The 72,089-nt window shown below is 44.2% G+C and overlaps 1 long non-coding RNA gene across 1 annotated transcript; it reads right to left on the bottom strand.

Annotated features, from left to right (window-relative positions):
• Positions 1 to 27,093: 27,093 nt before the first annotated feature.
• Positions 27,094 to 64,993, bottom strand: LOC134758860 (uncharacterized). The gene is made up of 4 exons (XR_010134522.1): positions 64,897 to 64,993; positions 33,693 to 33,895; positions 32,835 to 32,969; positions 27,094 to 27,495 (listed from the first exon to the last, which is right to left on the bottom strand). It is a non-coding gene; the product is annotated as an uncharacterized lncRNA (long non-coding RNA).
• Between the last annotated feature and the right edge of the window lie 7,096 nt (positions 64,994 to 72,089).

Here is a 72,089-nt window from a genome sequence, read left to right as displayed (position 1 = left end):
ACACTTTTTCTGTAAAGGTCCACATAGTATCTTTTAGATTTCCTCAGCCAGCTGTCTCTGTTGTAACAACTTAACTGTGCTGTTGTGGTGTGAAAACAACGCATGCCAATGATGAGCATATTTATGTTCCAATACAACTTTACTCACAAAAAATACCTGTGGGCAAGATTTGGCCAGTATACCATCATTAGCTGATCCCTGGCCCATAAAAGAGTGCTTTTAAATTTTTCTATTGAAATGATTCCATTGGCAGAGAAAAGTGGGTTTGTGCCCCCAGAGTCTCTAGCGGGTTACCTGGGGAAGCTTACTAGAAGCATAAGACAGCTTTGAAATCTCACGTATCCACAAATTTAGACAAAGTTTGACAAAGTTGAGTTGTTCTTCATAACTCAGTGCTCTGCTGATTAAGGAGGGTAGAGAGGGTTAAAGACAACTCAAATGAGGTTGGGGGTCTCTGGGAAGCTTTTTGCCCAGGACCCCTCTTCTTGTTTAGCTAGAGTACTTGGCTTGGCCATCCAGCAAATCAAAGGTCTTATTTTCAAGTTGCCATGGAATCTACGGCTGAAAGGAGACAAACATGGTAATCTATTTACTGACTTTCTTGCCACTGTTCCCTGTTTAGATTTTTCTTTGAGACAATGACATCCTAAAAGGTACAACAGCAATGAGGTTTAGACTGAACAAAGCCCTGTGGACCCACAGCAAAGCCTCACCCTTCAGAAAGATGATGCCCCTGCACTCTGGCCACCTTGAGGGCAACACGGAAATGGTCACAAGTAGAAAAAAATGTGTTTACAGCTGTGTGTTCTGTAGTCCTATGAGAGAGAGAAAACAGTGGGCCCAAATGGAGAAGAAAGGGCTGCCTCATCCCTGCACAGCCCTTGGTGGTGTTTCATTTTATCCTAAGACTCATCTCATCTCAACTCAGCAGGCTGGGGTTTGGGGCTGTGTTGTAACTAGGACTCTTTTGCTTCCAAACACAACAAGAGCTACTTGAACTCACAGGAATTAGCCATAATTTTTCAAATGACAAAAACTGAATGTCTTCCCTGAAAGACAGAGCCGCAGCAGCAGCCAGCTTTGCTGGAAGGAATTGACTGGAGTGTTTTCTTCATTCTGAATCTGCTCTCCCTGCCTGTCCCCAGCAGATGTGGGCCAGCCTTATGGAAAGACTCATTCTAGGTGAGTGGGATTCTAAGAAGCAAGGACAAGCGGATTGCCACCCCATCGTCTTGTAAGGCAGCTGGCATGGAAAATTCAGTCCCAAAAGGCAGCTGTGACACAGCTGTGGGGTTCTCATCACCACTTCACCAGCCTCTAATCACAGGCTCAGAATTAGAGCAAAAGGGACAATCAGTGTGATGAGAGAGGGAGAAGAAGACCTGTGACCCAGCCACCAAGAACCCTTTTCTACCCCCAATTTGCCCTCCAGATGGATTCAACTCTCTAGGGCAAAACACTCTCTTTCTGGGTTTCTGGGACCTTTGGGAAGGAATATGGGGGGCTTCTACCGCACAGGGTCTAACTTTAAGCCAATTTCATCTGAATCCCAAAGGATGAAACCTCTCTTCTGACATCAGGAAAGCGATGATATTTCAGCCTAGGCACACTAATTGCCGTTGAGAGATGTTTTGGAATGAACTTTTCCAAATAGTATCTTCAACAAAGGAAGGCAGCTAAGATTTGAGGCCAGATTCCTTGAAAGTGCCATTGTTACCCCTCTACCCTGCTGGGACATAAGGTAGCAGGAGGAGGCATTAGATGCAGATGGGTGCGGCATCCACAGAGCAGGCTGAGTGAGCCTCATGGTTTTAGGGCTCTGGACACAGCTGTGGGGGCCACTCTAACAACTGTGTCCTCCACAGAAGCTCCCTGGAAAAAGGTGCAGGGTATATATAGGCTGCACCACAAGCAGGCAGACACATTTTTATTATAGAATCAAATGGATGTAACATTTTAACTTTGCAGGGCTACTTTGCAGTTCATGAAATAAAACCTGTGCACAGACATTATCTTCCCAACAATCTTTTATTGAAATTCTTTTAATTTTTATAAATTTTTGTGGGTACATAGTAGGTGTATACATTTATGGGGTACATGAGATGTTTTGATACAGGCATGAAATGTGAAATAAGCACATCATGGAGAATAGTGTATCCATCCCCTCAAGCATTTATCCTTTGAGTTGCAAATAATCGAATTACATTATTAAAGTTATTAAAAAATATGCAATTAAGACCGGGCGTGGTGGCTCGTGCCTGTAATCCCAGCACTTTGGGAAGCCAAGGTGGGCAGATAACTTGAGCTCAGGAGTTTGAGACCAGCCTGGGCAACATGGCGAAACCCTGTCTCTACAGAAAATACAAAAATTTGCCATGCGTGGTGGCACGTGCCTGTAGTCGCAGCTACTTGGGAGGCTAAGGTGGGAGGATTCCTTGAGCCTAGGAGGCAGAGCTTGCAGTGAGCCAAAATCATGCCACTGCACTCCAGCCTGGGTGACAGAGTGAGATCCTGTCTCTCTCTCTTCTCTCTCTATATATATACACACAGACACATATATATGTGTGTGCATATATATCTATATATATGTATTTATGTGTATATATGTTTACATATGTATATACATACACACACAAGTATGTTATTATTGACTATAGTCACCCTATTGTGCTATCAAATGGTCAGTCTTTTTTTTTTTTGAGATGGAGTCTTGCTCTGTCGCCCAGGCTGGCGTGCAGTGGCGTGATCTCGGCTCACTGCCAGCTCCGCCTCCTGGGTTCATGCCATTCTCCTGCCTCATCCTCCCGAGTAGCTGGGTCTACAGGTGTCCGCCACCATGCCTGGCTAATTTTTTTTTGGTATTTTTAGTAGAGATGGAGTTTCACCATGTTAGCCAGGATGGTCTCAATCTCCTGACCTCATGATCCGCCCACCTCAGTCTCCCAAAGTGCTGGGATTACAGGCGTGAGCCACTGCGCCCGGCCAATAGTAGGTTTTATTCATTTTTTTTTTGGACCCGTTAACCGTCCCCACCTCCCCTCAATCCCCCAATACCCTTCCCAGCCTCTGGTAACCTTCTACTCTCTAAGTTTATGAATTCAATTGATTTGATTTTTAGATCCCACAAATATGTGAGAACATGTGATGTTTGTCTTTCTGTGCCTGGCTTATTTCACTTAACATAATGATCTCCAGTTCCATCCATGTTGTTGCAAATGACAGGATCGGCTGAATAGTACTCCGTTGTGTATCTGGTACCACATTTTCTTTATCCATTTGTCTGTTGATGGACACTGAGTTTGCTTCCAAATCTTAGCTTTTGTAAACAGTGGTGCAACAAACATAGTGCAGATATCTCTTCGATATACCGATTTCCTTTCTTTTGGGTATATACCCAGCAGTGGGATTGCTGGATCATATGGTAGCTCAACTTTTAGTTTTTTGAGGAACCTCCAAACTGTTCTCTGTAGTGGTTGTGCTAATTTATATCCCCACCAACAGTGTACGAGGGTTCCCTTTTCTCCACACCCTCATCAGCATTTGTTATTATTGCCTGTCTTTTGGATAAAAGCCATTTTAACTGGGGTGAGATGATATCTCATTGCAGTTTAGATTTTATTTCTCTGATGATCCGTGATGTTGAGCACCTTTTCATATGCCTGTTTGCTATTTGGATGTCTTCTTTTGAGAAATGTCTATTTAAATCTTTTGCACATTTTTTATCAAATTATTAGACTTTTTCCTATAGTCTTCCCGACAATCTTGTGAGGTGAGTAAAGTATGGATTTGACAAGATAACAAAAGACGTTGTAGCTGTGCCAACATCACACTTTTTGTGATTGCTGGGAACACAGAGGTTCCCTGTCAATCTTCCTAAAGCAGGAAATGAGGTGGGCCTTGGGACTTGGGGAGGAAGGGCCTTGTGCTGGACGCTGGAGGACTGGAGGGCAGAGGAGGCAGGGAGGGGCAGCTTGAACAGCCTGTGCTAACACAGGGCCTGAGAGGGAGCCACCACTGAACTGCCTTCCTTTCTTGCTAAAAGAGAGGTGATGGTCAATTTTTTGTTAATCTCAAGGTGAAGAAATTGTAATATGAAAGACTAGTGATAAGCATTAGAATAAGTTAATCATTAAATTAAGGTTGCAGCTGGGCACGGTGGCTCACGCCTGTAATCCCAGCACTTTGGGAGGCCAGGGCAGGCAGATCACGAGGTCAGGAGTTCGAGACCATCCTGGCTAACACGGTGAAATCCCATCTCTTCTAAAAATACAAAAAATTAGCCAGGTGTGGTGGCACGCCCCTGTAGTACCAGCTACTCGGGAGGCTGAGGCAGGAGAATCGCTTGAACCCGGGAAGGGAGGTTGCAGTGTGCCGAGATGGTGTCACTGCACTCCAGCCTGGGCAAAAGAGTAAGACTCTGTCTCAAAAAAAAAAAATTAAGTTTGCATCATTATTATACATAGAGTAATATGCTTGAATAAAAATGTAAAAAATATCTTTCAACTGGGAGAGATCTAAATGAGGGAAGCCACTTCATACATATTTGTTGTTCACCTACCATGTGTCTGGCACTATTCTAGGTGCTTGGGATACTGCAGTGAGCAAAACAGATCTCTTATTTTGTGGAGCCTACATTCTAGAATTTAAAAATAGACTATAAACCACGATTACAGTAAGTAAATTCTTTAGAATGTTTGAAAGTGATCATTGATAGGGAGATATTAGGTTGATGCAAAAGCAATCACGGTTTCTGCCATGACTTTTAATGGCAAAACTGCGATTACTTTTGCACCAACCTAATAAAAAACAAAATGCAGACACAACAGGAGTCCCAGGAAGGGGGAGGAGAGCGAAGACTCCAGTTGTAACTAGGAGGCCAGGGCAGGCCACTCTGAGAGACACCTGCCCCCAAACTTGAAGGAGAGAAGGGAGTTCATCTGCAGACATCTGCCGTGCTCCGGTCTGAGAGAATAGCTGGCCCACAGGCCTGGAGCTTCCAGTGTCCCTGGAATGCTTGGTGGCCTGTGCTGCTGGTGGCCTCCCACAGTGAGGGAGGGACAGCAGCAGGTCACCTTTCAGTGTCAGAGGGGCAGCCACAGGGCGAGATCATAACGCTCTTAGAAGTCATTGTGAAAATGTGGCTTTTGCTCTGAGTGAAAGGTGGAGGCTTTAGAGGTCTCTGAGCAGAGGGTTAGAATCATTTCACTTTCTCATTGTATCCTTCTGGCTGCTGCCTTCAGTAGGGTGAGAAACTGGAGGCCAGATGAGGGACAGACAATGTGGCTGGGGCTGGCCGGTAGCAATGGATGTGATGGCCGGTGCTTAGTTACTGCATGTGCTTCGAAGGCTTTGAAGGTAGAAACAACAGAATTTCCCCCAAGGATCAGATGTGGAGTGTGACAGTAAAAATGGAGGCAAGGGGCCGGGCGTGGTGGCTCATGCCTGTAATCCCAGCACTTTGGGAGGCCAAGGCAGGCAGATCATGAGGTCAGGAGATCGAGATCATCCTGGCTAACATGGTGAAACCCTGTCTCTACTAAAAATACAAAAAATTAGCCAGGCGTGATGGCACACACCTGTAGTCTCAGCTATTCGGGAGGCTGAGGCAGGAGAATCGCTTGAACGCAGGAGGTGGACGTTGCAGTGAACCGAGATCGCACCACTGCACTCCAGCCTGGACGACAGAGTAAGACTCCATCTCAAAAAAAAAAAAAAAAAAAAAAAAAAAAGACAAGGAACAGATAAGAGTTTTTTGGCCTGAGGAAGTGAAAGGGTAGAAATGTCATGAACTGAGACAGAGACAGTTGTAAGCGGAGCATATTTTTAGAGGAAGAACAGGTTTGAGACCTATTAACTTGGCGATGTCTACATGTTGTGTTAGATATATGTGGCGATGTGTTGAGCACATGAGAATCTAGAGCTTGGGAAAGAGGTTTGGGCTGGAGTTGCAGCTTGGGGGTGCTTGGTGTGTAGATGATTTGTAAAGCCCAGAGTCTGCATTGGTTCACCAAGAAGCAAGTACAGATGGAGAAGAGAAAGGAATAACATTCAAGAGAGCATAAAAATAGACTGAAACATTACATATTTCAGATGCGAATTAAAAAAAAAATACATGTTTTTTGTTAATCACCCTACAAATGCAAAGCAATCCCAATGATGTTTATGAGCTCTACAAGAAGGACCCCTTTTACAACAATAAAATCCCTTATTTTTATTGTTACTGTTTTTTGGTTGCTTACTATTTATCAGTTCCTGGATGTACTAAGTGTCTTACATGCATTATCTCATGTGATTCCTCAACAATGCTATGAAAAGGCACTATCATTATCTCCTATTTATAGATGAGGAAATTGAAGCACAGAGATTTAGTAACTTGCCTAAAGTCCCATAGTTTACTTGAAAGGAATAAATATAACTAAGAAATGTGGAAGAGGTAGAACAATAGGAGGAAACTTAATCTACTTTATATCAAAGTGTATTCTAGCTACTGTCATTAAAATAGTGGAACATTAGTGAAATGTATGTTTGGGAATTTAGAATATGGTAGAGAGCGTGTTCTGTATCATTGAAGATGAACTATGTTGGAATAGTTGGATATCTGCTGGGAAAAACATTAAGGATTCCTGTTCCCTGCCAGTGGCAGCCATGAAAGGGCACTGCTATGCTTGCCCCCGTGACAGAGGGTGTAGTTCCCTGATAGGTCCCAGCTGCAGCCCCCTGGGTCACCTGCAGCACTGGAGGTGAGGCCTTGCTTCTCCCAGACAGCCGGCCCTTGAGGACACAGTGAAAGAACTTGAGCCTGCTAATTCCTGTCCCTGGCCTGGGTGTCCTCTGCAGGCCGTCTTTGCTCTAGCACTCCCTCTGGCCTGGCTGAGGCTTTCTCAGAGGCTGCTCCACAGTCCAAGGCTCTCTCTCCTTTCTTCCCCTTCTCCTTTCATAGATATCTGACCTTCCTCATAGTCTGAAGTCTTTCCCTGCCTCCTCCTGCTTCTTCTCCTTTTATTGTTCCCAGGCATTATCCCCAATAAATCTCTTGCATTTTTAACGCCAACTTCATGATTGTACCCCAGAAGACTTAAACTGACCACCCCTGTATGCAGACATGCTGGAGAAATAGAAGAGCTGCGTGTAGAAAGTAAAGGATGCATGTACAACTGCATGTACATATACATGTGGCTGCACGTACAACTATGAGGAGAAAATAATCAGGAATATGTCTGTAATGATTGGGGTAGCTCTCTTTAAGGAAGAGCAAAATCTGAAAGCATGATAGACAACATGGGATAGTTAGTTATGTGGCAATCAAATATTACTGTCCTGCAACAGAAACCATACATAAAATTGACTACAAATAGGGGGAAATTGGGAGTTGTTGTTCAAGGGGTATGGGGTTTTGAAAAAATTCTAGAGCTCTATTGCACAACAATGTGAATATATGAATACTACTGAACTGTACACTTAAACATAGTTAAGATGGTAAATTTAATGTTATGTGTTTTCTTTTTACCACAATAGAAATAAATAAATACATATCAAGGAAAAGCAGAGAAAAGTACCAATTAAGTGAAAGTATTGAGTATTTTTAAGAAACACATTCTCTTGGCCAGGCATGGTGGCTCATGCCTGTATATCCCAGCACTTTGGGAGGCTGAGGTAGGAGGATCACTTGAGCCTGGGGAGCAGAGGTTGCAGTGAGCCAAGATCACACCAGTGCAGTCCAGCCTGGGTGACAGAGAGAGAGACCCTGTCTTAAAAAAAAAAGAAAAGAAACATATTCTTATCGTTACTGAAGAATGCCGTTAATATACCCTCTCCCTCCTCAAAAAAAAAAAACAACAACAAAATATGAGCTTTTCATTTTCATTTCATACTGACCTGGCTGAAGGCTCTCAGCTGTAACCTACAGAAATGCTTCTGGCCAGGGGGCTGGGACTGCAGGCATCTGTGGCCATGTCACAGACTCGCTTTATCTCCTGAAGGGACAGACTGAAGAGCCCTCGAGTCACACTTGAGTAGACTACAACTAGATTCAAGCCAACTTTTGACATTTGAATGGTGATACTTAGCCTGCAGCTTCCTCTACATGCCAGGCCCTATGCTCGGGCCTTCTGCACGGGTTGTCTGCTTGATCTTCAGACCCTGGCAGACACTGGATAGCTGCTCACCAAACTCATTTCCCTCTTCTCTTGAGCACACAAACCCTGTGCTCTTCCTTGGGGAAGATCCAGGAGGTCTTCCTTAAAAATCTACTAGAGAAGAGCTTCAGAAAACCAAAATGTCTAAAGGGACATCCACATAAGAACTGGTGGTGTGTGTTCAACATATGGTCTCTTGTAGAACTAAGATGAAATGTGGGCTGAAAGGGACGTACATAATGTGTAATGCCCCAAAGCTCATCTGGTGTGAACATAGCACCAATATGAAAAAAATGGGACAAGGAAAGAATGATGGAAGCTATATGCAAAAAGAAAATTTAACTGCTCTCAAGAATCATATAGATGCTGTAGATTGGTATTGTTATTCTGGGACTGTTGTGTGTGTACTTTGGGATAAAGTAAATGAGTCATCGTGGGATATTCTAATCCCCTCATTTCCTGGGTCCTTGAGATCAAGAATTATTGATGTAGAAGAAAGGAGATAAAAATGTAACATGAAGACAATGAAGTAAAAAAACCCTGTTGCCCTAAATTTGAATTGGAAGTATCAGTGTGATGGTATTTTAACTTTTCAAGAATATAATTTTCTAGCTCTGTCTAGTGAAGAGGCCTAGAAACAATGATTAATTCTGAGTAGCAGTGACATCTCTGATACCCAGATTGTGGGCTTGAAATACTATTTCTCACTAAAATAAACAGAGCATCTTGGGAGAAATGGCCAGTTGCATGTCTGGGTCAGAAATGTACAAGGTGAGCCTAGAGCCTCTGTCATATCAGGCAGTGAGAAAGCTACCAAAGACCAGTGGAGTTGTGCCCCAAAGCACTCAGGAGCCAACCTGAAGAGGTTCCCAGGCTAAAGATGGGCAATTTGAAAGCCAACAAGAATAATAATTAAAATAGATCAAAACCCATCAAATGTGTTTACATATGCAAGTTCATAATGATATTTTTAAAAGCAGATGGTCACCTTCATAGCATGATAGAGAAATAATTCATTATCTTGAAAAGTAGTAAATAAAGGGAAAGAATGAAGCATTTATCTTGCCTTTCCTGTATGAAAGGTACCATCCACTGGGTGGCCAAATTGTAGATGAGAGAAAGTATCTCTTCATAAAAGTATTTAAATAATTAAATAAGAAACTATAGAATTAGATTGTCACCCTTTTAGAGTCCTTAATGAGCTAATGGATCCAGTCATTGACATCAATATCAGCTGTGGCCAACAGCATGAGTTGGAAGGGGCAGAAAGAGAGAGAGAGAGAGGGATGTAAAAGAAGATGGAGGAGGAGGAAGAAGAGAAGAGGAGAAGGAGGAGGAAGAGGACGAGGAGAAGAAGAATGTAGGAGGAAGAGGAGGAGGTGGGAGGGAGAGAACACAGACATTATGTGCTTCCCAGTGAAAGAACATACCACCACCTATAATCTTGCCAAAGGGGTTGGAAATGAGACAGATAAAACCTCTGATTTCAGCTGTCAATTTTAGGGAAATACAGAGCTCAGAAGAACATGCTGAACTGTGCCATGAGTACCCAATCAGCACAACTCAGACTGTGAGAAACTCTACATGTTAAGTGTCCCTGTATTTTAGAAAAATAAAGGAGAAATCTGTAAATCTAATGATACTTAAAAGACATAACAAATGGTTTTAAACAGCAAGCCTAAACTATAGTGACCAGGAATGCACACTTAGGTGATAGAACTGCAAAGAAACACCAGGAAGTGATAGCTCTAAAAGTCAGGAGAGCATTTACTTCTAGGGAAAGGGAAAGAGTTGAGGGTGGGACATGGGGGAGAAGGCTTCTGGGGTGCCTGGCAAAGTTCTGTTTCATGACTTGGTAGTGATTAAGGATGTTCACCTTATAACTCATAAAGCTATACATTTATTTTATCTGGGTTTCTATACAGTCATCCCTCAGTATTGGAGAATTGGTTCCAGTTTTCCCATGGATACCAAAATTTGCAGACACTCAAGTCCCTCATATAGGCATACACTGGAGATACTGCAAGTTCAGTTCCAGACCACCACAATAAAGTGAGTATCACAATAAAGTGAATTGTGAATTTTTTGGTTTCCCAGTACATATAAAAGTTATGTTTACACTACACTGTAGACTACTAAGTGTGCAATAGCATTATGTCTAAAGAATGTACATATACTTTAATTTTAAAATATTGTTAAAAATGCTAATGATCAACTGAGATTTCAGCAAGTTGTAATCTTTTTGCTGCTGGAGGGTCTTGCCTTGCTGTTGATGGCTGCTGATAATCAGGGTGGTGGTTGCTGAAGGCTAAGGTGGCTGTGGCAACTTTTTTTTCTTTTTTTTTGAGACAGAGTCTCGCTCTGTCACCAGGCTGGAGTGCAGTGGCGCGATCTAGGCTCACTGCAACCTCCGCCTCCTGGGTTCAAGCGATTCTCGTGCCTCAACCTCCCGAGTAGCTGGAATTACAGGCACGTGCCACCACACCCAGCTAATTTTTGTATTTTTAGTAGAGACAGGGTTTTACCATGTTGGCCAAGATGGTCTTGATCTCCTGACCTTGTGGTCCGCCCGCCTCGGCCTCCCAAAGTGCTGGGATTACAGGTGTGAGCCACTGCGCCAGGCCAACTGTGGCAATTTAAAAAGATAAGACAACATTCAAGTTTACCACATTCATTGACTTTTTCTTTCATGAAAGATTTATCTGTGTCATGGGCTGCTGTTTGATAGCATTTTACCCAGCTGCTGCTTTATCCACTAAGTTTATGTTTTATTCTAAATCCTTATTTGCCATTTCAACAATGTTCGTGGCATTTTCACTAGGAATAGATTCCATCTCAAGAAACGACTTTCTTTGCTCATCTATCAGAAGCAACTCGTCATCAGTTTGAAGATTCATCATGAGATTGCAGCAAGTCAGTCAATTCTTCAGGCTCCACTTCTAGTTCTCTTGGTGTTTCCACCACATCTGCAGTTGCTTCCTCCCCTGAGGTCTTGAACCCCTCAAAGTCACCCATGAAAGTTGTAATCAACTTCTTCCAAACTCCTGTTAGTGCTGAGATTTTCACCTCCTCCTGTGAATCACGAATGTTCTAATGGCATCTAGAATGGTGAATCCTTTCCAGAAGATTTCAATTGACCTTGCCCAGATTCCTCAGAGGAATCTGTATCTATGGTAGCAATAGCCTTACTGAATGTGTTTCTTAAATAATACTACTTGAAGGTCACAATGACTCCTGGATCCATGGGCTAGAGAAAGGATATTGTTTTAGAGACAGGAACACAACATTAATCTCCTGTACATTTCCATAAGAGCTCTTGGGTGACCAGGTGCATTGTCAATGAACAGTAATATTTTCAAAGGAATCTTTCTTTCTGAGCAGTAGTTCCCAGCAGTGGGCTTAAAATATTCAGTAAACCACGCTGAAACAGACGTGCTGTCATCTAGGCTTTGTTGTTCTATTTCTAGAACACAGGCAGAGTAGATTTAGCATAATTCTCAAGGGCTCTAGAATAGTAAATGAGCATTGGCTTCAGCTTAAAGTAGCCAGCTGCGACTCCTAATTACCTCCTAATAAGCGAGTCAGCCTGTCCTTTGAAGTTTTGAAGCCAAGTGTTGACTTCTCCTTTCTAGCTATAAAAATTCTAGATTGCATTTTCTTCCAATAGGAGGCTATTTAATCTACATTAAAAATGTATTGTTTAGTGTAGCCACCTTCACCAATGATCTCAGCTAGATCTTCTGGATAACTTGCTGCAGCTCCTACATCAGCACTTGCTGCTTTGCCATTTTATGTTGTAGAAATGGCTTCTTTCCTGAACCTCATGAGCCAACCTCTGCTAGCTCCAAACTTTTTTTCTGCAGCTTCGTCACCTCTCCCAGCCTTGAATTGAAGAGAGTTAGAGCCTTGCTCTGGGTTAGACTTTGGCTTAAGGGAATATTGTGGCAGATTTGATTTTCTATCCAAACCACTCAAACTTTATCCGTATCAACAATAAGGCTGTTTCACTTTACTTTTAATTTTCTTCAAGAACTTTTCCTTTGCATTCACAACTTGGTTCACTGGTATAAGAGGCATAGCTTTCAGTCTGTCTTGGCTTTGGACATGCCTTCCTCATTAAGCTTAATCATTTCTAGCTTTTTATTTAAAGTGAGAAACATGTGACTCTTCCTTTCACGTGAACACTGAGAGGCCATCGTAGGGTTATTAATTGGCCTAATTTCAATATTGTTGTGTCTCAGAGACTAGGGATACCCAAGGAGAGGGAGAGAGATGGGGAACGGCCAGTTGGTGGAACAGTCAGAACACACACAACATTTATGGATTATGTTCTCCATCTTATATGGGTGCGGTTCATGGCACCCCAAAACAGTTACAATAGTAACATCAAAGGCCACTCATCACAGATCAACATAACATGTATAATAATAATGAAAAAGTTTGAAATATTATGAGAATTAACAAAAGGTGACACAGAGACACGAAGTGAGCACATGCTGTTGGAAAAATGCCGCCAATAGACGTGCTTGGTGCAGCGGTGCCACAAGCCTTCAATCTGTCAGAAATACAGTATCTGAGAAGTGTAATGAAGCAAAGCACAATAAAATGAGATAGATTGTATAAAATGGCATACTCTTTGCATATAATCTACACAAATCGTCCCATACACTTTAAATCATCTCTAGGTTACTCATAATACCTAATATAAAGCAAATGCTATGTAAATAGTTGTCATACTCTATTGTTCTTTAATTTGTATTATTTTTATTGTATTGTTATTTTTTATTTTTATTTCTTCCAAATACTTTCAACCTGTGGTTGGTTGAATCTCAGATGTGAACTGACTGTATGTGTTTTGACAATTTTTTAAAAGGGCAGAGAAAAGAGAGAATTATAAAGCCTCCCCGCACCCCCCCTCCCCAGACACACCAGGACTTCCATTCATTGCAACGAAGGTCTCAGCATTTAGAGGTTATGAATGGTATCTGGTGTCTTCTGAGAACATTTTAATATTTCCAGGATATTTTTAGATATTTTTTGTATGAACTGCGTTGTCTTGCATTCCAATATGTTAAAAAGTAGTGATTCCAAGTATGGTGTGTTACAGAGGGGCTGGCAACCAAGGTCTCTCTTCCAGCTCTTACGGGCGATATTGCCTGGTAGCAGCTTAAGGAATGCACGTTCCAGGAAGTCACCACCTTTTCCACAATGCCCTTTGTTTTCCTCTTGCCCAGATCTCACTAACTGTATGCTAACGAAATGACAATATGGCACAGCTCGAGAGGATCTCAGAATTCACTCAGTCCGGTGTTTTAAAAATGTGCCCCACCACACAGAGACCACCTGCAGCAGCATCTCTGGGGACCATTAATAGTGCAGATGGCCCCTCCAGGCCTGCTGAAGGAGGCTGCCTGGGGGAGGGGCTTGGATTCACCTTTACAGGAGCTCCCTAAGCAACTCTGACACTTACTCAAGTTTGATATCTAGGTTTAATCCAGTAGGTCTAATCCATCCCCTCTTTTATCAGGTGAGGAGGTAGAATCTCAGAGAGGAGGAGGGGCTCACTAAATTGTCATGCAGCAAATTGGCACAAACCTGGACTGGAACCCGGGTCTCCTATTCCTAGTTCTCCACCCTTCCAGTTTGTTTCCTCATTCCCTTCTTCACGCAAACACAGGAGCTACCCCAATGTGCCACCCCCTGGATAAAGCTCAGGAGTACAATTCTGAGTGAAGTAGAATTAGTCCCTGCCCTTACAGTGCTTACCATCTAACAGGTGAGGCCAACATGAATTTTTGAAATCCCCATAATGTATAATTACAGCCCATGATGTGGTCTGAGAAAGTGCAGGGCATCTCACCCTGTGCAGGCGGACAGGGCTGCCATCCACAGGGAGGTGCCCCTAGAGATGAGATGTGGAGAGGCAGAGGCTACATGGGGACCCTTCCAACCAGAGGGGCCAGCTCTGAGGTCACAGGAAATACAGCTCCATCAAGAAACTCAGAGAAGCCTAAGGTAGCCTAGGACACTTAAGGCCTCAGGTTGAAAGGACTTGAAGGTGGTGTTCCTTGTGCACTCCTGGAATTACCTGTCCCCATCTGTCTCTAGGACAGCAATTCTGAAACCCAGTTGTGCATCAGAATCACTTTGGGAAATTTACAATCATTTCCGGAACTTTACAATCACTTCCTGCCCCAGCTGAGCATCGTGATTCAGCAGGACTGGGGTAGATCCCAGGAATGTGTGTTTATTCTGATGTGCAACCAAGTCTGGGAACTTCTGGCCTGGGAGATATCAGAAAATTGGAAATGACTGGGGTTAAGTGGTGCACTGGCTTTGAATTCCTTCTCAGACCCTCAGTGTGCTCATTTGTCAAGTGAAACTAGGGAAGCAAACCTGTTTTATGGGCTTGCAGCAGGGTTGTACCAGATATCTGCAAAGAACCAAAATGGGGCTTGGTACCTTGGTACATGCTCAATACATAGTGACTGTAATTAAATCCAGACATCTGGTTTCTGAGAGAGCTGTTTTTAGAAAGAAAAATATTTTTATCATTCTGCAAAATTTACAATGGTTTTTGGGAAATCCTGCATTGCACCCCTCCCAACCTGGGGACAATTCTTATTCCTTCCACACTCCACACTCCCCACCCCCACCCCACTGAGGGCAGGAGATTTAGGGTCAAGGTTGCTTTAAATGTCTACCCTCCCCCAACACCACCCCCAGCAATGCTCTATTCCCAGCTGCCCATATGGGTGAATAATCTTTTCCCTAAAAATAGAGAGCAGGCACAAGCTCCATTGAGATTGAATTTCACCTCTTGTTTTTAAGGCTGTCAATCTGGCAACCAGTACTGAGGCGAAATTATCTTTTTGAAAATCTTAAATGATGAGAGGAAGGCCTCTGGGGTATGAATTCTTGGCATTGGAACAGTTATATGGCAGAATCTCCAGATATGAAAAATTGAGCAAGATTATTTGAACCACAACTATTTACGCTTGCAAAATCAGCATAGACTCGTGGACTGGTTCAGCTCCAAGTAGCACAATGAATGAACAGAGAGGGAGGACAGGGGCCCAGAGGTTGCTTTGAGATATTGTCAAAGTTATTTCAGGTCTAGTGTTTAGTGCCTCATTCTAGGAGAGAATAAAAGAGAGTATGAAATTAGAAGGGAGATGGAGAAGACACGACTGATGGGGAGAGGGGCTGAAAAGCCTAAAGAAAAAATGGGAAGTTTGAGATTGGGGTTTGCTTGTCCCTTCTCTCTGTGAGTGGCCCCAGGCTTCTCCCCTACCTAGGCTTTTGTTTCTTTTTTTCTTTTTCTTTTCTTTTTTGGCAGGGTCTCGCTCTGTCACCCAGGCTGGAGTAGCTGGGATTATAGGCGTGTACCACCACGACTGGCTAACTTTTGTATTTTTAATAGAGACGGCATATTACTGTGTTGGCCAGGCTGGTCTCGAACTCCTCAAGTTATCCTCCCACCTCAGCCTCCCAAAGTGCTAGGATTACAGGCATAAGCCACTGTGCCCGGCCCTGATGTTCTAGGCTTCTCTGTGTGGGACCCCTCTTCCAGGTCAGCTTCATCCCTAAGTGTAGGCTGAGTTCCTTCCTTTATTCTCTCAAATCATAATTAGCACAAGACAGTTGTGTTTAACCAACTTTATTGAAGCCTTAGGGTGATGTAAGAGAATTACAATGCAGAACAGGAAAACTGAAACACTTGACTGTTAGATTCCACCCAGTGCCCCTACAGACTGTCAGCCACATCCAGCCACAAGGGGCTCCCTGCTGGCTGTCTTACTTAGCTCTATCCTGCTGCCATATCGCATTGGTTCTTACCTTCCCTGAACTGGAAGCTACTTCTCCAGCTCCTTCTTATCCAACTCCAGGACTCTCCTACTGACTCTCTCATCTATTCCAGGCAGATACAGTTTACACCACAATAATCTCTGCAAGATCTTCCTGAGCCCAGGAAAATAGACTTTGACATTATAAACAGCATACTTCACATCTCAGCCTGAAACACCTGCATATAATTTGCTTCCTGTGTTCGGGCTTCCCTGAGAGCAGTAGGTAGATAGGTGCTTGCTTCTACCTGGGAGCATGACCCCCTCATGCTCCAGCCCTGATTCGAACCACAAGTGATGGTTTAGAAAGATCTGAATGAAATTGGTTATAGGCAATTTTGGAGTTACAAAGAAGAATCCTTAGAGCAAAAATAAGTTTTAGTTAAATAAACAAACCTTTAAATAGTTCATTGGCGAATTCATACTTTATCAAATTTGTTTGTTTTGTGAATAGTAGATGGATATTAGCTAATTTAATTACATAATAAGTTATTATCGTTTGAGATTCTTCAGATTTAAAAAAAACCTTATCTAGGATTTCTTTTGGAAATCGCAGAAAAAAGAAAACAAACAAGAAAACTTATCATTCCTTAAGGACAACTCTATGTTACATTTGCTGGACACTTTTTGCATATTACCATATTTAATTAATCAATCCAAGGTGGTAATACATATTATACTCATTTTCCAGTTGAGAAAATTAATATAGGTATATGGCGGTCAAGTAACTCGCCAAAGGCTACTCAACTAGAAAGTGGCCAAACCAGGATTCCAAGTCCTCACCGATCACAGTAACTGAGACTAGGTTGTGGTCACCAGGGAATGCAATGGTGGGATAAGCCTTGAGCTGGTGTTTTGAGAGGGCACAGATAATGAATGTTTAATGGGCTCTTTGATGCCCTTGGAATAAAGTTGGTATGTATATCTAAAGGAATTAAACGCTCCAGCCCTGATTCGAACCCAAACAGCATGTTCTATATGGCTCTGCGGTGAACTGGGAGCTCACTTTAAATGTATCTGGAGGAAGACTTGACTCAAAGCAGAAAGAGCTCTGACTGGCCCAGGCTCACAAGAATGGAGGCAGCCCTGCTTGCTGGTCTTGGATGATAATCTGGTGACTGGTTCCAGGTAGCCAAGCCTATTTAAATGTCTCTCTGCAACTCAGACTCTTGAGGAGGGCCTCATGTGGCTTTTGGAAGTGCTGATGGGATGGCAGATGTGGCTGCAGGTAATTATAATGCAGGCTCCAGCAAGGCCTTCTGCCCCTCCAGTCACAGTAAGTCCTGCCTCTTAGTTTCACTCACATCACACCAGTGCAAAGTTCAGTCCCTTCACAGTTTCAACCCTACAAAATTAGAAACTCACTTGCACCAAGCATGGCCTGAGATTAGCCACTTTAGTGAGTAGCAGGGGGTGATAGAGTGAAAGCCACTCCCACTACCCTCTCATTCCCTGTCTCCTCCCCTGTTTCTCTCAGGAGTGACAGATGCCTCTCCTTGTCCTTTTCACTTCTGCAACAGTCTTTGGTACTTGGCCATGAACTTGGGGCCTCACTCTTCTTCCCAAGGGAGGATATTAAACAATTTCTTCTTCCAAAATATAATATTTTCTTCTGCAAGGGGGAGCCTGAGGAATGACATTTCTCCATCTCATTACATAACTGTGCCTGGGAGATTTAACAAGGGCCAAGGTTTTTTGAAGCCCAGAAATTTGATTGATTTTATACAAAAACTGAGGGAGTGAGAACAAATCTATCCACAAAAAGGTTGAGAAACATGCGCTTGGGCTGCTATTTATTTAGAACTGCTGATCAGGAGGTTATGGCTGTGAAGAGGTTTGTGCACATGGCACTCTCTGTCGGAGTGCATTTCACTCAAGTTTCATTGCAGTTTGGGATAAAGGCCTGATTTCTTAACAGGAAATCCAGGGATGCCAGAATTTTCTCTCGTTTAAACACAGAGGTCATTTGCTGACGGTTTCCTGTTTTGCCTTCATTTTTGATGATCTAGACTTTGCCAAAGAATTAGTTCTTATGTCAAAAGTCCTTGCAGACTGTCATTTATCGTTGTCTTTTAAATTCCAAGTTTTGAAGTGCTACTAGTCAGCGGTGGGACTGAGGCCACATGGGAAGTAGTTTGTCATTTCTGAGTTCCCAGTACTCTTGGTCATTGGGGATCAATAAATATCTGTCCCATCTCTCTCGCCTGCTCCTAGCTTCCCTTCCCACCAAATCCTGACCCCAATCCTCTTTTCCTTCCAAACCAATTAAAGACAAAGTAAAATCTACCACAACAGAAACAAAGTTCACTTCTAACATTCAAACTATTTCAAGGATTTGGACATGATGTGAAAATGCATTTGACTCAGGAGTTGAGCAGAATGCTGAACTATTTTAACAAAGTCGAGTGCAATAGGTTCATTGCTGAAAGAATCTTTCCATCTCTGGATGGAATAATTATAACATTAGCTCATTTTGTTAAGTGATTACAATGCTTACATGGATAATTTCATTCAATCCTCTGTGGTGGGATTATTCTTATCCCCATTTTACAGCTAAGGAAACAGGTTTGGAGAGAATAGGCAACTTGCCTCAAAGTCGCTCAGCTAGTATGACTTTAGGGTCAGAGTTTCTGCCCCAGGGGTCTGCTCTAGCACACACCCTTGACTGCTGAGCTGCGCTGACACTGGAGGTTGGTGTCCAAGGTACTGGCCTTCTAGTAAAGAAAGTATAGAGGAAGCTCTTTTTTCAGTGGGGATCTCTGCATTTAAATTATTTCACTGGAAGTAGCAGGATTTTTTTTCTCTGTCTTCTGCCAAGCCTGATAGGTGCTTGAAACTACATTCTCCATCCAGCAGCCAGTCGGTTCTACCCCACACATTCCTTTTCTACCTCACGCCATTTGCAGTTGCTGTTTCCTTTGCCAGAAATGCTCTTCCCCCAGAGGTCTGCACAGCCTGCTCTGTCCATTGTCAGCTCAAATGTCTCCTTCACATAGAGGCCTTTGCTGACAATCTTCTGATTGATGATCATATTTCCCTGTTTATTTCCCTCATAAGTAATTGCCTTGTTTGTTTGATTTTCATTCATTGTTCTCCCACCAACAGGAAGGCCTTTCCCATTTCCACTGACTCATTTCAGTGTTTGGAGCAGCAACCAGTACCTAGTAGATGCTCAACAAACATTTGCTGAGTGAACAAATGAATGAATGAATGAGTGACCATAACCTCCTGATTAGCAGTTCTAAATACATTTGCATAAATATTAATTGTTTGCCAGACTGAAAGATCTAGGAGTACGGTATAGTGCGTTTTCAAGAGGAAACCTCTCCATGTATTTCAGCTCAGTTAGGACACACGCAGGGCTTCAGAGATCAATGCAGGTCTTTGCCACATGCGTAAGAAATAGCCCTTCCCAATGGCAGTGTAACTTTTGCATTGGAAAATGAATCCTCTCTGAGTGCCATGGCTTACACCTGTAATCCTAGCACTTTGGGAGGCCTAGGCGAGGGATTGCTTGAGCCTGCGAGAGCAGCCTGGGCAACATGGCAAAACCCCTTCTCTGCAAAAAATATGAAACTTCACCAGGCGTAGTGAAGGTGTGGTGGTGCGTGTCTGTAGTCCCAGTTTCTCAGGAGGCTGAGGTAAGAGGATCACTTGAGCCCAGAAGGTGGAGGTTGCAGTACCAGCCTGGGTGACAGAGTGAGACCCCCTCTCACAAAAAAAAAAAAAAAAAAAAAGTTGTGTTTTTCTTAAGACATTTGCTTTGTTTTTTGTTTCTGTTTGTTTGTTTTGTTTTGTTTTGTTTTTTGTTTTTTGAGACAGAGTCTTGTTCTGTCTCCCAGGCTGAAGTGCAGTGGTGCAATCTCAACTCACTGCAACCTCCGCCTCCTGGGTTCAAGTGATTCTTGTGCCTCAGCCTCCCAAAGTGCTGGGATTACAGGTGTGAGCCACCACGCCCAGCCTGTTTTGTTTTTAGAGCTGCCAATGTTTCTTAAGAAATCCTGTAAGATGTGAGGAGGTAGAGAAAAGCAAGCACATGAGACAGTCATTGTCATACTCAGACATGTCAGAACCAGGTTTGGACTTTAGGAAGCCTATCTTTTTTTTTTTTTTTTTTTTTTTTTTTTTTTGAGATGAGATCTTGCTCTGTGGCCCAGGCTGGAGTGCAGTGATATGATCAGGGCCCACTGCAGCCTCAACCTCCCTGGCTCAAGTGATCCTCCCGCCTCAGCCCCTCAAGTAGCTGGGACCACGGTCAAGCACCACCATGCCCAGCTAATTTTTTATTTTTTGTAGAGATGGGGTCTCACTGTGCTGCCCAGGCTGGAGGAAGCCCATCTTGGCAGTGGAGTGGATGATGACAGCCAGAGGTAGGTGCTTCTGGGCGCTGACAATGAGACAGAGATTATGAGGGAGGCAGGGTTGAATTTGGAGACGGAGTGTACTTGGTGTTAGGCCTGAGCCTCTGGGGCCATGAGGGGTGGAAGAGAGGTCCCCTTCAATTTGCTAATCCTATAGATGTTTTTGAAGTGACTCCTCCTTTCCTCTTCTTCATTCTGAAGCCTGGCTCTGTTATTCCCCCGACAGCTCACCTGTGCCCAGCCGTTTCCAGCCCAAAGTTAACAGTGATCACCTCCTTTCTCCAAATGCATCAGCCTGCCTCTGCTTGCATTTTGGGACCCCTGCATCTTCACACTGATTTCCTAGTACCCTCCTGCACGGAGCCTGTCCTCTGGTTAGGCCACCTCCTCGAAGCTCACCCCAGTCTCTTTCTGTCACCAGCACAGCTGCCTCCCATTTCCCCACACCAAGCCCTACTTCTCCCATGAAGCCACCTGCGTCCCTCTCCTCATCTCGTTGCCAATCTCGCTCCATGCCTCTCAGAGCACACAGAAGTGCTCAAACAGGGACTCCCTCATGTCCTGTCTCCCAGTAGGCCCCCCTTCCTGCAGCTGAACCACACTCTGTGCCTTGCCCCCTCCAACTGGCTGTGCTGTGTCCACCCTGGAGCCCATCACCCCTCACCGTCTCAGGACTTCCCTCCTGCAACTGCCCCTTTCCACTGGACTATTTCAGGCCCACCAGGCAAGCTAGTATCTCTAATGTTTGGATAAACTTGTTCTTGCTGCTCACAAACCCCCTTAGTTTCTTCCCCCAAGTTCTCAGCTCCCCTTCTCAGGATAATTTCTTGAAAGAATTGACTATAGTTAGTCCTCATTTCTCCTTTCCATTCTCTCCTCAGCCCAGTCCATTTGGGTTTCTGTTCCCACTTGTCCCCAAATCAGCTCCTGCCAAGATCACCGATGGTTGGCAAATCCATTTGCTACTGAAAGGTCCTCCTCTGCGACCTCTCAGTGATAGTCAACACTGCCCTTTCCTTGAAACGTCCCTGACTCCACTGCCTGGTCTCCCTGCTCCTTCACTAGATCCTCCTTCTCCATCCCGTTTGCTCAATCGTCTTCTATTTGAGTTCCTAAAGGTTTATTTCCTCATCAGGGCTCAGTTCCTGAGCTCTGTCATTTATCTATATGCTTTCTTGGATAATCTCATTCAATCTACGCCTTTTCTTTTCTTTTTCTGAGACAGAGTCTTGCTCTGTCACCCAGGCTGGAGTGCAGTGGTGTGATCTCGACTCACTGCAACCTCCACTTCCCAGGTTCAAGTGATTCTCCTGCCTCAGCCTCCGAAGTAGCTAGGACTACAGGTGCCCACCACAATGCCCGGCTAATTTTTTTTTGTAATTTTAGTAGAGACGGGGTTTTGCCATGTTGGCCAGGCTGGTCTCGAACTCCTGACCTTGGGTGGTCTGCCAACTTTGGCCTCCCAAAAGCTGGCATTACAGGCGTGAACCATTGTGCCCAGCCAATCTATACCTTTAAATACCATCAGCTTGACAGTGACTTTCACATTTGTATCTCCAGCTTAGCTCAAATTCATGTCTATCTACTCACTTTTCCACCTTGATATCCGTTAGGCATATCCAATTTAACTTGTCCAAACTGAACTATTGATTTTCCCACCCTCCCTACACACAATTCTCCAGCCCATCCCATGTGGCACCATGGCACCATTCTCTACCCACTAACCTTCCCTCACTCCTTGCACCTAAGCATTTCAGGATTCCTACTGACTCAATCTCAAAACATGTTTTCCATCTCCACTGCTAGCACCCTAATCCAGGCCCTCCCATCACTGCCCTGGACTATAGCAAAGGCTCTTCACTGGCCTCCCTGACTCCAGCTCCAGCACATCCATTCTCTAGAGACCTTCCACAGTGGTATTCACAGAATACAAAACTGATGCCACTCCTGTTTTAACTACCCAAAGGTTTCCCATTGCACGAGAAACTTTATATCCTGGCCCACAGTGCCCTACATGATTCGGACTCTGCTTGGTACCCTGATTTTCCATCATTATTGCCTGTCCTTTCTACTCCAGCCACACTCCCCTTCATTTTATTCTTCCAGTCCATCAAACTCAGTCCTGACTCAGGGCCTTGGAATTTAGTTGTTCCTCTGCCTGGGATGCTTTTCCTCCACATATACTATATTAATCATGTTTTTTTATTTTCGATATTTTATAAAACTTTGACATCTGGGGGCCTTGCAGACCCAGGAGGAACTGCCCCTTGCAAGGTGAGCTAATTCCTAGAGATAGCAAGCAACTTTCCTTAAAGCATGTATTTGACATGCAAACCAACCAATCCAGAGCCCATACCTCGGAACTGCCCTCTTTGTCAAATTCTCACAGACCAAGCCAATATTCCCCCTGCCCTAAATTGCCCTGGGAGTCAGGTACTGGATAACTAGGGACCACCCCCGTAGCCCAGAGCCTGCCGAAATTATTCAAATTATCTAGTCCTAAACTCTGTTAGCATTTCTTCCCACGAAAATCCCAATCAAGGCTTCGGCCTGCACTCTCCTGAGCTCCTTGTGCTTCCTGACTGACACCGGTGCTGCCCATGTGGCCCTGTGTGGCAGGGCCTGCCCCCTCCTTTTGGGAACACCGAGTAATTAACTCTTTTTCAACGCAATTATCTCAGTGTCAATCACCTTTCTTTGCCTGATGAAAACCAATCCCCTGTACATTTTAAAACATACGTCCATGGCCTATTGTCATGACAAGGTGCTTCCTGTCATTCAGGTCTGAGCTTAAATGCAGATTTCTCAGAGAAATCTTCCTTGGCCATCCATCTAAAGGGACCACCTGGCCACTCTCCTTCATAGCACTCAATTTCTTTTTCATTATAGCACCTTCACGCATGATGCTTTATCACTTGTTTTTGTCTAGTTCACCCTCCTAGGATAGAGAAGCTGAGAGGCAGGCCCTGCTTTGAGAGGTTCACAGCCCACTGTTCTAAAGGAGGAGCTGTTCTTCTCATCTCAGAATGAGGAGTCAATCAAAAACACCCCAATCCATGTGACCAGTGGTATGTGACCTTAGCCAGAATTCACTCAGCCTCAAAGCTGTGAGTTCAACATAGCCAATAAAGAGTTTTAATACAGACACACTGAAGTTAAGATTAGAACAGCTTATGTCCCAGGATAGGCTCTTATCTCTAAAGAGTTAGACAGCTCTGGATTTTAATCTCATTAGATCTGTCACATTGGATTCATTACTTATCTTGTCCAGGTTCAGCTTATTCATCTGTAAAATGGGGTTACTAATATGAACTACCTAACTGAATTGTGAAGATTTAATGAGACAATGCTTTTAATTCACTCAGCACAATAAATGCTGGAAAGAATGTTAGCAGTTAATAGTATTATTGTTTTATTCCTCAAAAGAGGATGGATTATCTCTCAAATCACTGAGGTAAAGATGGAATTTTTAAGAAATAATGCTGGGATGAGTGGATCTCCATTTGGCGAAAGCAGCACAGAGGACAGTGTGCAGCATCCGGTGAGTCCGGAGGCGGTGCCGCAGGAAGCAGGGGAGAGCGGACATGTCAGGAAAGGAACATCCCTGTCACCGGAAAGGAGTCCCGATCCAGACTCAAGAGAGGGCTTTTTTTTTTTTTTTTTTTTGAGACAGAGTCTCTCTCTGTTGCCCAGGCTGGAGTGCTAGAACGCAGTGGCGCGATCTCAGCTCACTGCAAGCTCCGCCTCCCGGGTTCACGCCATTCTCCTGCCTCAGCCTCCCGAGTAGCTGGGACTACAGGCGCCCGCCACCACGCCCGGCTAATTTTTTGTATTTTTTAGTAGAGACAGGGTTTCACTGTGTTAGCCAGGATGGTCTCGATCTCCTGACCTCGTGATCCTCCCACCTCGGCCTCCCAGAGTGCTGGGATTACAGGCGTGAGCCACCGCGCCCAGTCAAGAGAGGGATCTCGGATCTCGCACAACAAAGAACTTGAGGCAAGTCCATAAAGTGAAAGCAAGTTTATTAAGTAAAGGAATAAAAGAATGGCTACTCCATAGACAGAGCAGCCCTAAGGGCTGCTGGTTGCCCATTTTTATGGTTATTTCTTGATGATATGCTAAACAAGGGGTGGATTATTCATGTCTCCCCTTTTTAGACCATATAGGGTTACTTCCTGACATTGCCATGGCATTTTTAAACTGTCATGGAGCTGGTGGGAGTGTAGCAGTGAGGACGACCAGAGGTCACTGTCATCGCCATCTTGGTTTTGGTGGGTTTTAGCCAGCTTCTTTACTGCAACCTGTTTTATCAGCAAGGTCTTTATGACCTGGACCTTGTGCTGACCTCCTGTCTCACCCTGTGACTTAGAATGCCTTAACTGTCTGGGAAGGCAGCCCAGTAGGTCTTAGCCTTATTTTACCTAGTCCTTATTCAAGATGGAGTTGCTCTAGTTCAAATGCCTCTGACACCCCAGCCACTTCAGCAGCCCTGGATGTCTCCTATCAGATTCTCCTGTGGCACCAAGCAGCCTTCGGTGCCAGGGGCAGAGCATCCCAGAGGCTCAGCTGGGTCCACTGCTGGAGGCAGGGGACACTGGAAATCCCAGCACCACTGGCCTGGCACCCGCTGCCTAACACACAAAGTTGGCTGTCAAACTCAGCTCTATTTCTAAATACAAATACTCCTCAGTTTATGACAGGGTTACATCCCAATAAATGCACCATGAGTTATAAAAATGATGAGTCAAAAATGCATTTAATCCATGTAACCTACCGAACATCATGGCTTAGCCTAGTTTACCTTAAACGTTCTCAGAAAACATTTGCCTACAGTTCGGCAAAATTATCTAACACAAAGCCCTTTTTATAATAAAGCAATTTCTTTTCTTTTTTTTTTTTTTTAGATGGAGTCTCACTGTGTTGCCCAGGCTGGAGTGCAACGGCGCAATCTCAGCTCACTTCAACCTCCGCCTCCTGAGTTCAAGCAATTCTCCTCCTTCAGCCTCCTGAGTAGCTGGGATTACAGTCATGTGCCACCATGCCCAGCTAATTTTTGTATTTTTAGTAGAGATGAAGTTTCACCATATTGGCCAGGCTGGTCTCAAACTCCTGACCTCAAGAGATCTACCTGCCTCTGCCTTCTGAAGTGCTGGGATTACAGGCGTGAGCCACGGCGCTTGGCCTTTAATAAAATATTGAATAGCTTACGTAACTTCAACGCTGTACCGAAAGTGAAAAACAGAATGGTTGTACGGATACTCGAAGTATGATTTCTACTGAGCATGTAATGCTTTTGCACCACCATAAAGCTGAAAAATCATCTGTGGAAACATTGTAAGTCAAGGGCTGTCCCTACTGCACAATCCGCTCAGAGACCTGGGAGGGTGAGGCCGGCCAGATACAGCTTTTAAGCCACTGGTTTTCAGCACGCAGGAAACTGTTCCTTGGCACAAATTGCTGAGGAACTGATAACCATCTGTTGCCAAGGTAACCATTCTTCCAAGAAGGTCAAACAGAGAAACAACTCAGATAGTCAATAGTGATGTAATTTTGAACCCACCGGCTATCTGGCATCAAGTCAAAAAGCACAGCCAAAAGCCCGTACACATTTTTTTCTTTGCTTGCAACTTTCTTAAGAGTTCAGACATGGGAACCTTGTCCACACCCCCGGCCTTTATAGCCAGAGGGAGCGGCAGTATTTGTCACTGTGCCTGGGAAAAAGAGGCCCTTTGTGGAGCAACTTGAGAAGGCTCCTGTGCCAGTCTCCCTCTCCCAGCCCTTGTCAATGCTGCTGCCGAGGCGAGCCCAGAGAACAGCCCGTCAACTCTTTTCAGGGCTGGGAAAGTCAGGCTTTCTGTCGCCTTGGCTGGGCTGAGGGACTTGGATCCCTGGTCGTCAGCCCAGGATTTGCAAAGAGGGATGGGAAACGTCAGACCTTTCACTGGTTGAGAACTGGGGACTTTCAGAACTGAAGAAAACCTTGACAGTCCTTGGGTGCAGTCACCCTGCTCCCCCATTGATGAGAAATGGAACCTGGTGAAAGTCACACAGCTCTGGGTCCAGCAGTCTTGCTGCCAGAGGCAGAAGGTCTGAGAGACTCAAGCCTCAGGCCTGGCATCTCTATTTGCTGGACAACCCACTGCAGCATCCCCGCCTCTGTCACATGGCTCTGCTGGGTAGCACTGCCATGCCTGCTTTTGTTATCTCTCACGCTCTTCATTCCACCCCTCCATCAGCTGCCTGGGAGTCCATCTGCAACACCACTAGCAGCCCAGACCTTCCCAGCCTGTCCAGTAGGGATCGGATTCCTGGAAGAGCAATGACAAACTCTTCAGGATATGACTTAAGACCTGATTGTGGAAAGAGGACAGGCTTTGAAATCAGCTAGACAAGTGCTCAAAATCTGAATCTGCAGTGGCTCATGCCCGTAATCTCAGCACTTTGGGAGGCCGAGGTGGGAGGACTGCTTGAGTCCAGGAGTTCAAGATCAGCCAGGCAACATAGTGAGACCCCCGTCTCTACCAAAGAAAAAAAAAGAAAAGGAGCTGGACATGGTAGTGCACCCCTATGGTCCTAGCTATGTGGGAGGCTGAGTGGGGGTGGATTGCTTGAACCTAGAGGTCGAGGCTACAGTGAGCTGTGATTGGATCACTGCACTCCAGCCTGGGCAACAGAGAGAGAAAGAGAGAGAAAGAGAGAGAGAGAGAGAGAGAGAGAGACCCTGTCTCAAAAAAAAAAAAAATCTGAATCTGTCATTTTCTTGTACTTTATACTGGTCACGTTACTTAATCTTCTGAGCTTTAATGGCCTCATTAGTAAAATGGAGATAATAATCCATACCACGGAAGGATTTAAGGATTCAATGAGAGTCTACGGAGTGCACACGGTGTTGGGTTTGGCACATGGCGGTGCCCAGTAAGTGGCAGCTCTTCCATCTGGGATCCTCTATTTCCCCAGGCCTGTGTCTGTGGCTGCTGCAGGGCCCTTCACTTACGCCATTTGCTGTCTGCTTTACCTGGAGGTCATGGGTGTAACTTTTTCTCATTCCAAGTAAGTGCAGCTCCTCAAATGTTTCTTGAACACCAACAACAGGGTCCATGTTGAGTGCTGAGGATACAGGAGCCACTCTGCTGCAGTTTTGCCCCTCGGGCACTCAAGGCCAAATGACAGAGAGGAGCAGTAAGTCAATCCCAGAGCAGTCACTTCACAGGATAGGACAGGTGACAGCGAGCTACAAACACCTGCTTGGGGGAGTCAGGTGAGGGCTTAGGGGGCTTCACGATTTGAGCATTGCCTAAACTGTCTCATTCCAACAGGAACCTGGGTCCTATTCCCATCCTAGGAATCTGGGGGCCTGGGTCCAGAACAAAAGCATGGAGCCCAAGACACACGGACAGTGTCTGCGGGGAAGCCTGGATCAAGAACTCAGCGACTGTCAACTCTGGGCCAAGTCCCAAGAAATTCCCAAGAGCCCAAGGCAGGCATTTGGTGCACTTGATTTATTGAAGGGGTCCTCTCAAGCCCAGGGGAGTGGGGGAGGAAGGAGAAGGCAGGGGATGCAGTCTCAGCTGGAGCCGAGCTTCAGCCTTCCTACAGAGCTCCAGAGCAGGAACCGCAGCACCGTGTCGGCTTTACCTGAAGACAAAGGGGCCAGGCTTTTGTACCCTGTGCCAGTCAGTCATTAGCTCTGGGTTTTGGAGAAGGTGGGGGGTGTGCCTGGGTGGGCCAATTCCTGCTGGGCTGATGACGATTCTGCAGGGGAGGGCAACCCTGAGCGCCCTGAGCCCACACTCCTAGCTCCCGGAGGGTGGGTGCCCTGGCCCAGCACACTGTCCGGGTGGAGGTTTACCCCAAGGAGGGTAGGCAGAGGCAGAACTTGGCGGGAACAGCCACATGGAAACTAGACATAGAAGGCTTGTTTTGTTCTTGTTGTTGTTATTTGAGACAGTCTCGCCCTGGCACCCAGGCTGGAGTGCAGTGGTACCATTTCAGCTCACTGCAACCTTTGCCTCTCGGGTTCAAGCGATTCTTGTGCCTCAGCCTCCCGAGTAGCTGGGATTACAGGCATTCGCCACAAGCCTGGCTAATTTTAGTATTTTTGGTAGAGACAGGGTTTTACTATGTTGCCCAGGCTGGTCTCAAACTCCTGGCTTCAAGCAATTCACCTGCCTCGGCCTCCCAAAGTGCTGGGATTACAGGCATTCGCCACAAGCCTGGCTAATTTTAGTATTTTTGGTAGAGACAGGGTTTTACTATGTTGCCCAGGCTGGTCTCAAACTCCTGGCTTCAAGCAATTCACCTGCCTCGGCCTCCCAAAGTGCTGGGATTACAGGTGCAAACCACTGCGCCCGGCCAGGATATAGAAGGTTTTAGAATTGCATCCTCATCTTGAATTGTCCAGCTTCCAAAACTGTGACAATTAAATTGTTGTTTAAACCACCCAGTCTGTGGGAATTTGTGACAGAGCCCAAACTGACTAAGACGACTTTCTTCCTAATGTTGGGAGACGCTTCTCCCATGGTCTCTCCCTCTCCCATACAGCTTGTCAAGCTCTGATCTCTCTTTATCTGGCCATTTCTCAAGGTTGTGTTGGAACAAGCACCTTTGGGAGATGAGACAGTGTCCCTTCCCCAGACAATGAGCAGGCTGCTGTGGGCAGTTGGTTCCCCTCGCCCTGTGTCCTCTCTTAGGTGTAGCCCACTGTGGGGGTGGGTGGGCACCCGTCTAGACCTGCCTGCATCACCGCTGATGGCCTTGGAGCTCAGGGAGCCGAGGTGATCACGCTGACACTCTGGCTTCTGCTCTTGCTGTGAGTAAGGCCATCATTAGTCCCTGACTCAGGAGTCTCTCATCTTGCAGCCCCATGCACCGAGGCAGGCCAACTCATTAGCTTACAAGGAGGGACCATCTCAGCTCTTCACTGCCCTTGGCATCCAGCGTTAGTCACTACCACTTCCAGCTGCCACAGCCTATGTATGTGCCACAGACACGTGGGAAATTCCTCCCTCAGCCTCTTGCCGACACCCAGAATACCCACAGTTCTCTTTGTCTATCTCATTTCTTTCCTCTCCCAAACCAAGTAGTGTTTCAGGCTTCCCTTCACATCAGGTGTCTTCACAGGACCCCTTGCCCCTACCTCTGTCTGAAGTGGATCCTCCAGCAAAGCCTACAAAGCCCTTGTGACCTACACTCACTGCTCTTGGTCCCAACTCAGAGCTCTTCCCCATCGGAAACTTTCACTGGAGCAAAGTCAAATGTTTCTGCTCCCTGAAGTTGATGCCCCTTGATGCTGTTCTTTCTGCCTGGAATTATCCTTCACTGTCTTTGCCTCATTCTTCAAGACTGATTTCCAGAGACATTTCCTCCAGGAAGCCTCCCCTATGGTCTAGCTAACTCAATCGGCTTCCCTTATACCCTCACTATGTGCCCACTGCATGTTACACACAACAGCATCAACTAGTACCATAGGTACTGGCCAACTTCCTTGCCCTTCCAATACTGTGGGCTCCCTAGAGGCAAGAACTGTGTATTACTCTTCCCACTGTGTGCAATGCCTAGCTCGGGTTGTGTCCAGAAATCTTTCTTTTCCTTCCTTCCTTCCTTCCTTCCTTCCTTCCGTTCCTCTCTCTTTTCCTTCCTTCCTTCTTTCTCTTTCCTCTTTTATCCTTCCTTCCTTCCTTCTTTCCTTCCTTCCTTCCTTCCTTCCATTTTTCAACAGCGTCTTACTCTGTGGCCCAGGCTGGAGTGCAGTGGCACAATCACAGCCCACTGCAGCCTTGACCTCCTGGGCTCAAGTGATCCTCCTGCCTCAGCCTCCTGAGTAGCTCAGACTACAGGTGTGCACCACCACACCAGGCCAGAAATATTTCTAGAAAGAAAAAGAATGAATGAATGCCCACCCTTTGCACAAATACTTCACTTACTACCACTGGCCAAAGTGATCTCATTCCTCTGAACTGCCATGGGACTTTGTGACAGTCTCTAGGAAATGTTTCATGTTTCTCATCTCCAGCCTGGCTTTGTGATCCTCACTCACAGCCCTTGAGGGTCAAGGTTGTATCTATTCCTTGTTTAGATGGATCTTAGATCACTTTGGAGTTTTTCTGGCTTTCAATTTTGTAGGTGTATTATTTTAAAATCCCAGAAACCTAATCCAGGGATAGTAAGAAGAGTTATGGAGTTTGTTAAATTTTATTTAGGTTAAGGGATGAATTTCCATTCAGTGCTGAGCATATGCTAATTTGCATGTCTATTTCTAACATAATAACCAAATCAATCTCCTGGGAGAAGAGAAGGGCATTGTGTTTTTCACGTCCCTCTGTCCATTCACTGTCTCTGAGCAGGTTTCAGGAGGTACATTCATTCAAGATTCAACAAATAGTTATTGAGTGTCTAATAACATTCCTGCCCCAGGGACCTGGATGATGTCCCAGTCAATGCATCGGTAGGGAATGAAGCTTTGATTTTTCTTATGGGGCAGAAGCCTGAACAGAGCCTCCACTGCAACATCAAAGTGCAAGCTGCCAAGCAGCTGATCTGAAAAATCTGAGAACCCAAAGGGACCATGAATAAACATATGAATGGATGGATGCCTTTTGACAGCTCCACCTAGAATGCAATTTGCCCTACTCCACTTTCTCCACTCATCAGAGCACACGTCTTCCAGAATGTTCAGCAGCTCAGCTCAGAGAAGGGCTCTCTCTAGGCAGTCACGAGGGTGGAAAGTCTCCAAACAGCGGGCAGAACAGCACCCGGGCAACAGTGCTGACAATCGCCTGTAAGAAGAGAGAGCAGGGCTTCCTTTGCAAGACACCATAAATTTCTTTCCAATCTTAGTTTAGTTCCTTGGGAAAGAAAGATAACTTCTTTGCTTATTTTGTCACTTGTGTATTTGTGAGATGGAAAATAACATTATAACGGGATGAGGAGTCCAGTCATTTTTCTCTTTCTTTTTTTGAAAACAGGGTCTTGCTCTGTTGCCCAAGCGGTAGTGCAGCTGCACATCATAGCTCACTCTGCAGCCTTGAACCCTCGGGCTCAGTGATCCTCCCACCTTGGCCTCCCGAGTAGCTGGAATTACAGGGGTGAGCCACTGTGCCCAACTGTCCAGTCATTTCTCACCACACACCATTGAGAGGTTCAGTGGGTTCTGTGGTCTGAGACCCAACATCCAAACAAGTGGTAAAATTTGGAGAAAGGGAGGTCTCAGTTAGGACAGTGGTATGGTGCAGTGATTAAAGTTTGGTTCTCGGCTGGGCGTGGTGGCTCACTCCTGTAATCCCAGCACTTTGGGAGGCCAAGGTGGGTGGAACACCTGAGGTCGGGAGTTCAAGACCAGCTTGGCCAACATGGTGAAACTCTGTCTCTACTAAAAATACAAAAAAAATTAGCTGGGCATGGTGGCACATGCCTGTAGTCCCAGCTACTCAGGAGACTGAGGCATGAGAATCACTTGAACTGGGGAGGTGGATGCAGTGAGCCAAGATTGTGCCACTGCACTCCAGCCTGGCCAAGAGCGAAACTCCATCTCAAAAAAAAAAATTGATCTTAAAGTCAGACAGAGAAGGGCTGTAGTCCTACTGATACCACTTATGACTTGGGGTATCATAGTGGGGGAAGCTGTAGATCACCTTTGAGCTCATTTACCTCATCTGTAAGTCAGAAACAATAACCCTACCTGTCATTGTGCTTTAGCCATGCGATGCACTCTTGCTGGTCTCAACACTCCTACCCTGTTTGATGCACCCCTCAAACAGGTGTGTGGCTTTCTCTGATGCACGCCCCTACCCCAAGGAGAGGTGTGCTGGCCTTTGATCTGTGTTTGTGTCAGGCTCCTTTACTAAACAGGGAGCACATTGTGGGCCAGTACTTGGCCTCGTTCATCTCTGTATGAGGGACACATGATTTGTCCACACGTGAGTGTTCTCTCCCTCCTCTTACCCCCAACCAGCTCAACATAATTTTCCCTTTGTCTACTCAGATTTTCCCTCTTTCCTACCCTCTAAAAAAGAGTTTAGTCTATACTGGGCAAGATAGAAAATGTCTGTGGAAACCTGGGTAGAGGGAAAGAGAACCTCAACTGCAGGAGGAAAGAAAATAAGATACAGCCAGAGAGGCTAAGTTAAGCTACAGGCGGAAAGATGACAGATCCTGGGAAAAGCAGAGGAGGAAGATGGTAGGGAAGCCAAGCAGGCCGGGCATCAGGAAGTGTTTGGAGGGAATTGGGCAAGTAGGATGTTCTGGGGCATCTGCTATCTGCTGAAAAGAGACAAAAGAAAAGCTGGAAAGGTTTGAGGGGTTATGAATTTGTTCCCCATTAATAGTCTTTAAAAGATGCAAGACGGCCGGGCATGGTGGCTCTTGCCTGTAGTCCCAGCACTTTGGGAGGCTGAGGCAGGAGGATCACTTGAGGCCAGTAATTGGAGACCAGCCTGGGCAACATAATAAGACCCCATCTCTACAAAAAAATGTAAAAATTAGGTGGCACATACCTGTAGTCCAAGCTACTCATGAGGCTGAGGTGGGAGGATTGCTTGAGCCCAGGAAGTTGAGGCTGCAGTGAGCCGCAATTGCTCCACTGCACTCCAGCCTAGGTGACAGAGTTAGATTGCTTCAAAAAAAGAGAACTATGCAAAAGAAAAATTATAATTTAGTTTTAATTAAGTTTAATGATTTTGGGACTGTGTGTTTTTAAATGTGCCTCCATACCTAAACTAAGCCGCATGGGGCCCCAAAATGTATCTGGGTTACACCAATCTCTTCAGAGCCTCGGAGGGTATCTGACACATACCGGATATTTTACCTGGTGAGCTGAACCAACTGTCTAATGCTGGTGGCTTGGGAAATACTTAAAACCTTTTCTTGTTGTCTGAGCCACTCCCATTATCACAGCCACACTGCTGTCACAACAGAGGGAGCTACTGTACAAAGGCACAGAATTTTGGAGGGACATGCTCAATCTGATAATAGATACCTTTAGGGGTATATTTTCAGCCCTCAATAATCTCCTGGGAGCTGCCTTTCTATTACATGACAATGACCTCCCCACAGTAGGTAACTTGATGAAGGCAATCAGATTCATTCTCCTTGGAGCTTGGAATTGTGACTAATGCCTTGGTCTCAGATTGGGCTGGTTAGCTTGAGCAGATACATAAACCCAGAGGCCATGAAGCAGCTGGGTTTGTCCTCATGTAGAACAAAGCAGTGAGTCTGTCTGTAGAGTGGGAGAATGAGAAGAACAGAGAAATGAGACAGGGGGCAATCAGGCCTGTATCCCTGGGTCTCTCTAAGACGGCTTTCCAATAAAGGTCCATTGTGGCTGAAGCTCATTTGAGGTAGGTTTCACTTACCTGCAACCCAAGACAATGACATCAGTGCCTTGAGCCACAGTCCCTCAGCATTGCTGGTTGTCCTTCTGCCAGTCTTGTCCTCTGAGCCCTGGGCAGGACAGGAAGCTGTGGGAGGAAACACCTCATGCTCCTAGGGGCTTCGTAGGCAGGTACCCCCTTCCAGGCTGCTCTAGTGTCCGCTGCCTCAACTGGGTCTTCCTAGCCTGGCAAAGAGGAGAAGAGGTTAAAGCCCTCACTGTTTCCATCTCCCTTGACACCAGTGAAAAGAAAAACAAGAAATACATCTCTTCCAAAACAGCAAGTCAGCAGAACCAGCGGAGGAGCAAGTCATCAATTTTTTCTAGGAAACTGGCAAACACTTTTCAAGGGTGTTAAAGATAATCAGACACAAAAATAAGACTTAATTAGGCACTAGTTTTGCCCTCAAGAAAACTGAACCCAAAGATGAAAATGTGTAGGCTTTGAAGAGAGAGCTTTCTGGAAAATCAATAAAAGAAGTCAGTGCCATCTGATTGCTAATTTTTTTTTTTTTGAGACAGTCTTGCTCTGTCACCCCGGCTGGAGTGCAGTGGCACAATCTCCACTCACTGCAACCTTCACCTTATGGGTCCAAGCCATTCTCCTGCCTCAGCCCCCTGAGTAGCTGGGACTACAGGCATGCGCCACTGTGCTCAGCTAATTTTTGTATTTGTAGTAGAGACAGGGTTTCACCATGTTGGCTGGGCTGGGCTTGAACTCCTGGCTTCAAGTGATCACCCCACCTTGGCCTCCAGAAATGTCTTCCAACAGAAATGCTGCACCCAGCCTGATTGCTATTTTTTTAGAGTGGATATTTTGTCTCACATTTCACCATGGGCTTTGGAAGATGAATTCACATGCCTTTCTCTCTTCATTGGGCATTTTAACAACATTGTAAAATCCATCAGCTAAGATTTCTCAAAGTCCCCCAAACCAATCTAGCTCCCTTTTTACCTGCCTTTGTATACTGGGGCTTGTATAAGATTTTATTTCAAAAGGGGTTCTGCAGCTACCAATGGCCTCGGAAACTCTTACGGACAGCACTCCAGAAGGAAGAATGAGGCAATGTTCACTTCTTTTCGAGGCATTCATCACATATCTGGACCACCGCCTCCAATCCCACCCGCCAAGTTCACCATTTCCCTTGCAATGGAAGGAAAAAGCCCTGGCCCACGGGGTTGCTCTGAAAAGGTGGCCAATTCACTTTCTTTTTTTGTTTGTTTCCTTTTTTGAGACAGAGTCTTGCTCTGTCGCCCAGGCTGGAGTGCAGTGGCACGATCTCGGCTCATTGCAACCTTCGCCTCCCGGGTTCAAGCGATTCTTCTGCCTCAGCCTCCGGAGTAGCTGGGATTTCAGACACTTTCTTCTTTCACTTTTACTGACAGAAACTTGTTCAGAGGAGAAAGCCCAGGTGCTCTGGCCTGAGGCTCTGACCAAAACTATCTTCGACACCACTTTAAACAGTTAAAGAAGTAGTAACTTTGAAGGTTTGGCCGGGGGGTGTGTGTGTGTGTGTGTGTGTGTGTGTGTGTGTGTGTGTGTGTGTGTGTGTGTGTGTTGCCAAAGATGGCAACTTCCGGATAGGTCTTTGCTTGATAAAAAGATATTAGCTGCCTTTTCAGTTGTGGAAGTTGAGGCCCAGGACACAGTTTGAATGAGGTGGCTGGGGCAAAGGAAGACAACGTCCATTTTCTGAGGAGCTGTGCTGCAGAGAGGGTGAGTAGGTGGCCTGGGGACTGGGGAAGCTGGGGTTTCGGTGGGCAGGGAATAAAGGTCTTGGGAGGAAGAGGGGGCAGCACTGAGGCAGCTGGCCTGGGTCGAAGGAGAAGTGGCCGGAGACCCTCTGTGCTGTAGATGGGAGGTGAGCTCAAGGACGCGATGTCAAATACTCAAGTTCCTGAACACCCTTCCAACACCTCCAAACCTTCAGTAATGCCTGTGGTGTGCCTGCCTGGAAAGCACACTTGAGAGAGGGCTGGAGGAATGTTCTGGAGCAAGCCAGGGGCCACAGAAACATGGAGAGGGGGCAAGAATGTGCCCAAAGATGGTCACGGAGGGGCTGGGGACAGGTTTCGGCGAGAGAGTCCCTAATTTGCCTTCTGCCCCAGAACTCCTCAGATAGAGTAGGGACAGCCCTGGACTTAACACATTTATGTAGGAAAAGAGTGAGAGTTATTTTGGGTGTTAAAACAGCTGGTGATCCCAGAAGGTGGAAGAACTTGGGGATAATTGGGACATGAAATGATCTACAGCAGTTGGTGTTCTAGTCTCTTTTCCCTTCATATCTCTTCTTTCCTTGCTTCCATTTTTCACATCTTGTATTTTGCTCTTCAAGGAAATGATATATTTCTTTTCAGTGCAAACCCAGTGTCTGCTCTTGATTTTGAGCTTTCTCTCTTTTGTCTCTCAAGACGTACAAAGCAGCTGCCAACTATTCCATGGTTTCCCAGCTGGAGGAGCCCTACCCTGCACCCTCGCAGCAGCCTTGAAGCAGACACCCCAAGGGAGCACCTACCTGGGGCACCCCAGGCTGGCACCAACATACAAAGTGGTCAAAAATGTGCTGTTACCCTTCAAGGGGCTGCTTAATAAATCACAGTTTTACTTCCTTCTTTGGTCCAAAAGTTTTGAGAGAGAGAGAAAGCACATGTGTATGTGTCCTTCACAGGACACCATAAGAAAGTAAAAAGACAACCCATAAAACGGGAGAAAATATTTGCAAATTACATTTCTGATAAGGCATATCTGATAAACGCTTACAACTTAATAATTTTATTTAAAAAATGACCCAATTAAAACAGTTAGCAAAGGGTCTGAATCGACATTTCCCCAAGGTAGATAAACATATGGCCAATAAGCACATGAAACTATGCTGAACACCATTTGCCATCAGGGACATGAAAATCAAAACCACAATGAGATACCACATCACACCTAACAGAGTGGCTAAAATTTAAAAAGACAGCAAGAACAAGTGTTGGCAAAGATGCGGAAAAATATTTGGTGGTGGTGGAAAAGATTTATTTTGCTGGTAGAAACTGCTAATGGAAAAGGTTAAGCATAGAGTTACAATTTTTTTTTTTTTTTTTTGGCACAGGGCCTGGCTGTCACCTAGGCTGGAGCGCAGTGGCAAGATCTCAGCTCACTGCAACCTCTGCCTCCCATACTCAAGCAATCTTCCCACCTCAACCTCCCACCTCACCATTATCCTTGCAATGGAACGAAAAAGCTTTATCAGATACACCTTATCGGATATGTAATTTGCAAATATTTTCTAGAGTAGCTATTTCTAGAGTAGCTAGGACTATAGGTGCCACCACATCCAGCTAATTTTTGTATTTTTTTGAGAGACAGAGTCTCACTTTATTGCGCAGGCTGGTCTGGAACTCCTGAGCTCAAACAATCTACCTGCCTCAGCCTCCCAAAGTGCTGGGATTACAGGTGTGAGCCACCTCACCCAGCTAGAGTTACAATTTAACCGGACTGAAACATATGTCCACAAAAAAGCTTGTCCACAAATGTTCATAGCACGTTATTCAAAAAAACCAAAAAGTGGAAACAACCCAAATGTCCATCGTTTCATGAATGGGTAATACATTGTGACATATCCAAACAATGGAATCTTAATTCAGCAATCCGAATGACTGAAAGACTGATATATGCTACAACATTGACAAAGCTTGAAAACATGCTAAGTGAAAGAAGCCAGACACTAAGCATCATAAATTCCGATTGCATTTGTATGAAATGTCCAGAACAGTCAAATTCACAGAGACAGAAAGTACGTCTATGGTTGCCTAGGACCGGAGGTGGGTGTGGATGGGGAAAGGACTGACTGCTGCCGGGTACCACATTTCATCTGGGATGATGAAAATGCTCTAAAACTGATTGTGGTGATGGTTGCCCACCTCCGTGAATATTCTAAAAGCCATTAAATGATTCACTTTAAATGGGTGAATGATATGGTATATGTGTTATAAAAAAAAATGTAGGCAATGTATTGTTTTCTCTAAGACTTCTAAGCACTTGGATTTTTTGTTTGTTCAAACTTTTATCATTAACTTCTAGTATTCTGTCATTGTGGTCAGAGAATGTTGCCAAAATAATTTCTTTGAAATTAATTAAGAATTTCTTTGTGGCTTAGTGTATGATCAATTTTTATTAATCTTTTTCAGTATTTGAAATGTACATATATTTAACGACTTATTGAGCACTTAAGTATCTCAGGTGCTATCCTGGATACTTCACACACATGAGCTCTGCTCTCAATTCTGTAGTGGCCACCTTCATTTCACAGTGGTGGTGCCGAGGCCCACAGGAGTTAATCCCAGTTCCAGTGAACGGGGGACCTGGGAACTGAGCCCTAGCCTGTCTGGCTCCCAGAAGCCTGCTCACCGCACTTGGTCACAATGCCCTTTTAAATGGTTTTTGTTGATGCAAATGGCCTTTCCTTTGACAAGAGCATTGGGTCATTTCTCTCCTTATCTGGGGCTCACATTGATGTAGTTAAAAGACTATTTTGCAGGAGCATTTCCTTCCTCACATTATTGCTTCAATTCGGCAGTTAAAACTTGACTAGTGAATTTGAGACATAGAAAATGCAGAAAAAAAGCAAAGTGATTCTCAAAAGGACCTAGAAGATGTGAATAAACTAAAAGACCATGTAACTGAATGGATAAATTGAATATGGTTAGGCTAGCCAACTTCCCCCGATTAATATATCGTACATTTAATACTCCTGTGAGATTTTAAAAACTTGTCTAAATAACCCTGAAATTCATCAGAAAGTAAAGTCATAATCTGAATAGCTAGAAATTTTTTAAAAACTAGACTAATGGAAGGCTCTTATTCTACATAATATTAAACAGTGTCATGAAGCCATGCTAAAGATGCAGGAAGATAGAAGAGTGAATTTGATGCTTAACTCTGTGGAACAAAGTAGATACCACTGGGGGAAAAAACCCAAGTAAAAGAAGAACTAAGTATCTGACATGTGGCGTTCAATTCAGTGAAGAAAGAGAATATTGTTTAAAAAATGAGGCTGGGATGATTGGTTAGTTATTTTGGGAGACATTTTGACTCCTCACTACATAAAACTTTAAAACTTTGATATACTAAAAACACTATTAACAAAATTTTAGGACAAACTTTAGATTGGAAAAATTTTTGTAACAAATATGCTATATGGTTTTGATTTATAAAGGACTTTTACAAATCAGTGAGAAAATTGCTGACATCTCTCAATGGACAAAGGGCATACATAGGCTTTAAAAGCACTGAATGTATAAATATCCAATAAGCCAAAAAAAAGAAGGTTCAACTTCTGCACTAACTGAAGAAGTACAAATCAAAACCAATAAAAAATAATTAACTATTGAAAGACAAAATTTCCTATTTGCCATTGTTCACTGTAATAGTTTTGACAAAATCTTAGAAAAACAGCATTCTCATTGCTAATAGGGATACAAATCCATGAAAACTTCCTGGGGCCAATTTGAAAATATACCTCAAAAGAGTTAAAAATATCTATTTATTGTGATCTAACAATAATAGTACTAGGAATTCTTCCTTTAAAAAATGGAAAAGGGAAAGGAAAGGAAAAGAAGCTATGAATACCAAAATAGGGGATTAGTAAAACACGTTAGGGTACAACCATTCAATAAACTATTTTGCAGCCTTTAAAAATGATGTAGGAGGGTCAGGAGCGGTGGCTCACACCTGTAATCCTAACTCTCTGGAAGGCCAGGGTGGGAGGACTGCTTGAACCCAGGAGTTCAAGACCAGCCTAGGCAACAAACTGGGACCCTATCTCTGTAATAAATAAAAAATATATCCGGGTGTGGTGACTTACGCCTCTGGTCCCAGCTACTCGGAAGGCTGAGTCAGGAGGATTACTTGAGCCCAGGAGTTGAGGAGTTGAGGCTGCAGTGATGGTCCTGCCACTGCACTCCACCCTGGGCATCAGAGTTAGACCTGCCTCAAACACCAAAAAAAAAAAAAGATGTAAGAGAGGAGAACTGGAAAAATGCTTCAACGTGCAAGCCTTCTCAAGTGGGTTGCCTGCAGGGCTGTGTTGGGAAGGTTTCTGAGGTTTTTTCTGGGTCGGAGCAATGTCATAATTGATGGGTTACTTTCCATCCCCGTGATAAAAAGCCACATAATGATATGTAAAGATGTTCAATTTTTGTTAATTAAAATTACATGAATATACACATTAACAAGGACAGAAAGACCCCTTGGCACACTGCAGTAAGAAGGGCACCCCTGTGACGTTCTCCCCCAAAATCCCTAACACAAGTGCCATTATGAGGAAAACATGAGACAAATCCCAACTGAGGAATATCCTACTGAAAACCTGATCAGTGCTCTGTAAAAATGCAGTGATCACAAAGAATAAGAAAAGACTGATAAACTCACAGAGTGGAGGGGACTGAGGAGACTGGATGACTGAATGCTCTGTGGAGTCCTGGATGTGATCCAGGATTGGAAAAGGACATTCATGGACAAACTGGTGAGATCCAAATAAAATCTGTAGTTTAGTTAATAGTATTGTACCAGTGTTAACCTTCATTTTCACAAATGTAGCCGTGGTTTTGTAAGATGTTAACATTACAAGAAGCTGAGTAAAGGGTAATGGGAACTCTCTGTACTGTCTTTACAACATTTTGTAAACCTAAAATTATTACAAATTTTTAAAATGTTTAAATGGAGGGAATGCTAAAAATGAGTCTACAGTTAAGCAAATATTCAGTCTGGTGTAATGCTATTCAGAGTTTTTTTTCCTGATAATCAATACATAGAACATTTTATTTTTCATTACAATGACTTTTTAAAACTAAATTTTTAAAATTTTAGATTTGGGGTAAATGTGCAGGTTTGTTACATGGATATATTGAGTGATGCTAAGGTTTGGGCTTCTATTGAACCCCTCACCCAAATAGTGAGCATAGTACCCTATATGTAGCTTTTCAACCCTTGCCCTCCCACCTCCATCTCTCTCCCCACTTTTGAAGTCCACAGTGTCTATTGTTTCCATCTTTATGTTGGTGTGTATACCTATTGTTTAGCTCTCACTTATAAGTAGGAACATGCGGCATTTGATTTTCTGCTTCAAATCACACATTTTTTTTAAACTAGTCATATCCAATAATAAAATGCTAGTGTTAGTGCAAGGCAGTAATAGATGTTATTTTTGTTTCCTGTATTTTAAAATTTCCTTCCATATACATATATTAATAATTGTATTTAACTATTTTAAAAATCATAAAGAGAAAAAGCAACATACTCTGGTCTGGATTCAGAAAAGTCCTCCCAGGGCCAGCAGACCGCACCCCTTGTAGTCCAAGCTGGCGCTGAAAAGGCAATGAGATGCACGCTGGAGAGAAATGGAGAGCTTTCCAGGAAAGCCAAGCATTGCAATGCAAAGTGCGTCAGGCTGTGAACCACAGTGGGACAAAAAGGCCTTGAGAACTTTTGGCAGAAGTACACTCCGTGCGTGAGCAAGAAAAGCATCTCACAGAGAGAAAAGCACCTCTCTCTGTGTCCTTCGACGGCCAGGAAGATGCGCAGCCAGGAGGCAGGGAAGGTTTTCCAGGCTCAGGTGGCCTGGTGCCAGGCCCTGAAATGGGAACAGCAGAAACGTGGTCTGGCTACTTGGTGTGAACAGGACAAATGGGAAGTGGGCAGTGTGCAGGGGCAAAGCAGGCAGAGCAGCCCCTGGCTGTCAGTTATGGCCAGGACAGGACAGTGTGGCCAGACCAGGCAACGCTGAGGTGCATTCAGGGGGGTCTCGCTACCCATCCATCATTCTTGGAGCCCCGCTGTGTTCCCAGCACAGTGCTGAGGGTTAAGGATAGTGGTGTGTCCTGCCTGATGGCACCCTGTCTACGGGGGACAATGACATGCCCAGTCCCATAATGAAGGTAAGTACAGGGAGAATAGGTGGCAAGAGTGAGAAGCACGCCTGCCCTCGCACAGCAGCAAAAGGCTCAGAGGTGGGTGGAGAAGCAGCCAACCTGTGTAGGTCCGGCTCCACGGGCAGAGCACAGCTGGATAAGGTTTCTCTCCCCACCTTTGGAGGTCACGGGCCCAAGGGCAAGCCTTAGCACAGCCAAGCTTATCTCCTATGATAGATCAGTCAGAGAACACAGGGATTCCATTTCCTGGCAGTCACTCAGAAACTCACAGCAAGGGGATCTGCTCAAATGCAGTGGTTTTGGCTCGATTCCCTTCCATAGTTCTAGTGGAAGTGAGGTTGGGTCATTGCTCCTTCACTTAACATTTTCATGCTTAAAACCAACGTCTGCTGAGCACCTACTACGTGCTAGATGACACCAATCCCAAAGCGCCCTCTTCAGGCAAGCTAAGAAATGGACAGGGCCAACCTAAGTGGGGTCTGGGTGGAGATCTAGCTAAGGAGCAGCCTGCAGAACTTCTGGCTTGGCGAGGGCCCCAGGCAATCCAGCAGTGTGACATTTAGTATAATGTGGCCTCAGTTTCCACAGATGCACTAGTCTGTGCCTTAAAAGAAAAAAAAAATATGGCAAAAGAAGCCTTTTCAGAGTCAAAAGGAAAATTCAGATAATCATTGTGCCTTCAGGAGCTGTCTCTGATTGCTATGGAATCAGCCTACGGGCAAAAACCAAATGATAGAAGCTTTTAGGACGATAGTGACTATTTAAGACTTTTCAAAGAGGATTTCAAATGAGTGTGGGTGGCAGGGCACCCGGAAGTCATGAGACCTGGAGCAAGTTTTCTACCATTCGAAACCCGAGTTTCCTCTTCTCTATAATGGAGTAACCATAAGTGTACCTATTTCATGGGGTTGTTGCAAGGATGAAATAGACAATGTCCATTTCTCACTTCGCACCTGGCGCATGTGAGGACTCAGGAGGTGTTAGATATTAGTTGAATACTGAAACTCCATGACATGTTGATATATTAAATTCCATCATACGAACTCTGAATAATTTTACCAAATGCAAAAACGGTCATGTTCCAAGTATGCAAGCATTCTCACCTCATTAATTATACTTAGGTTATACTTTCTTGAACTTCAAAAATTCATATCACTTAGCATTTGTGTGTTTATCTGGTAGCAGATGAGAGGACCAGCCACTAGCAAAGGTGTACAAGCACCTGCTGGAAAAGTTTCTTCTGTCAGTCCACGCCTTGTTTCCTGTGACTTGGAAAACAGTGGTCAGCATTAAATCACAGAACGACTCCTCCGGGCCTGCTTCACCAATGTTCTTTGAAAACGTAGTCTTAGAGCCAGTAGATTTGACTAAATATTTAAAAGCCACTTCCTTCAATTTTTAAGAGAACCCATTAGAATGTACAATGGGGCCAAGAAAATCACCCGGCTTTCTGCCAACCTTTCCTAAAAATACAGTCCATCTGAGAATTCCCAGAACTCAAGAAAAACTGCAAATGTTCAGGCTGATGAGCTCGACAGCGAGACACGAGGTTCTGCTGCTTGAGGACCTGTTGTTTATCTTGTTGAGGGATGAGATGCTTTTGAGAGTGGAAAGGGCCCTATTAACAATGATGCTGGAACAGCAGACATACATGCAGCTTGTCCCAGGCAAACAGGGCACAATGTCTCCTCCTCCACAGGCAGCTAAGCTCCCTAGAACACTTCTGCGCTGCAGGCAGTGCGGACACACGAGTGCACATGTCTGCTGCCCACCCAGCCATGCAGTTGGTGAGGAAAGTGAGGGAGATAGACAGTGGCTCAACATGCATTAAGACAGCTCAGAGGCTGGACAGGCTGGTGTAGATCAATATCCCGCAGAGCCCTCACTGCAGCTGAAGACACGGACCCTTCAAAACAAGCACTGTATTTCCTAAAAGAAACCAGAATTTGGGAGTCAGTATCAAAGGAGGCCTCCAAAGCCTTCCTCATGGAATTACCAAAATGATTCAATCCAGTTCATGAGCCAGTCCATAAATGGTGCTCCTGTGCCAGATGCAGTGACCAGGGCTGGGGACCCAGGAGAAGTAAGGTGCCATCTATGGAGGGGACAAAGCTTCATGCCCATATACACAGGTTAGAGTGACTGGCCTCAGACCAGAGGCAATAGACAAGCCACAGTCTTGGGGGAACCAAGGAGGGAGGGAAGGACTCCACCTGGCAAGGCCAGGGACGCTTGGCCTAGGAGAACTGAGCCTGGAGGCTGGAGTGGGGGCCAGGAAACAGACCAGGAGCGGCGCACTGTCTGCAGAGAGAAGGGGGTACACAGCAGGCTTAGGGACAATCAGTGTGGTTTCAAGAACAAGGTTAATGCATTCAAGGGATGAGCTGAATAGGAGAGAAGAGATTAGGGGCATGTTCCAGGCCTGCCTTCAGTAACTGTGGGGACTGGAGGTGCCCGGTCCCTGGTCTATTCCCTTCTCTTCCTTCCCTGTCCCACCCTGCCAGCATTTCTTAGCACAAATGGTCCATGAGCATGTATATGGACAGGTCAGCCCAATCCCTCCACACCAGCTTGCAGACAGCACCTTGCTGTCCACCCTCAGGCCTACGGTGCATGACTTGCCGCGCAGTCTTCTTTGGAGCAGATGGAGCCAGGCAGGAGGTTCTCACAGAGCTGGGAGCAGGCTCAGGGCGTTGGGACAGGTATTCCAGAATCCCGGGACCTGGCGCATGGTCTTGAAAGGGGTGCAAAGGCTCTGATAAGTAGATCCCCTAAGCCCCAAGGACTCCTGAGAGAGGGGTACCTGGAGAGGACCAGAGCAGGGTCCCCTAAAGTATAGAGCTCAGGGCAGGACTACGATTGCCCAGGACTGAGGGTGGTTCTTACCAGAACTTCTCCAGTCCTTTTGAAAAGGTACCCCCCCGCCCCACCAAGGCCCACTGGTAGGAGGGCCCCTGCCCCCATTCCTCCAAACCCTGACTGCCCTCTCCTTTGCAAGGACTCTAGCCCTGCAGCTGTTCTCAATACCCTCCAGTACAGCCCACTACCAGGGGCATGATCACAAATGTGACCCCCAGGTCTGAGATTGGAGCCTCCTTGCTGGACCTTGGAGAACACTCTCAATTCCGGCAGCTTCCCTCAAGCAGGTGACCATCCTCAGGATCTCACCTAGACGTCCTGTCAAGGCTTTCAACCCTCCCCTGTAAAAACCCTGATGCTCACTTCTACCCACAGGATTCTGATGCAATTAACACAGGAGAAGCCCAAGAGCAGGAATTTGTAAAAGCTTCTGGGGTCACTCTGTATTGAGGACAACCAGAGTGAAGGGTCACCCTCTCTGCCTGCAGTAAGTGTGTTTTTTTTTTTAACACACACACACACACATACACACACACACACATTTGTTTTTTGTTTTAATTAAGAACTCACACACTTTCTGTTCAGAAATGGAAAGTTTTTTGGAGTTCTACAGGAAATGCTCTGTCCCCAAAGCTACACTCATACATTCTTTCTTGAGAAGAAATCTATATATCTCTCCATCCATTCATCACACACAAGGGGCTGTGCCTTGTGCCAGGTACATAGGATACAGCTGTGTGGGCGGCAAGCCACCCAGGCGCCGAGGCAAGGGACAGAGGACACGAGCTGTTCCAGTATAATAAAATATAAAACAAGAATAGTTATACCAGATATAGACCTTAGATATGATTATATATGAATATCATTAATCATTAGTTTGTAGCAAGTACTTTTTATTCCAATATTATAATAATCCTCGCTCTATAATCATAGCCTAGGAAAAACCAGGCCATACAGAGATAGGAGCTGAGGGGACATAGTGAGGTGTGACCAGAAGACAAGAGTGCGAGCCTTCTGTTATGCCCAGACAGGGCCAGCAGAAGGGCTCCTTGGTCTAGCGGTAATGCCAGCGTCTGGGAAGACGCCCGTTGCCAAGCAGACGGTGGTCTAGCAGTAGCCTCAGTGTCAAGGAAAAACACCGGCTGCTTAGCAGACCGGGAAAGGGAGTCTCCCTTTCCCCGGGGGAGTTTAGAGAAGACTCTGCTCCTCCACCTCTTGTGGAGGGCCTGACATTAGTCAGGCTCGCCCGCAGTTATCCGGAGGCCTAACCGTCTCCCTGTGATGCTGTGCTCCAGTGGTCACACTCCTAGTCTGCCTTCATGTTCCATCCTGTACACCTGGCTCTGCCTTCTAGATAGCAGTAGTAAATTCGTGAAAGTACTAATAGTCCCTGATATGTAGAAATAATGGCGTAAGCTGTCTTTCTCTCTGTCTCCTCTCCCTCTCTGCCTCGGCTGCCAGGCAGGGAAGGGCCCCGTGTCCAGTGGACACATGACCCACGTGACCTTACCTATCATTGGAGGTGACTCACATTCTTTACCCTGCCCCTTCTGCCTTGTATCCAATAAATAACAGTGCAGCCAGACATTCGGGGCCACTACCGGTCTCCACGCATTGGTGGTAGTGGTCCCCCGGGCCCAGCTGCCTTTTCTCTTATCTCTTTGTCTTGTGTCTTTATTTCTACACTCTCTCATCGCCGCAAACAGGGAGAGATCCACCGACCCTGTGGGGCTGGTCCCTACACAGCTGTGAACAAGACAGATAGTCCCAGCCCTCAGGGAGGGTCCATTGGAAATGAGGGAGACATGTTAAATGAGGAATCACTCAGTTATGTATTACGCTGCAATTACAATAAGTGTTTCAAATGGAAGACAAGGAAAACCCCTAAGTGAAGGGTATAACTGGACAACCTGCCTAACCAGGAAGGGCCTTCCTTGGAGAATCAACATCAGAGCTGATCAGCAGGACAGACAGGACTCACTGAGGGTAAGGATTGCTGAGGAGTTAGGAGGTATCAGAACATTCTAGGCATGGAGTTCTTGAGGGAGAGGAATCCAAAAGATCAATATGGCTGGAGTGTGGAGAGACAAAGAGAGAGAGGCAGGATGGGGCTGGAAAGCAGAGATCAGACTTGGGCGAGGTGAGGACTCGAGTATGTATCAGTTATCCTTTGCTGTGTAACAAGTTACTGCAAACCTTATCAGCTTCATACAACGAAACTGTATCAGCTTCATACAACGAAACTGTATTATCTCACAGTTTCTGAAGGTGCTAAGTCCAGAGCACCTTAGCCGAGTGGGTCTAACTCAGAGCCTCTCATGAGGTTGCAGTCAAGCCATCTAGGATGTCTCTACCGGGGAGGATCTGCTTCTGAGAGGGCTGCTGCACTTGGCTATTGCCTGAAGTCTTCAGTTCCTCGCTGCATGGGCCTCTCTGTTAGGCCGCCTGAATGTGCTCATGAAGTAGCAGCTGGCTTCTCCCAGAGCAAGGGATCCAGGGGAGAGGAGACCCATGAGGGAAGCCGAAGCCTTTTATCACCTAATCTTAGAGGCAGCAAACCATCCTTTCTGCCATATTTTATTGGTCAGAAGGTATCATGAAGTCCAGTCCACACTAATGGGAGAGTGTCCCATAAGAGTGAGCGTAGCAAGGTGTGGGACCATTTGGGGTCATCTTGGAAGCTGAACCCACAGGCAGCACATTCCGATTTTATTTTCTTTTTTTCCCCGTCTTTTTTATTTATTTACTTTTCGTTTTTCTTTCTTTTGTTTTTTGGAGATGGGGTCTCACTCCATCATCCAGGCTAGAGTGCAGTGGCATGATCTTGGCTCACTGCCACCTCCACCTCCTGGGCTCAAGCCATCCTCCCACTTCAATCTCCCAAGTGGCTGGGACTACCAGCATGTGCCACCACACCTGTCTAATTTTTTGTATTTTTGGTAGAGATGGGATTTTGCCATGTTGCCCAGGCTGGCCTTGAACTCCTGAGCTCAAATGATCTGCCCACCTCGACATCCCAAAGGGCTAGTATTACAGGTATGAGCCACCATGCTCAGCCCCAATTTTCATTTAAAACAAAATCACATGTTCCCAAGGGAATGTTTTGGTATAATAGGAATGTTTTATGTCATGTTTGTGATAGAGGTTATGCAACTGCATACGTTTGTCAAAACTCATCGCACTATGAATCTTCAGTGCATTCTGCTGAGTGATAGAAGTCAGACTCAAAAGGCCATATACTGTGACTTCTGTTTCTGGGAAGGTGGAGTAGATAAACTTTTCCCTATTCTTTTCACTAACTACAAATAAATGCCCTAGACATTATATATATGTGTGTGTGTATATATATATACACATAAAATAAACACAAGATTTATATATATAAAATATATATATTTTACATATGTATGTGTAAAATAAACACAAGATTCTGAAAGACAGAGAGAAGGTGACAGACTGGCTAGACATCTTGGGACCTGAGTGATGACACTGGGTTTTCTTTTTGTCCCTGTATATCCCAGATTTGGAGCTGAAGAGGTGGCCTTCTAGAAACACCAACCATCATAGACAAGAAGAGCCCCAAGAAAGGCCCGTCCTCTCGAAGCCAAAGCACCAGGGAAGGGGCAGCCTAGCAAGACAGAAAACTTTTAGACAATTACTGCTCTGCTCCAGCAAAATTATCATAGAAAAAAACTGTGCTCTCCCCATTCATGCCAGCAAAGACCAAGTGGGGAGCTGGCAGCCAGGCTGTAAGGAGGCTCCTAACACCTGCCCAGAGGTGGTGTCAAAAAAAACCAAGTTGAGGAGCCTGCACTTCCATCCCTGTCAGTTGGAAATGAAACCCCAGCTCTCCAGTGTCAGAGGAAACCCTACAGGGGGCCTGGCCTTCCGTTCACTCCTGGCAGTAATGGGGTGCCCCTTCCCTTCCTCACTGGGGCAGTGTCAGAGGAGGCCAAATGGAGAGGCAGAACCTTCACGGTCTCCTGGCAGTAATGAGGCCACCCCGACCTCGGAGACGAGGGAGTCAGAACTCCCACCCTGCCCCGTAACAAGGAGCCTCCCCACTTGGGTGTCAGCAGAGGCTTGGTGGGGAGCCTGAGCTGTGACCTCCACCTGGCAGTAATCAGGTGGTGCCTTCTGCCTCCCCTGCAGGAGCAGTGCCACAAAAAGCCAGCTACAACAGGAGGTTGAAATCAGAGCCAGAGTCTCATTACATCATATGAAAATGTCTCATTTTCGATTACAAAAATCACTTGGCCTATTGAAGAACCAGGAAAATGTCAAATGTGGAGAAAAAAGACAATCAATAGATGTGAACATTAAGATGACTGAGATGCTAGGATCATTAGACAAAAATTTTAAAGAAGCCCTGATAGAAATACCTCAGTGAACAATAAAAATGAAAAACTTTTGCTCTACAAAGATCCTGTTAAGAGAATGAAAAGACAGGCTGCCAGAGTGACAGAAAATAGTTGCAAATCACATATGTGACAAAAAATGAATAACTAAAAAATACATATAAAATTAACCTGGCTATTTAAAAAAAATTTTGTAGAGAAGTGGTTCTCACTTTGTTGCCCAGGCTGGTCTTGAACTGTTGAGCTTAAGCGACCCTCCTGCTTTGGCCCCTGTATTTGTCCATTTTCACCTTTCTGATAAAGACATACCCAAGACTGGGCGATTCACAAAAGAAAGAAGTTGAATGGACTCACAGTTCCACATGGCTGGGGAGGCCTCATAATCATGGAGGAAGGTGAAAGTCACACCTCACGTGGTGGCAGACAAGAGAAGAGAGAGAAGGGAAAGTAGAAACCCCTTATAAAACCATTAGATCTTGTGAGACTTAATGACTACCACCAGAACAGTATGGGGGAAACTGTCCCCCCGATTCGGTCATCTCCCACTGGGTCCCTCCCACAACGCATGGGAATTATGGGAGTACAATTCAAGATGAGATTTGGGTGGGGACACAGAGCCAAACCATATAGCCCCCCAAAGTGCTGGAACTACAGGCATGAGCCACTGTGCCTGGCCTATTTTTAAACTCTCAAAGCTCAACAGTAAAAAAGAAAACAATCCAAGTAGAACATGGACAAAAGATGTCAAGAGACATTTTACCAAAGAACATACACAGATATCACAGAAAAAGATGGGTAGCATCATAAGTCACTAAGGAAATGCAAATTACAGCCACAATGAGAGACCAACATGCACATATCAGAACGGCTAAAATAAAACATAGTGACAACACCAAATGCTTTCCAGGGTGCAGAGAGATTGGATCCCTCATGTGTTGCTGGTGGGAATGTAAAACAGTACAACCACTCTGGAAAACAGTTTGACAGTTTCTTTAAAAACTAAACATGCAACTACCATATGACCAGCAACTGTTACAGGCATTTATCCCAGAGAAATGAAGACTTTGGTCTACACAGAAAACTGTATACAAATGTTTGTAGCAGCTTTATTCATAGGAGCCCCAAACTGGAAACAACTCAGATGTCTTTCTATGGGTGAATGATTACACAAATTGTGCTACCTCCTACCATGGGATACCACTCAGCAATAAAAAGGGACTAAATATTCATGCACTCAACAACCCGGATGACTCTCCAGAGAATTATGCTGAGTGAAAAAAAGCCAGTCCTTAAAGGTTCCATACTGTATGATTCCACTTACAAAACATTCTTGAAATGATAAAATTATAGAAATGGAGAAACAAGTAGTGTTTGCCAGAGGCTACGAAGGGAGTAGGAGTGAAAAGGACGCAGATGCAGTCATAAAAAGTCAACAGTGGCCGGGTGCGGTGGCTCACGGGTGTAATCCCAGCACTTTGGGAGGCCGAGGCCAGGGGATCACCTGAGTTCAGGAGTTTGAGACCAGCCTGGCCAACATGGTGAAACCCTATCTCTACTAAAATACAAAAATTAGCCAGACTTGTTGGTGGGTGCCTGTAATCCCAGCTACTTGGGAGGCTGAGGCAGGATAATTGCTTGAACCTGGGAGGTAGAGGCTGCAGTGAGCCGAGATTGTACCACTGTACTCCAGCCTGGGTGACAGAGTGAGACTCGGTCTCAGAAAAAAAAAAAAAGAAAGGTCAACAGAGGGATCTCTGTGATGATGGAAATCCTCTATGTCTTGACTGTATCAATGTCAATATCCTGGTTGTGATATTATCCTGTACTTTGGTAACATGTTACCACTGATAAAACTGAATAAAGGATATAGGGGATCTCTCAGAATCATTTCTTACAATTGTGTGTGAATCTACAGTTATTTCAGAATAAAAAGGCAGCATATGTTATCACTTCACTTATATGACACTCTGGAAAAGGGAAAACTATAAGAACAGAAAGTAGATCTCCATCTTCCAGGAGCTGGGGTGGGCTGACTTGTAGTTGGCCACGAAAGGGCAGGTGGAAATTTTGGAGTGATAGAAATGTTCTACATCTTGATTGCAGTGGCGGTTACATGAGTGTGCGATTCACAGAACTCACAACTGTTCACTAAAAAGGATGTGTTATATTGTATGTAAATTATACCTCAATACAGCTGTTTTTAAAAAAGATCACGGCCAGGGACAGTGGTTCATGCCTATAATCCCAGCACTTTGGGAGGCTGAGGCAGGTGGATTACCTGAGGTCAGGAGTTCAAGACCAGCCTGGCTAACATAGTGAAACCCTGTCTCTACTAAAAATACAAAAAATTAGCTGGGTGTGGTGGTGGGCGCCTGTAATCCCAGCTGCTCGGGAGGCTGAAGCAGGAGAATCGATTGAACCTGGGAGGCAGAAGTTGCAGTGAGCCAAGATCGCACCACTGCACTCCAGCCTGGGCTACAGAGCCAGACTCTGTCTCAAAAAAAAATTTTTTTAATAAATAAATAAATAATTAAAAAGATCACGTGCCCAAAGCACTGATTTTCCCCATCTTTTTAGTCTCTGAACTCTTTTTCCCATGAAATCTTATATGGATTTTTAAAACTCTGTAAAACAGATAAAATTGAGACCTCTACTTAAGTTGCGTAGGGGACGTCCTGTTGATTCGCTTCCTCCACCCCAGGCAGCCCCCAGCACCCTCGGAAGAGTTGAAGCAGGGCCATTGAATCCTCTGGTTCTGTGGTTGTGGGACCTGAGGCGGCAGCTTGGGGAAAAAGGCTTCGATCCATGAACTGAGCTTCCTAATCAGCAACGTGGAAACTAAAGCCAGCTCCACACAGCAGCATGTGAGGTAAGGAATCTTCACCGTGAACTGAGAGCTTCACTGCATGGTGCAGGGGAAGGGCCGGCAGGAGCCGCGTTAGTATTCAATAACTAAGCTCCGCGAGGCACCAGCATGGTGCCACTGAACTCCATGGGAGGCAGCCCAAAGGCACTTAAATGAAAATCGGGCCAGGCAAGGTTGCCTTGGCTGATGATGGCAGAGAAGGCCATGGGAACGAGTCCCAGGAGAGAGAGCTGCAGTCATCACACGTGGGCTGGCCCCTGCCAGCTGCAGCCCCCACACACTGCTTTCTGTCTGTCCCTTGCTCCAAAAGGACCCTGAGAATTGCTTATCTTACAATTAGTTTAGAAGCAAGAGGCTCTCTTGAGGCATCTACATTTTTTAGCTTCATCTTTAAAGAGAATCTTCTAGAGAGGATTCCTGTGGGTGCTTCTAGGATTTGCTCTATCACTTTCTGAATGATCCCAGTGAATCCTGCCTCTGCGATTTACCCCAGCTTCGCAGCTGTTACCTGTGTAGTCTCCTGCTCTTGGGTGCTTCTTTCCTGAATCCATTTTAGCTGACGGAAATTTGTGAATTTGGTGTTGACAGGAGGGTTTCCGAAGAACGGACTTCCCAGAGGGCAGAGCCAGGCCACTGGATTCTAACAGCCAGGGGCTTGGGGTTGGGGGCACCCTCCTTTGCCAGACGCACAGTTCTGTTGGCTCCTTCTGTCCCTAGACATATGCTGCAGAGGAATGTGTTTGGAGACAGAAGCCGCCTGATCACCATGGTGATGAAGACATGCTGCTTGCGCGGTACAGGGCTCATTATATATTTAGCAGTAGCAATTAGCTGGGCTGCAGTTGGCATTCAGTTGGAGCACATTACTGGCTGGAATGAGCATCCTGAAGAAGGTGCAATCCCCAGAGAAGGGCCTAGATGAGATTTTGATGAGATCTGAAGACCATCCTGTGACATAATCCAATCTTCCTAGCCAGCCAGGTTTAGGAAGGCAGATGGTAGGGCCAGCCTGTCCTGGATCTGGAATCAGAAGTTCTGACTGTCAGGCCTTGTCACTTGGAAGCTGGTTCCCGTGTGTTAGGCACTATGCTGGGGTGTGTGCATCTCCACGGGATCTTCCTAACAACCCCCAAAGGCAGGCATTCTTGTCCCTGTTTTACAGATGGGAACTGGGGCTCAGAGAAGGTAAGTGAATTGACCAGTCTATGGCAGAGCTGAGAAAAGAACACAGTCCGTCCTACCCTAAAGCTACCCTCTCTAATTCTCTGGTTTTTAAATCTGAAAATTAGGGATAACCAAAGGTCTCACTCTTCTTGGTACATTTAAAGAAAAATTAGGAAGAGATGCCAAAAGAAGGTGGATGGGTCTGGCTGTAGCTACAGGAGCTGAAGGGAATGAGAGCAGGAGAGCAAGTTGGTTCCGGAGGTGAGAAGGCTCTGAGCAGTGAGAGGGTGGCTAGACTTCCCAGGCCAGGAGTGAGCAAACCCTAGGGACATGGAGGAGGAACTGGCCCTGAAGCAGATGGACAGAAGAGTGAGCCCAGAAACCAACAGGGCCCCTGGGAGCCTGGCATGTGTCTTCCATTAACAGGGGGCATTTCACAGCTGGGGAAAGAAGATTCTTCCAGCTGTGGCATTGGAAAGACAGGCTAGCTAGGAAGGATGACACAGAACTAGCAGCCCAGACTGAGGGTTTACTATGTCCCAGTCACTGTTCTTTGCTTTACAGTCTTATTGACTTCTTACTGCGCAATTATGAAATACATTCCATGGTTATTCCCATTTCACAGAAGAGGAATTGAGGACACAGAGGATATTAGACACTCACCTAATGTCACACAGTTTGTATTCACACCCGGTTGTCTTTGGATTCCCAAGACCACTGTTAGGAAATATGGCCAGAGCCCTATCTCCCTTCCAACATCAGATCAGAGTAAATTCCCAAAGGAAATAATATTTTAATATAAGGAATAAAACCATGGAAGTTTCAGAGAAAACATGGCTGAATATTTTTATAACCTTCAAGAGGGAGAGGCCTTTCCAGCGTGACAGGAAAGCTAGAAACCATAAAGGAAAAGATTGATAAATTTGGCTACAAAAAATTTTAAAACTTCTCTGTTATCATTAGAACATCATAAACAAAGGCAAGACATGTAACCACAACCTGAGAAAACATACATTATATATTACAAAATCCTAATATCCTAAATAAGTAAAAAGTTTCTACAAATCAATGAGAAAATAATGAACAAGCCAAGAGTGAAAAGGACATAAACAGGCATTTTGTAGAACAGGAAACACAATATGAGAATTAAGAAATTCAAACTAAGGCCAGGTGTGGTGGCTCACACCTGTAACCCCAACACTTTGGGAGGCCAAGGCAAGCGGATCACCTGAGGTCGAGAGTTCGAGACCAGCCTGACCAATTTGGAGAAACCTCGTCTCCACTAAAAATACAAAATTAGCCGGATGTGGTGGAGGGCGCCTGTAATTCCAGCTACTCGGGAGGCTGAGGCAGGAGAATCACTTGAACCCAGGAGGTGGAGGTTGTGGTGAGCTGAGACTGTGCCATTGCACTCCAGCCTGGGCAACAAGAGTGAAACGTGAAACTCTGTCTCAAACAAACAAACAAACAAACAAAAATTCAAACTTAAACAAGGACATCAGTTTCATCTATAAGAATTACAGGCTGGGCGCGGTGGCTCACGCCTGTAATCCCAGCACTTTGGGAGGCCGAGGCGGGCGGATCACAAGGTCAGGAGATCAAGACCATCCTGGCTAACATGGTGAAACCCCGTTTCCACTAAAAAATACAAAAAAATTAGCCAGGCATGGTGGCGGGTGCCTGTAGTCCCAGCTACTCGGGAGGCTGAGGCAGGAGAATGACGTGAACCCAGGAGGCGGAGCTTGCAGTGAGCCAAGATCACGCCACTGCACTCCAGCCTGGGTGACAGAGCAAGACTCCATCTCAAAAAAAAAAAAAAAAAAAAAATTACAAAGATGTTTTTCAATGACTGATACTTGATGTCAATGAGGGTGTGGGCATCATGTCTGCCCATGTAAAACTAATGCACAACTTAGCACTATCCTAAAATATGCCTATCCTTCCATGTGGAAGTCCCACTTCTGGGAATGTATACTGCAAAATTCTCAGACGAGTTCATTAAGATATATGTGCAAGGATTTTTTTCTACTCAACTTGCTTATAAAAGGGAAAACCCAGAAATAATAATAAGTCAATCAACAAGTTATACACCCAAAAAACAGAATGATGAGTAATTTGTGAACTGACATTGAGAATGGCCAAGAGGTATTGTTAAGTTAAAAAGGAAGCAAATTGCAGAAGAGTATGTCCAGTGAGCACCCAAATTTGTTGGTCATACTAAATTAATAACATTTTAAGATAATATATACATAGGAAGTAATCAAAGCAACCATTTCTGGTGATTAGGTTGGGGTATTTGAGGGACTTTCACGTCCTTTGTTTTGTTTGTTTGTTTGTTTGTTCGTTTGTTTGAGATGGAGTTTTGCTCTTGTTGCTCAGGCTGGAGTGCAATGGCTTGATCTCAGCTCACTGCAACCTCTGCCTCCCGGGTTCAAGCGATTCTCCTGCCTCAACCTCCCGAGTAGCTGGGATTACAAGCGCCTGCCACCATGCCTAGCTAATTTTTGTATTTTTAATAGAGACGGGGTTTCACCATGTTGGCCAGGCTGGTTTCGAACTCCTGACCTCAGGTGATCCACCCGCCTCAGCCTCCCAAAGTGCTGGAATTACAGATGTGAGCCATCCCGCCCGGTCTGGGACTTTCACATTCTACGTAATTCAACTCTGCATGTTCAAAATATTTTGAACCCGGAATTACAGTTGTAATCATAAATAATAATAAAGATATAAATGACCATGGGTTATTAACATCCCACTGGTGCCTCTGCACAACCCTTGGGAGACAAGCCATTGCCTCTTAAGTGGGACAAAATCTTTTGATAATAATATTTCAGTTCAAAATAGTAAGTAATTAAGACATTTTAAAAAATCTAAAATACTGCCATTAATCAAATAATTCATTTTACAACAATGAAACTACATTTTTGAAACAGTGAGATTGTTTTTCTTTGCTGAATTATTTGGAACTCAACAAACAAATGTTCTCTAAGCAGGGTGTTTAACAGCACATAGTCAAGCTTTTCTTTCCCCGCCGCCAAGTTCTGTCTTCCAAACTGCAGTCATTCAGCTGGTTTGCAAAGAGAAGAAGATCAACTTGAGGTTCAAGCCAGGACTTGGAGGTGGTAACCACTGTGAGGTGCGGGCCCTAAAACCACCCCATACCTGAATAAGACACACTAATTATGATATTCCAATGTGGTGGTGGTGGGGGGCAGTCTGAGAGGCAACTATGCAAATAAGATACCCAAACATTGGTTTCATAACCCTTAACTCCTCATCAGAATCAGGAGTGAAAAGGCTGATGGCAAGGACAGGTAGGGCTTTTGAAAAGGACTTTCAGCAGCGCTCTCTGTGTGCTGAGTCCCTCCCACTGGGTGCTTGGAAGCCTACTCTGCGTCTCAAGGCTTTGGAAGAGGGGCTTTAATGGGAGGGCTCAGAGTCTCCCTCTGTCTCCGCTGCCACCCACCACAGTAGCAAAGGCATAGTGACTCTCCGAAGGCAAAGGATACTGCCAAATGGGGGCCATATGGCAAAGACCGCTGTGGAGTTTCATCAGATCGTCTGAGGAGCAGCCTAGAGAAGAGAACAGGTGGAAGAGAAGCTGAAGGATCCTGAGGGGCTGCAGAGCAGCAGCAACCAGTCAGCCAGAGACAAACCCATGCCCTCTGTCAAAAGAGCTGCAATTAAGAAGCCTCTAGATGCCGAAATTTTCAAAGAATCAAGGAAACAGCCCTGTGCCATCCACCAGCACACACCATACACCATACAGGAAACAAGTCAGCTGTAAACATCAGGGAGGCCCAGAAAGCAGGAAACCAAGAAGAGCATCCCAGCCAAGTAAGGACCCTCCCACCCCTCTCTGCCCCTCCATCCCACCGGGAGCTCCACTGCAGAGGGGGTTCTGAAATGCAGTTAGCTGGTGGAGAAAACTGAGCACAGCTCTTTCTCCAGCTCAGGTTTTCTGTGAGCTTTGGGCAGCGGGGAATCAGGCAAAGCCTTCTCTTTGCAAGAAATGAGAGCTTGGACCATTACGTGCAAGTGGCCCTTTCTAATTCCTGAACTGAACCAGCATTTAGCAACCAGATCTGATGGTAGAACTGGGGATTATCAGTGCCCAGAAGCCATGGGTCTGCCTGAATGTTCATCTAGGCACTGAGGAAAGTTAAAGGCACAGGCAAAGAACAAACTGAAGTGGCTTTGGGAGGGCACCCCGTGAGTCTTGCTGCTCAGGACACTGACTAAGCCATATGAAAGCCGGTAGCTACCATACTCACAGAGTTTCCAGGAGACAGAGAGCAGGATGACATACATAGAAATGAACTCAATTGTGTGAGATGCCTATTAACACAGGGAACAGAAAGAAGGGGCAGGTGGTTCACTCTGTCTGAGGAGATGGATGAAGTCTTCAGAAGGGAAGGAGGTTTCGGTGGAATCCTAAAGGTAGAATGGAAGTTTGCCAGGTGGAGAAAGAAAAACCACCTTTCAGAGAAAGGCTCTGCATGTGCAAAAGCCCAGAGGGTGTCCAGGTAACTGCAAGGTGCTCACTGTGGAAAAGTGGGAGCGGGCAGGCTGGGAGCAAAGCAGAGAGGGGACCTGCTAGGAGTGCAGACATCACACAGGGCCTGCGGAGAACTAATGAGATCATTAAAGACGGCAGGAAAGGAGGGCAGGCACACGATCAGATCTGTGTTTCAGAAAGATCAAACCAGCTAAAGTCAGAAGCTCAACATGGAAACCCAGTTAGGAGCTACTGCACCCATCTAGGCAAAAGATGATGATGGTGTGAATACACAAAACTTTGTGACTATACTAAAAAGCACTGAATTGTGTACTTTAAAGGGGTGAATATGTGGCATATGAATTGTGTCTCAGTAAAAACAGACAATGAGGGCCTACACTAAGATTGAAATAATGAGGATGAAAAGAAGGCTATAGGTCAAGTACAGTGGCTCATGCCTGTAATTACAGCATTTGGGGAGGTCAAGGCAGAAGGAATGCTTGAGCCCAGGAGTTTGAGACCAGCCTGGGCAACATAGCAAGACCATGTCTCTACAAAAAATACAAAAATTATCTGGGCATGTTGCCACACACCTGGGGTCCCAGCTACTCAGGAGGCTGAGTCAGGAGGATAGCTTTAACCTTGGGAGGTTGAGGCTGTGGTGAGTCGTGATCATGCCACTGCACTCTAGCCTGGGCAAGAGAGCGAGACCCTGTCTCTAAAAATAAGAATAAAAATTAAAAAGAAAAGAAGGCTATAGATGCCAGAAACATCTAAACAATGGAATAGTTTTCCAACTTACAATATCAGAACCATATTAATGAACTAGAGACTTACCAAGAACTGCTGATTTTATTCTGTAACCCAGATTCTTATTTGTTGTCTTTGCAACACGATGAAAATGTTATTTTCTTAGCAGTTATATATAACATCCAGGCCTCAAGGAAATCCCCTCCATGGGGTGTGAGACTCCTTCGAACTGCCTGCTGTTTAGTAATTTTTTTTTCCTTGTCTTGAAAACAGCTGAGATTAACAGTCTTCTGTGCTGGCTGCAGGGGGTGATGGGTTGTAATAATACTTTGATTGTTTATTATATGCCGTGAAGTACACGAAATGCTTTACATTTATTTATTTATTTATTTAAGATGAAATTCACATGACTTACAGTTAACCATTTTAAAGTGTGCAATTCAATGACATTTAAGGCATTCACAGTGTTATGCAATCATCACCTCTCTTGAGTTTCAAAACTTTTTCATCACCCCAGAACATTCCACACCCATTAGATGGTCACTTCCCATTCAGCCCTCCCCATTCCCTGACAACCACTAACCTGTTTTCTACCTTTACGGAATTGCCTATTCTGGATATTTCTTATACAAAGAATCATACAATATGTACCTTTTGTGTCTGGCCTTTTTCACTTAACATCATGTCTTCAAGTTCATAGATGTTATAGCTGATACCTGTATTGTGTTTACTTTTTGTGGCTGAATAATATTCCACTGTACGGACATAGCACAATTTGTTTACCCATTCACCCACTCATGGTGTATATATTATTAACTCATTTAATCCACGTTACAATCCTATGATGATTTTTTGTTTGTTTTTTACAGAATGGAAAACTGAGGCACAGAGAGGTGACGTGACTTGTCCAGGGTCACACAAGTAGGATGAAGTAGCACAGGGATTGGAACCCAAGCAGTTTGCTCCCTTAACCACGATGCTTCTCCATGAAATAGCTGTCTTTGTTTGAAGTCAGAAAGTGAGACTCTACAGACACATATGGAAAGCTAAAAACAGCAATAATGATAAAGTGAGTGGAACTGTTGTAAATTGTGGTTATTTGTTTCTGAGGGGGGGGGAGAAAATTTTTTAAAAAGGGAAGGGAAGGGAAGAGCGAGGAGTCAGTAGGAGAGAAAGGGCTAGGGGTGCCATGTGAGGGGCTGCAATGGTGAGAATTCCATAGCACAGACACAAATTTTAAATAGTTGCAGCAAATTTCTGCTACATGCACCTATTTGTTTTCTTCATTATGTTGGAGGGACTGAGAAAGCAGAAGAAAGCTCTGTGACCCTGGGTTGGATCAAAGGAACAGCAGAAATGAAGAACAGCCGCCAGATGCAGAGAGGAGAACAAAACTTGGCAAAGAAACGAATTTAGAGAAGAGTTGATACTAAAAAACCTCCAGGAATTCGGATAAATCTTGCCACAGCTCTGTACTTCTACAATCAATGGGAAAATATTTGAATCAATCTTATCTAACTCTGAAAAGGTCCTGAGACCCCAGTTGATATCTAGGTTACACCGTATGAGTTAAAAACACCACATCTTTGCAATGAGGAGCTGCCTGGCATAGCTCTCCGTGAGGCACTGGGATGATGCCACTTTCTCATAAACACACAGGTGTCAGACCCTCTCCCACTGGCTGCTGGGGGAGATGGGGCAGATGGAAACTTGGCTGAGTCTGTAAGGAACCCGTGGAGTCAGGGTTAGAGAAACCTTCACAACTCCTCTTTTGGAGGCCACCAAAATCCACAGAGGTCCAAGAACCAAAGATTAAGCTCTTTAGTTGCAGAAAGTCTAAATCAGTCATGAAAACTAGGCCCCAACCCAGATATCTGAAGGCAAAATATGGAATCAGGGGTCTTTAAGCCTCCTGGGAACACTGTGGAACAGCCACTTGTGTGTGCACCCAGTGATGAAGGACTGGTCTTGTACAGTCAAGCAATGATGAATGAATTATCTATTCAAGCCAAGAAACTAAGTCATAATCATTAATACTGTAACAGACTAACTCCTGGCTCATCCTCATGGGCCATTAGCAGTCCCAAGTACATACAGTGAGAAACACCATCCTTCTAGATAAAGACTAGGGAAGGAGATAACTCAGCAGTTTTCTGCCATAATGGGGATCTGAATAATACAAATATTTGACATTTGTAGATGGTGTGCAATGATCTCAATCCTCTTATCTAAGCCTTGCTGGAGACAGCACTTGTAACATCTACATGATTTTTCATCTTCTCTCCCTTCCTCTACTTTGGTGAATGTGTTCACCAATAGAACTGTCTGAGAAAAGGGGATGAAAGGAGGGCAGACAAATAGCCATCCATAAACAGGATGACCAGTTTCCGTGTCACCAAAAGCCATCCATCCTGTGTAGTGTCAAGATCCTTGTAAGCCACTGCTATGTTTTAAGCAGGCAATGTTGATATCAGACCCAGCAGTGATGAAGCTCTTGTTCTTAAATTCCACATGCAAAAGAGGCACACAATTCTTTTGTATTTATATTTATACATGTTACATTTATTTAATGTTTCCATTATCAGACTCTTAAAAGTAATGAAAAACTATTAAATCTATTAAATATCAATTTGCCAACTGTAGCGAGGAATAGCCACCACTGACATGGCCTAGACAGTGTGTGACCTTTTGGAACACTCAGATTGCTTTCCCAAGTGCCCGCAAGTGGGAGGAGAAAGGAAACGTGCTATACAGATGCTGCTTCCTCCCTGGTCTACCTCCTCACTCTATGGTTTGATATCAAATGTTCTGTGTCTTGAGATGAAATTCAATGGGTAGGTCAGAGCTGGCTGGTTCATAGCAGCAGCTTGACTTGGCAGCAAATTGAACCTGTTTGGAATGTGGAGAGATAAAGTTTACAAAATGGGTATACTCAGAGTGTATTACTTATTTGATTTCACTGTCTGGTTTGATTCCTTACATCCTCCCTATGATAGGCAGAAAGTGGTACTATTATCCCAATTGTACAGAAAGTGTTACTGAAGCTTATGAAGGTTACAGAATAGTTCAAATTCAGAACCATGCTTTAAATCCAAGTAACTGCAAGGCCAGTGCTCTTTCTATGCCCTCTCTTCCTCATTTCCTCTTGTCCCAAAAGGGGGCTAAATGTGGCCCCTGTCAGATACTGTACCTCTTTTCTTTCCTGCTACCCTGATCCCTTATTTACTGATGAATTATTTATTCTCTGAGCATTTTCTCCCCAATATATTTAAAAACAAAATTTTTAATTGTGGTAAAATATACATAACATAAAATTTACCGTCTTTTTTTTTTTTTTTTTTTTTTTGAGACGAAGTCTTACTCTGTTGCCCGGACTGAAGTGCAATGGTGTGAGCTCAGCTCACTACAACTTCCACCTCCCAGGTTCAAGCAATTCTCATGCCTCAGGCTTCCGAGTAGCTGAGATTACAGGCATGTGTCCCCATGCCTGGCTAATTTTTGTATTTTTAGTACAGATGGGGGTTTCAGTATGTTGGCCAGGCTAGTCTTGAACTCCTAGCCTCAAGTGATCCTCCCGCCTCAGCCTTCCAAAGTGTGGGATTACGGGCATGAGCCACCGTGCCTGGCCAAAATTTACCATCTTAACCACTTTTAAGTATAGAGCTCAGTGATATTAGGTGCATTTACATTGTTGTGCAGCAGTATACACTATTTGTCTTAGTCCATTTTGCATTGTTGTAAAGGAATACCCGAGGCTGGGCAATACGGTTCTGCCAGGCTTTATAGGAAGCATAGCACCAGCATCTGCTTCTGGTGAGGGCCTCTGGAAGCTTCCACTCATGGCGGAAAGGGAAGAAGAGATGGCATCAAGTGACAAGAGAGGAGGAAAGACAGGGAGGACGGAGGTGCCAGACTCTTTAACAACCAGATCTTGAGGGAACTGAGAGTGAGAGTTCACTCAGTCCCTCAAGAATGGCACCACTTTGGGAGGCCAAGATGGGCGGATCATGGCCCCCATGACCCAAACACCTCGCTTTAATCCCCCCTTCTAAGGGATCAAATTTCAACATGAGATTTGCAGGGGAATAATATCCAAACTATATTGCTATTCTTAATTCCTTAATAGATTTTAAATAAAACAAGAAAGAAATTCTGGGCTTTAGAACTTGTCATCTCTCCTGTTTACAAAACAAATGGAAATAATAATTTTTAATAGTCACAAGGCACAAATTCCTTGTGTAAATTGCCCTGGTGGACAGCTCCAGTCACCTCTTGACTGAGCCCTTTCCTTGAGGCCCCACTGCCACAGTCCACCTGGCTGAACTCAGCCCTGCTGGGTTCAGTCTCTACAACCTCGTGTTGGATATGTTGGTCCCTGGACCAAAATCTTTAATGGTTCTTCATATTCTACAGAAGAAAGTCTGTACTCCTGAGGTTAGTTCTTGTGAATCTTCCTACACTGACTCCAGTGTTGTGACATTGTTTCACTCGCTCCCATCCATTCCCAAGCCTCTTCACATTTGTTACTTTCCTTTATAAAGACAAATCTAAGAACTCACTTTCACAGTCTTTCTTGCAGCTATTAATAACTTCAAGAAAAACTTTTATGTTCCTAATAACAAGAATGAAAGCAACCCAGGCCACCTCTACATCTTTCTTCTTGTCTTGAGTGAGTATGTGATGCCGGGAACTATGCAGCCGTTTTGTGACTGTGAAGCAGAAAGCATGAAGGATACACAGGGTTTTGATGACATTGTAGGAGAGCTAGAGAGCACCTCCAATCCTCCTTTTAGCTATTAATGAGTTCTTTACCTGGATCTAGAAACTATATTGACATCAGGCATATTAACAAGAGAAAAGTATACAAAGTTTATTAGTTTTACTACATGTCTATGGGGACTTCACAAGAGAGTGAAGCCTGAAGAACTGGCCAAAGCCAGATGCTTTTATACTTTTTAGAAAAAGAGCAATAAATTTTAGAAGAAGTGACAGAACAAAGAAAATGTGGCCAGGGCAGCAAAATTGTCTAGGGAAGTCACTAGTAGATATATGTGAGGGAGTATACAATAGGTGGAAGATAAACATTGCTTTGTTAGGTATGTTTATTCAGGTTCATTGTAGCATTCAATTCCAAGTCTCTGGTGATAAGGGCTATTTCCTCACCCTGGTGTGGAGAGGGTACTCCTCCCAGAGGAATTTTTATAGCTTGCTACATGCAGGAAGAGATAGGTCAGCTCGTCCTTTCTGAAACTACAATTTCTCAATGTTTTCAACTCAAAATAATCAATATGCCAGTTGAGCGTATTTGGGGATGGCATGTCCTTCACTCCTTTCACATCAAATCCCTGCCCCAACCCTGCACTGCCTACCTCCAACCTCTTAAGTGAGAAAAATCATCCTTTATTTGCGTAAGCCTTTATTAGTTTTCTGACTGATTTCACTAACCAATACATATATTCTTTCTCTAAAAATACAAATAAACAAATAGAATTACTATTTTGGAAAATGATTGAGTCAAGGAGTATCACTGGCTCCTGAAACCATTTGGCAAAAGTTGATGGCAGAATTTTATAATAGAGGATCAGGCTGGCAACACCTGAACCCCCAGTCAAACTGCATATCACAAAAGAGCAACAATTAGACAATTATACACACCTGGCATGTACAATTGTGAGTATACAATACTAATTACACAGAGTTTTTGCCAAAAAATTGAACTGGAATCTGATCAAGACCCTAAACTGAATTATTAAATTACAGAAAATACGGGAGAACCAGGAACAAGTTACAGGATACCATCAGAAAAATCCAGAATGTGAGAAGTTCTCTAGAGCATATCATGATTCTTCAATAGATGATGTTGACAAGGGAAATAAAAAGAGGGAACCTTTTGATTGGAAGAATTAGGAGACATATCAATCAAATGCAGTGTGCCAACCCTGTCTGTGTAGTACCTGTTTAAGACAAATCTACAATTAAAAAATCTTATCAGAACAATCTGGGGGAATTTGAACACCAACTGGATATTTGAGGTTATTGAGGAGTTACTGTTAATTTTTAGCTATAACAAGAGTATTGTGTTTTTTTTAAAAAAAAGAACTGAGTCCTTGAGATACTGCAGTAGAATCCCAATTAATAAAGACAGAAGGATTGACGGAAATAGAAAATTACCATGTGGCAAACACAATAATAATAGTTGCTGCAGGCAACAATCATTAGTAGATTCTAAATTCAGTGAATAAAAATAAAAAGAAATGGGATATGTACATGGTCTCACAATATCTTCCCACAATTGCAAAGAAAAATAATTTTACAGATAAATCTACAGTCACTACTTGTATTAGTATCCTATTGCTGTGGTATCAAATTACCAGAAGAATCTTAGTGGCTTAAAACAACACAAATGTAGTGTCTTGCAGTTCTGGAGGTCAAAAGCCAAAAATGAGTCTCTCTGGACTAAAAGCAAGGTGTCAGCCAGGCTGCATTCCTTGTGGAATACCCAGGGAGAACCTGGTTCCTATCTTTTGCGGCTTTTAGAGGCTGACTGCATTCCTTGGCTTATGGCCCCGCATCACTTTGACCTCTGCTTCCATCATCACACCTCCTTCTCTGACTCAGACTCACCTGCCTCCCTTTTCACTTATAAGAACTCTCCTGAATATGTTGGGGCTGCCTGGATAATCCAGGATAATCTCCCAATTTTAGTCTGTTTGGGCTACTATAGCAAAGTCCTATAGGCTGGGTGGCTTATCAACCACCGAAATTTCTTTCTCACATTTCTGGAGGCTGGAAGTCCAAGATCCAGGTGCTGGCAGACTCAGTGTCTGGTGAGGGCCTGCTTCTTGGTTCACAGGCAGCTCTCCTCTGGCTGTGTTCTTACATGGTGGAGTGGCAAGAGAGCTCTCTGGGGTCTCTTTTATAAGAGCACCAATCCCATTTATAAGAGTTCTGTCCTCATGACCTAATAACATTCCAAAGCCTCCACCTCCTAATACCATCACACTGAGGGTTAAGATTTCAACAGATGAATTTGCCAGGGGGAGGAGGGGGGAGGGACACGAACATTGCCTATACCACTCCCCATTTCAAGATCTTTAACTTAATCACGTCTGCAGGATCCCTTTGGCCATGTAAAGTAGCATATTCACAGGTTCTGGGGATAAGGATATGGACATCTTTGGGGATATTATTCTGCCTACCATACCACTCTAACCAACTGATCAGCATTCACATTGGTAGTAATGAGACATAGTGATACCTTGTGCCTGCTGATATGCTGCCCTGAGAAGGGCACAACATCGTTTCTGTAGTATTCTTGCCAAAAATGCATAACCTCAATCTAATAATGAGGGAACATCAGACAAATCCAGATTGAGGGAGATTCTACAAAATAACTGGCCATACTCTTCAAATGGGCCTAGTCATGGAAGACAAGAAAAGACTGAGGAACTGTACCAGCTTTCAGGAGACTAAAGACAAATGACAACTAAATGCAACTAAATGTAGAATCCTAAAATGGATCCCGGAATTGAAAAGAACATCCGCTGGACAGTTGGTGACATCTGAATAAGGTCTATAGAGTAGTTAATAGTATTATAAGAATGTTAATTTTCTGTTTTTCGTTAATGTACTATGGTTGCGTAAGATGTTGACATCTTGCGTAGCTGGGTAAAAGTTACACAGAAAATTGTCACACTACTTTTGCAACTTTTTCAAAGGCTAAGTTTACTTCAAAATGAAAATTTAAATTTGTTAATTAAAAATGATAAACCTACCAAAATATTTTTTAAATGAAATGATACACTAACTTAGATTTGCTTTAAAATAATCCAGTAAAAAGAGGAGGAAGTATATGAGGTTAAAGACAAAACTTAATGGGCCATGTGTTGATCATTGATGAAGATGGCTAATGAGCACATGGGTTCATTATATTATTCTCTCTATTTTGAACATGTTTGAGCTTTTCCCCTATAAAAATTAAATAAAAACAAGAAGATATTATTATTATATAAAATAAATAAATTGAATCATCAGCTTAAAATAGTTCCACAAACAATCTACCTGGTTTACTAGCCAGGTAAAGAAACATATAATCTTACAGAAATGATTTAAGAGTACAAAAGATAGTACACACTCTATTCATTTTTATGAAATGAATATAAATCAGACACCAAAACCCGAGAAATAACGAGAAAGTAAATTACAGGCCAATCCCCCTATGAAATTATCAGTAGATGCAAAAATTCTGAACCAAGTTTAGAAAGGTAAGTCCAGTAATATTTTAAAACATTAACACATAATGATTAAGTTGGGATCCATCCAAGAAATGCAAAGTTCATTTAACTTTAGAAAAATCAATTAAGGTAATTCACATTAACAAATTAGAGGAAAAATTATGTTATCATTTTAATAGATGCAGAAAAACACATTTATTAAGTTTCAACATTTATTCATGATTAAAACTCATAGTATTCCAGACTGAAGAAAACTAGTGATATGACAACCAAATGCAATATATGATGTTAGATTAGATCTTAGGATCAGGAGAAAATTACTATCAAGGACATTATTGGGGAAATTGACAAAAGTGGAAAATGGACTATAGATAACAGTATTATATCAGTGTTAAGTTTCTTGATTTTAATGACTACATTGTGGTTAGTAAAGAGAATATCCTTGCTCTTGGGAAATACAGACTGAAGTATTTAGGGGCAAAGGAGCATAATGTCTACAATTTACTGTCAAATTATTTTAGAACAATAATGATGTCTGTGTAGATATCTAGACAGAGAGATGCAAATGTAGTAAAATGTTACCAATTGGTGAATCTCAGGGAAGGATATACCAAAGTTCTTTGTGTTATTTATTCAATAATTCTCCTGTATATTTGAAATTGTTTAGGAATAAAAAGTTTTAAAAGAGTCTGCATCTGTGGTTGTATTAGTCCATTCTCACGCTGCTATGAAGAAATACCAAGACTGGGTAATTTATAAAGAAAAGAGGTTTAATTGACTCAAAATTCTGCATGGCTGGGGAGGCCTTAGGAAAGTTCCTTTTTTTTTTTTTTTTTTTTTTTTTTGAGATGGCAGTTTCGCTCTGTTGCCTAGGCTGGAGTGCAGTGGCGCAATTCGACTCACTGCAGCCTCCACCTCCTGGGTTCAAACGATTCTCCTGCCTCAGCCTCCTCAGTAGCTGGGACTGCAGGCATGTACTACCACACGTGGCTAATCTTTTTTTGTATTTTTAGTAGAGATGGAGTTTCACCATGCTGGCCAGGCTGGTCTCAAACTCCTGACCTCAAGTGATCCGCCTGCCTCGGCCTCCCAAAGTGCTGGGATTACAGGCGTGAGCCACTGGCCCAGCCAGGAAACTTACAATCATGGCAGAAGGCACCTCTTCAAAGGGTGGCAAGAGAGAGAATGAAAGACGAGCAAAGGGGGAAGCCCCTTTTAAAACCATCACATCTCGTGAGAACTCACTCACTATCACAAGAACAGCATGGGGGTAGCCGCCCCCATAATTCAGTTACCTCCCACTGGGTCCCTCCCAAAACATGGGAATTATGGGAACTACAAGATGAGATGTAGGTGGGGACACAGCCCAAACCACATCAGTGGTAGATGCCAAGGACACATGGATTAATTCTAAAATAGATCAAAAAACTTTTAGTAACTAGAATTAGAAGAAAACCTCTTCAACTTGATAAGGTATCTGAAAAAACAAAAAAACTACAGCAAAGTACAGTAGGGACATCTGCCACTTATCTGACAGCCATATGCCCCCTATTTCATTTTCCAATCATTGTACCTTTCTTTCCCTCTTTGCCTCACTGCACTGGCTAGAACTTCCAGTTGCAACGTTGAATAGAAGTAGGGAATAGAAAGCACTCTTGTCTTCTTTCTGATATTAAAGGGAATTATTTTTATCATTTCATCATTATGTATAATTTTTGCTTAATTTTATATTTGCAGATATCCTTTATCAAGTAAAGAAGATTCCCTTTTATTCCTAGTTTACCTATTAAAAATACCCAAAGCACTATATTTATTAAAATGAACAAGAGTATTTAGCAAGGTCACTGTACACAAAACAGGAAAAAATGGTATTTCTACATACCTACAACAATTTTAAAAATGTAACTTTAAATATAGCATTTACAATAGCATCAAAATATGTAAATATCTAGCAATAAATATAATCAAAGATGTGCAAGATTTGTAGGGTGACAATTATAAACATTTGTTGAAACTACTGAAGATCTAAATAAGTTGAGGCACACGCCTTATGTATTAGAACAGTACATAACTTTTGGTCTCAGGATCCATTTATACTCTAATAAATCAGAAGACCCCAAATAAATTTTATTTACATGGGTTAAATCTACCTGTATTTACCATATTATAAATTAAAATTGAGAATTTAAAGAAATGCATTAATTCATTTATTATAAAAATAAAAACGAACCCATTATATGCTAACATGAATAACCTTACTATTAAAAGTAACTATTTTCAGCCTGGCATGATGGCTCACACCTGTGTTCCCAGTGCTTTGGGAGGCCAAGGTGGGCAGATCACCTGAGGTCAGAAGTTCGAGACCAGTCTGGCCAACATGGCAAAACCCTGTCTCTACTAAAAATAAAAAAATTAGCCAGGCATGGTGGTACACACCTGTAATCCCAGCTACTTGGTAGGCTGAGGGAGGAGAATCACTTGAACCCGGGAGGCAGAGGTTGCAGTGAGCCAAGATCGCACCATTGCACTCCAGCCTGGGCAACAAGAGTGAAACTCCATCTCAGGAAAAAAAAAAACTATCTTCAAAAAAAAAAACTATCTTCAAAAAAAAAAAGGTAAGAAACTGCACTGCATCTGGCAGAAAGCAGAAGGCCCCTGAGAAGGATTAGGCCCTCTCATCCCAACCTTGCCAACTAAGCCTCATCCTCACTTCTGGCTGGCCAAGTCAGCTTCCGACAGGATCAAGCTTACTTCCCGTGGGTTAGGCCCACTTCTGGCAGGTCAGGCCTCTTTCTGGAGAATCACCTCATTTCCGGAATACAGTATAGTGCTGGCTTCTGATGGATTAGGCTCACTTTTGGCAGATCAGGCCCACTGCCGGCAGATCAGGACCGCTTCCTGGCTTCCCAAGGGTGAGGTAGGCCTCAGGCCGCCCAGGCTTGGGTCTCTGACACTTCCACGGCCAGTGGGGAGGGGTAAACTTGTGAGGTTTTTGATGTCTCCCACTGTGGCCAGCAGAAGAGGTGGGGGAGAGACGAAGGCTCGTATTCTTGTCCAGATTGCTGGGGTCGGGGGGAAGGGCCAGCCCAAAGCACACCGATATTGTCTCCATTTGGCTAGAGCCATTAGAGGAGTCAGTGGTAAGGGTTGTGGCTGGGCTTTTCAGTTCTGGCTGGTACAGCTATTGCTGGCATGCTATTGTACTGTGATCGTGCAGCTTCTGTGTCTACTAATGTGTACTCTCATGTAGGAACCCTATATGCTGACCACTGTTGGAAGAGATTTAGAATTCTCATTTAATCATCTCATCAACTTTAAGGGTTGCAGGTGTTGTTAAAACCATTCTACAGGTCAAGAAATTGAGATGTAGAAAAGTTAGTTACCTTACCCAAAACCTCATAACTGGTTACATGGCAGAGCTGTTCTCAGCTTTTCTTTAAGCCTCTGGGGTCACACCTTGCAGCTGCTGTCGTAAAATGGAGCAGTCATTTTTTTTTGTTTTTTTCAGCTGCAGGACTCCTCTCTCTCAGGAGGGAAACCAATTCTAAACCCAGCCTCATCAGGAGAGAAAAAAATTTTTTTAAATATCTGAGAGCACATATAAATGGTAACGGTACTTAGGAACCTGTACTGATAATCAAAAAAATTGCATATTCTGTGGCGCAGCCATTGTACTGGGAATACATCCTGAGGAAGTCATCAGAGACGTCGAGTACACATTTGTTCACACAGATGCACACTGGAGCATTACAATATAAATGAAAAGTGAAAACCATCCTCAAGTCTAATAATAAAGGGCTGATTTAATTATACATGTGGTTTAAATACATATCCCTAGTATGATAATTGCTAAGATATACTGAGTGCTTACCATATGCCACTCATTGATTTAAGAGCTATACATATATTAACTCATTTAGCCTATGTGATCGATTGTAGTGCGATTGAATAGGAATATTTAAGGCTTGAGAAGATGTTTACACTCTATCATGATGAAAAAAGTGTATTACAAAACTATTTTTTAAAACTGTGTAGATGCAAAAAGTCAGTAGTTAGAATTAAAATATGAAATTGCTGTTTTTATTTTCTTTTTTGCCATTTGGAGAATTTTCTGGATTTTCCACACTAATAATCATTTATTACTTAAAAAAAAAGATTTAAAAATAAAAACATAGTCAGGGTATTAGGCCATGCCTGAGGGCCTGATGCCCAAGTGAGTCCAGCTAGTGCTATGGCCACAGGGAACCAGTGACCCCTGGGGCTAACCATGAGAGCACTTGGCAAAGTGAGGAGACCCAACTGGGACCTCTCTCTACTGTGGGCCCTGCCCACTGCCTTATTTGCTCAGAAGCTCTGCTGCTGTGAGGACCTGGTTCCAGGGTCTGGGTCACCAGAGAGGGCTCCAGTCATTCTGGCCAGCACTAAAACCAGTCACAGAGGCTGACGCTTTCAGGACTGAGATCAAAGGTCTTAATCCAGCTTTCCGAGGCATTCACTGTCTGGCTCCTCCTGACTTCTTGGCCCCAGTTTTCCACTCTCCACAGCCCTTCACTTCAGAAAGGCCATTTCCTCCTAATTTTCCCCGTACCCATGATGCATCCTTCTCCGCATTTTCCAAACTTTCTCATCCTCTACTCCAAAAATATCTTTTTTGTTGTTCCAAGCATATGGATGAGGCTGACAAAACTGGTGATAGTATTGATGGAACTGCTATAAACGCCAGGGTAATAGCAATAACAATAGCTACCATTTACTGAGCACTTACCTCATCCTGTTTAAATACATTGATCCCATTTAATCTATATAGCTCATCTGTGGGCAGATACTAGTGTCCATCTTTACAGATAAAAGATCTAAGGATCAAAGAGGCGAAGTAAAATTTCCAAGGTCCCCTCATCAATAAATGGTGGAAACAGCTGGGCACAGTGGCTCACGCCTGTAATCCCAGCACTTTGGGAGGCCAAAGCAGGTGGATCACCTGAGGTCAGGAGTTCGAGACCAGCCTGGCCAACATGGCAAAACCCTGTCTCTACTAAAAATACAAAAATTAGCTGGGCGTGGTGGCAGGCGCTTGTAATCCCAGCTACTCGAGAGGCTGAGGCAGGAGAATTGCTTCAACCTGGGAGGCAGAGGTTGCAGTGAGCCAAGATCGCGCCACTGCACTCCAGCCTGGGTGACAAGAGCAAAACTCTGTCTCAAAAAAAAAAAGATGGAAACAAACTTCAAACCCAAGTCTGCCTGTGCAGCTCACAAAGCACTTTCATATTCATGACCTCCCCAGATCGACGAGGATGGCTGCGCAGGTGTGATCAGCCCTCATTCTAGCTGAAGACTCTGAGTCTGGTTGCTGGTAAATGGTAGTGGGGGAGGGAGTCTATTATAAGAATCCAGGTCTCTGGAATTCTAAGATGCAGAAGACATTCATTATGCTCACAGACTTATCATGGCTGTCTTAATGTGAATTCAGGCCAATCCGGGATTCAGAATTTTCTCTACTCCCTTAAGTGCAATTGTGAATTCATCAGTGCCCAGGAAAGGCACTGATGGAAAATGTCGCACTGTGAATGGAATGTCAGATATGTGTATGTGAGTGTGTGATATATGCGAATATCTAAAACAGTCTCATGAAGAAGTATCTGCCGAGAAGCTGGGCATAAAGAAATTTAAGATTAAATTTAAGGAGGAATATACAGTTTTGCTTCTTTTTCTAAAAATACAAACAAGTAAAACCCAC

Source organism: Gorilla gorilla, chromosome 6, assembly GCF_029281585.2.
Source record: "Gorilla gorilla gorilla isolate KB3781 chromosome 6, NHGRI_mGorGor1-v2.1_pri, whole genome shotgun sequence".
NCBI classification, from domain to species: Eukaryota; Metazoa; Chordata; class Mammalia; order Primates; family Hominidae; genus Gorilla; species Gorilla gorilla.
The sequence above is the reverse complement of the archived record's forward strand: the minus strand, read 5'-3'. Positions and strand labels throughout refer to the sequence as shown.